The 72,089-nt window shown below is 37.7% G+C and overlaps 1 long non-coding RNA gene across 2 annotated transcripts; it reads right to left on the minus strand.

Annotated features, from left to right (window-relative positions):
- Positions 1-14,416: 14,416 nt before the first annotated feature.
- Positions 14,417-55,094, minus strand: LOC309844070. 2 transcript variants are annotated; one of them, XR_014300482.1, is made up of 3 exons: positions 55,018-55,094; positions 53,856-54,037; positions 14,417-14,822 (listed from the first exon to the last, which is right to left on the minus strand). It is a non-coding gene; the product is annotated as an uncharacterized lncRNA (long non-coding RNA). The 2 variants fall into 2 exon arrangements; XR_014300483.1 differs by having other exon boundaries at positions 54,895-55,048.
- Between the last annotated feature and the right edge of the window lie 16,995 nt (positions 55,095-72,089).

The following is a 72,089-nucleotide window of genomic DNA, read 5'->3' on the forward strand; positions in this document are numbered from 1 at the left end:
TTTTTAATATATATTTTATTTTATCTATTGACAGAGAGAGAGATCACAAGTAGGCAGAGAGGCAGGCAGAGAGAGAGGGGTGAAGCAGGCTCCACCCCGCTGAGCAGAGAGCCCAATTCGGTGCTTGATCCCAGGACCCTGAGATCATGACCTAAGCCAAAGGCAGGGGCTTAACCCATTGAGCCACCCAGGCGCCCCGTACTTCAATTCTTTAAACAAACAAATAATCTTTTAACAAGGAGAAAACTTGGGCTTAAGTTGTTAGATAATAATTATTATGAACATTTATTAAATGCTTATTATATGTCAGACAATGTTCTAAAAGTGTTAGTAGGTCTGTTAACTTGCTCCAGCCTCAGACAATGCTGAGAAAGGTACTTTGTGAGAAAGTACTACAGTCCACATTCTACAGATGAGCCCAATGGGGCCAGGAGAACTTTAATGACATGCTAGGAAATGTCAGACAGGGATTGAACACTAGGCTGACAAGCTCTAGAAACCACGACTCTGCCCCAAATAATGCATCTATTTAGAGTCTTTGAACATTTTTTTCATTCCAGAGTCTATTTTCTTAGTTATACTGTTTCAGTCCTCTTTCCAATTACCTTGCAAAAGGTTATTAAGCCTTAGCTGGAACCCCTGTTATTGCTGGGGAGACTGGCTGCTTCTGAAGAAAGTTCATTCTATTTTTGGACAGCTCTGTTGTTAAAAAAATTCTTCCTTACATTGAGCTAAAATCTACCTCCCCGTTACCTGTGCGAAGACAGTGGGTTGGTAGAAAATGTCATTAGCTATGAGGCTAGACAGGAAGGTAAAGGCCAGAGCATGAAGGGCTTTGAAGGCCACACTGGCTTCTAATGCTGATGTGAACACTGAGCCCCTGGTAAATGCCCAGCCGTTAAGATGTAGCTCTCCACCTGCCCCGGAAATGACAGGTTTACCAACTTCAGAAGAGGAATTTACACGGATCTATTCTGCATTTGACATTGTTGGTTTCTACTCATCATTCCACTATAAAGATATTTTTGTCTCCTGATTCTGAATGTTTCATGTGTTAGCTACCTCTTCCAGCTTTCTACATTCATCAGTATTTTTATTCAAGCTATTGATAAGCTCCCAAGGAAGATTGTGTCCTGCATGTTGCCTAAAAATTAGAATTGAAATTGTTGGTCACCATCAAGCTACAGCATCTTTGTGTCATAAGAGGACATTGGCCATCCTCTTCCCTTTTTCTCACCCTGTACGATCCTGGGTGCTTCAGCAGCCAAAGGACCATTAAGGACAAAATTAAACATCATGAAATTTTGATGGAGGATGTTTAATGCTACTACACAGGAAATAAAAGGGTATTTACGTGCCTGTTTAATAGAGAATCAATATTAAGCTATGATATAATTGGGAAGTTCCTCTTTGCATATCAAAAAAAAATGTTCATTTAAAACCCTGGGGCATCTGGGTGGCTGAGTTCAATAAGCATCTGCCTTTGACTCAGGTTATGATCTCAGGGTTCTGGGATAGAGCCCCGAGTTGGGCTCCCTGCTTAAGTGGGAACTCTACTTCTCCCTCTCTGACTCTTTCTCTGTCTCTCTTTTTTTCCTGTCCCTGCAGATGTTCTTTCTCTCTCAAATAAATAAATAAAATCTTAAAAAAAAAAAAGAAAGAAAAATAAGCTTACCCACTGCCATAGCTTTATTTTTTATTTATTTATTTTTAATATTTTATTTATTTATTTGACAGAGAGAATGAGCACAGGCAGATAGAGTGGCAGGAAGAAGCAGAGGGAGAAGCAGTCTCCCTGCTGAGCAAGGAGCCCAATGTGGGACTCCATCCCAAGAGTCTGGGATCATGACCTGAGCCAAAGGCAGCTGCTTAACCAACTGAGCCACCCAGGCGTCCCTGCCATAGCTTTATGAACAACATGGAGTCAACTGGGTGGAACAGAGAACAAATACCTGAGGTCCATACAGTACAAGGATATCGATCCAAGAAAGCAGAAACAAGGGCCATTCATTCCTTCCATCAAATAACCCACAGCAAGCCAGTGGGCTTTTTGCAGACATCTGGTAAAGACTTTGTTACTTAAAATCTTTTAGTGGTTGTAGTTATAGAAGGAAAAACAAAACAAACAAACAAAAAACAAAAAACCCTCTGCAATTACAACAAAGATTGTGATATAAAGAAGCAATCATCCCAGCCTTTGAGAAGGACCCAGAGAGAGGCAGCCCACCAAGGAAATTAACGAATTCTGCCAGCAGAAAGAAACTCCGAGCTAAACCCAAACAAAAGCTATTCCCACAGCAGTCCCAGCTGACCTAGGATTCACCAGATAACTAGCAGAGACAGAATGAAATTTAAGAGTGTGTCATTTATAACTCTTCCTTTTATATATGCAATTTATTCTCAAGTCACTTTTCTATACACTATATATAGTTTTCATTTCAAAGCAGCTCATCTGTTTCCTCATAAAGTAACCAATTATTAAAAATTAATAACAACAGGTCCCTGTATAATGTCAGAGAGGTACCTGGTCCGAGCTAACCTGAACTAAAACTCCCATTTAAGATTTACGTTTATGACTCTGAGGCTTTGTGTGAGCAGACCAGATGAACAATGTTGTCTCAGGCGGCTTATTTTCATCATACATAGGTGAATGGCTAAGCAGGAGTGAGTTTTAGAAAACGGGGTTTGTCTCACCTCCTGAAACAACTGACTCCCGGAGCGATGTGCCCACTACAGTGCGGTAGCCCGTGTGAGTCTCTTCCTACCAAGCCCCAGTGACACCATGAGAGGACTTGTCCACAGTAATAACAAGGAGATCACAATTTATATGGCACGCTCTATGGGCCCTCACTGAAAGCAGTGACTTTAATTCACTCCTTTCTCAGTTCTTATAGTAACTCTTCGGTGTAGGTTTAATGAACCCAATTTTATATTTGAAGAACCAGCAGTTCAAAGAATTTAAGTGTCTTTTTCAAAAGTGAAATGACTGAAATATGATGGAGCCTGTATCTCCTTTTTACCATGTAGTCATGTGCACACTTGGTGCGATTTTTAGATTTTACTACCAATGCCTTTCCAAATATTTTTTTTTCCCCCTCTCTTGGCACTTCCAGCACTGTGATTCCATTTTTACTCCCTGCCTTTTATGGACTGCTGTTGGCTCACTACTCCACCTTCACAGAGCGTTTTTAGAGAATTGCCTATCTCAGAAGGAGGGCCACCCTTAGCTTCTGGGAAAGGTATGAATATAGGCCCACATTCTGTGCGTCTAAATATTTACAGAACAAGCAACACACTGTTTAATAAAATATGTTCCATACTTGACAAACATACCTTTATAAAGACCAAGAAAACTATATTTCAGTTTAGAATTATCAAGTTCCTAAGGAGACAGGTCCTGGGCCCCAGGAAACTTGTTTCTACTTCTGGTTCCATTGTATACTGAGAAACCTCCTCAGGTTTACCACCCTGGGCCTAGGAGTGTGCATGCTGGTGGCGTGATCCATCCTAGGGAAGGTTGACATAGAGATGCAAGCTGTGGGAACCTTAAAAATGAGGGTCCTTTGAGCAAAGGATTCAGGGATTCTGGTACTGCACCATGGTCTGGGAAGGGAAGGTGCTAGTTCTAAGGCCATGTTCCACTGGCCTCATGGAGCCTTATCTTATGGCAAGGGGTATACCGAAATTAGTATGGAGAGGAAATTAGTATGGAGAGGAAATTAGTATGGAAAGGAATCTTCTTAGATGGCAATACTGCTTGAGAGTTCTCCAAATCTTGGCTTCTCTAATTGAGAACCCTTGACAAAATGAATCCCTGGGCCAAGTTGCCAGAGAAGTTGCTTTGCAAGTCAAGCTGGTCTTTTAGGGCCAATTCCCTTTACCTTTTTAGAATCACTCCCTTCCAAATACCTAGTGCTTTTCTGCAGGTCCAAGCCATCCATTCACTGAGTACATAATGTGAAAAAAGCATTCTCCAAAATATGTTACCTTTCCTAAGGGACCTTATGTATTTTATTTTAAAAGAGGCTGCAATTTAAACCAAAGAAATAAATTTCCTAATGATGGAATTTCTAGCAACCGCAGAAATATATCTGGGGACAGGGATTTTCTTGATATAAATCTGTATTCGTTTCCTAGGGTTGCCGTAACAAATAACCACAAACTTGGTGGCTTACAACAACAGAAATTTATTTTCTCACAGTGTGGACACCAGAAGTCTGAAATCAAGGTGTCAGCAGAGACAGGCTCCCTCTGAGGTCTCCAGGGAAGGAGACCAGCCCCTGGTGGCTACAGGGGTTCCGCCCCTTCTGTGGGGCTGCCTCTCGCCCATCTGCCCAAATCTCCCAGGGTCTTCTCTCTGCCTCAACCTCCCTCGGCCTTTTTAAAGATGTTTCTCATGGGATTTAGGGTCTATCTAGATAGTCCAGGACGATCCATCTCAGGATCCATAACTTAATTACATCTGCAAAGACCCTGTCTCTAAACTGGGTCACATTCACAGGCTCCTGGAGACTTGTCTTTTGGGAATCACCATTCCACTCACGACACTGTTTGGGCAGCATTCTTGGGCACCCACAGACTGAAGGACAATCTGCTGCAGAGAAGGGAGGCAGGGGATGTTAGCCCAGCACTGCACACCTCAGGGAAAGTTGACAAGCCTCCTCACAGGAGATAAACTTCGTTATTGACAGAGCCATGAGGCAGACAGCAACTGCATTTGAGAGCACCGCTTTTTAGGAAAATCTTCGTCAGACGAAAGCACAGTAAAGAATAAATGATCTCTCCTTGCCTTTCAAGACTCTTCATTTCATCCCAACCATCACTAGAGACTGTAGGAGCTTAAGGTACATTCTATGTATTTATTTTTCTCCTTAGGCAAGGAAGATAAAAGGACTGTTGGTAACTGCCTGCCTATCATGTCCTAAGATTTTTAACTATATTACTTCATTTTATCTTCCTAACAGCCCTCTAAGGAAGACAGTAATATTCACACCCATTACACAAATGTGAAAACCGAGGCCCTGAGACATTAAGTAACCGACCAGGATCCTATAGCTAGGAATCAGAGGCGCTGAGGGCCACGCCCTTTCCACGCCCTTTCTAGGACCTCACTGCGGTAGGAACCGTCTAGATCAGCCCCACCCCTCTAAACTGATTGTTAATCTTCAGAAAGAGCGAAAAGCTTTACTAGCAGCTAGAGAAGCCCGAGGCTAAGGAATCAGCTGTTCTTTTTGCTTACACTATACTGCCATCTAGTGGTAAAATAATTAATGGCAGAAGATACCATTTCCCGCATCTTAATTTTTGGGTATTTGTACTTAAAATTTGCTTTAGGGTATTAAGGAGGGCACTTGTTGTGATGAACATTGGGTGGTATATGTAAGGGATGAATCACTAAATTCTACACCTGAAACCAATTTTACTATACATGTTAACTAGAATTTAAATAAAAAACTGAAATAAAAATAATAAATATTTTATTTGTTAAATTGAAACCCTATCCAAATCAACATCAAATTCCTGCCCCTGCATCCATATACACATGTACACGCCTTCTGTCCCCCTGTCTCACATATTTATATGTTGTGTAATAGGGAAGTGAAACTACTAGATGCATCTTCCACACTTGGATCATGACCGCAAATATGCAATAGTTAAAATCACGAGCAAAGACGTGCATTCTCCAGACTCCCCACTAATGAAATGGTGACCCTTTGGCACTGACTAATTTGACTAAAATTTTAGCAAGGAATTCAGGCAGAAATGACTAATCAAATTATCTTTAACCATTTTTCATAACTAAAAACACAATTTTTTCCACCAGAAATAGCTTCTATACTGAGCCCACGGCAGAGCTGACTATAGTACTGGTGGTGCCCAGGGAGGTGATCATTGGATAAGACCATGATGCAGGTAACACAATGATGAATACCTCCGTGTAAGTGTGAAAAAAAGAAGGTGCAGCTCCAATCGCCCGCCCCATTATTAAATATACATTCTAAGGTATCTAAAACACTTATTAGGGGGTACCTGGATAGCTCAGTCAGTTAAGTGTCCAAGTTTTGATTTTGACTCAGGTCATGATCTCAGGATTGTGAGATTGGGCCCCATGTCCGACTCCATGCTGGACTTGGAGCCTGCTTAAGATTCTCTCTCTCCCTCTGCCCCTTCCTGGTCTCTCTCTTAAATAAATAAATAAATACTTATTATTATTAGTCTCTTAATCTTGCTGTCACAAATTACCACAAACTTAGTGGCTTAAAACAACATAAGTATTATCTCATAGTTCCAGAGGTCAGAAATCTCAAATGGGTCTCATGGTCTAAAATCAAGGTGTCAGCAAGTCTGCATTCCTTCTGGAAGCTCCAGGAGACTATAAGCCTCTTCCAGCTTCTAGAGACTGCCTTAAAGTCAGCAGCATTCGTCCCAGGGCTACTCACAATGCCCTCTCTCTGATCTTTCTCCTTTGTTTCCCTTTTCTGCTCTACAGGACCCTGTGGACCCACCACAATAATCCAGGGTAATAACCAATATCCCTGTTTTAAGAACAAATGATTAACAACCTCAATTACATCTGCTACCTTTAATGTAATACAGTCTCATGTTCCAGGAATTAAGGTTCAGGCATCTCTGGGGATGGGGAAGGCATTTTGTGCCCTTTCTCCTCCCACACCCTCCCTACTTCACAAACTGCAAGGAGCCTTCTAAGTATGCAGGAGGACACACCTACCCTGAAATTCTACCTGCACTTTTGGCCTGCCACAATTCATAAGTAGGTAAGAGCATAGATTCAGATAGACTTAAGGTTAAATCCTAGATTCCTCTCCTGATGTGAAAACTTGCGAATGTTACTTAGTGTTTCTATGCTCAGTTTCTTCATCCCTTAAGTGGGCATAATATCCGCCTCCTAGTATCACTGTAAGGCTTAAATATGTCTCCAAAAAGCACTTAGCAGAGCATGTGGTATACATGAGCATCTCAGATAGTCTGAAGGAACAACTTCTGAGAATGAGGCTTTTCCAACCAATCTTCAAAGGGAGATTCACTAACCACCTAACTAAGCACTGCACTGGGTGTTTGGGGGATAGGGAAAGGGAAATGCCTATCTTCACCCAGTTAACGATGAGCAGTACGGTGGAATCAGAGATCAAGACATGTCGTCTCATGAGATTCTTCTAAGGCCAGTAAATGAAGGCTTCCGTTGTACCTTCTGTACTACACAGACTATGTACAGGGATAGACTCTGCCCAGTCGGATACGTTCAGGTGAGGAGCATCAGAAGAGAACATGGAAGAGGAAGACCATGTTTCCTGCATTCTTTCCTGTCCTTTTCTGTCTAGAACACGTATACCAATGCCAATACTTCAGGGACTTGATATATTGCATGAGTATACACAGAAAGATGGTCATTCCTTTTTTAAAAAAGATGTATTTATTAATTTGAGAGAGAGCATGGGCACACAAGTGGGGGGAGGGGCAGAGGGAAAGAGAGAGAGAATCCTGAGGGACTCCATGCTGAGCATGCAGCCAGGTGCAGGGTTTGATCTCACGACCCTGAGATCATGACCCGAGCCGAAACCAGGAGTCAGACACTTAACTGAGCCACTCAGGTGCCCTGAAAGATGGTCATTTTGCCTAGTGTCCTAAAGTTAAGGGCAGCAAAGTCCTGTGTGTGTGTGTGTGTGTGTGTGTGTGTGTGTATTGCTATCATACACACACATATGCCATCAAGTTATACTGAAATCTATTTTTACCCTAATAAGAAGTAAATTTGGAACAATGAAACTAAACTGTTTTTAAAATCTTCTTATTTGGGTGCCTGGGTGGCTCAGTGGGTTAAGCCGCTGCCTTTGGCTCAGGTCATGATCTCAGGGTCCTGGGATCGAGTCCCGCATCGGACTCTCTGCTCAGCAGGGAGCCTGCTTCTCTCTCTCTCTCTGCCTGCCTCTCTGCCTACTTGTGATAAATAAAATCTTCAAAAAAAAATTGTTAACTGAGATTTCAATATCGAGGATAAAAAAAAATCTTCTTATTTATCTTTAAATAATTTTAAATTTATTTTTAAGTGGAAGTTCTGAAATAATAAATGAAAAGTTTCCTTGAGGGGCATCTAAGTGGCTCAGTGGGTAAAGCCTCTGACTTTGGCTTGGGTCATGATCTCAGGGTCCTGTGACCGAGCCCCATATGGGGCTCTCTGCTCAGCAGGGAGCCTGCTTCCCCCTCTCTCTGCCTGCCTCTCTGCCGACTTGTGATCTCTGTCTGTCAAATAAATAAATAAAATCTTAAAAAAGAAAAAAAGAAAAAGTTCCTTGGTTATAAGCCACCCATATACAATGTACTTAAGATGTAAAAAAAGTCATGATTTTAGATGGACTAAATCTTTGTCTCTTTTAATCTTGTTTTAATAATAAATTTACTTAGGAACACGTTCATTGGAGAAAGCAATTCCTACAACTATAGTAAATATTTCTGAATTTGTAGTATCTAATACATTTTACCATTTTATTTTTGGATTTTACATAACTCTTTAACTATCATGCATGAATTCCTTGACAATAGGAAATATGGGGTAAAAAGCTATTTGCACATTAAAAATACAGAAAGGATGCCAAAACTCTAAGTTTTACTTTTACCTCTGATTCCCCCAACAGGATTAGAAAACATTCCCTCCAGGCCTATTAGACCTTCTTGAACAAACGGGAAAGATTAAGCCCTGAAGGGTCCTTCCTGGGTTTGCCATTCTCACTTAGGTGGCCGCATTGAGCAGGTCACTGGATTTTGGGTGTGGTTACAGTTTGCCCCCAGAGGCTTCTCTGTAAACCTCTTGAGCTGGAGGTCTACGTTGTGACTAGGAAACCTAGAACCTGCAAACATTATTGCACCTCATGTTTGCACAAGTTTAAAATTCATTATACCCCCAGGACTTCAGCATGCAGACTTTAAAGGCGGTGTGGCAAACCCAACCTCCACCCTGAGTTTACCCAGCTGAGGTTGAGTCTGAGCTTGTGGGGAGGCGGTCGCAGCTTGGGTAACAAGGCTATGGCAGACTGTACTATGGAAAGAACATTCTGTGGTACTCCTGTGTGTGTGTAAGTACCTCCCTCAGAGACAGTCACGGAGCTCTGTATTTGACAAGTCTTCGACCCTCGGCTCCATGTAAATGCCAAGGCAAGCACATTAATTCATTGTGACAAGATTGTCAGCTCAGTCCAGTTGGTGGGAGCTAAGGCCACATCCCAGCAGAGCTGGGAGTTAGTGAGCCCTGCCAGAGGCATGCAGAGGAGATTCACCCCAGAATCCATCATATTTTGTTCCTCTCTGCCTCACTGGGAAATTCTGAAAACTGAAGTTACATACAGTTTACATTTTAGAGAGAAACAGCTAGCTCAATTAAACTTAGGTTGGACTGGTTGGTAATATTTCTTTAGTACCTAATAAATGGCAAGCACTCTACTAAGATATATATATATATATATATATATATATATTACTTATTAATTGCACTGTAAAGTGGATAGAATTAATCCTTGATGAATCTGAGGCCTACAGAACTCAAACTTCCCAGGTTCCCACAGAGTAAAAATGAGTGTTGACATTCCCCTTGCATATGAAACCCCTCTTGTTTTCCCTTAGTTATGAAGGAACACAGCAGACAAATATACATAAACAAGAAAATTTTTAAAAAAGTAAATCCTAAACATATTTGACTGTTCTAATTTTTCTGCAGCCCATCAGTCTCCTCAGACACAATTTTCCGTTTGGTCTTCCATCTCCTACCCTCCCTGTGCGTTGTAGGAAATGATTCTGAGAGAGGCCTCATTTGGAGTATTAATAGGACGGATTTCTATCAGGAGCACTCAAAATGTGTTAGGAACTATCATTTTCCCTTTGTTTTGGATGAGATCATCCAGGTGATAACAAGCTTATCAAATAAAATAAGAAAAGAGATGAGGAAATGGGCGCAATAAGTGTTAAAAGTAACCAGTGGGAGGAAGTGGCAGTCAGTGGAATATATTATGCCACCCATAAGATTGAGGAAGACGACTGTGTAATAACTCCTATTACATGTCATATATTAGTTATGACAAAATTTCTTAGTTTCCTCTACCAACAACTTGGATGAAAATTTCATTTCTATTTTGTGATTTTCTTTTAAAATTCCTACAACCAATAGAAAGGGATCAATGACTCCTTTGTCAAGCTTCTGTGAATGAGTCTAGTAAGTCAAAAGGATTGTTTCGAAGGAGACTCTATGTTTTTCCACTCATTGGCGTGGATTAAAGGTGAAACTCAATTGTCTCATTATGATGCACTTCTCTCTCTTATAATGAGAACGTGATGATGAGGGGAGATGCATTAGCACATGACAAGGACCAGAATGTATCATAAAATATTAGCTAATGCTTTCCTTCTGGTAAAAATGTTGGGAACGGTTTCTCATTTATTTACGAAATAGGCTACCTTAGTTTCAAGGCCTTATGACTCAGGGTCTATAATTTACATAGAACCAGTTCAAAGCTAAGGTGTTTACTGCTGCTAACGCCATTAATTTTTTTGGATGATTAAAAACAAGAGCTAAGGATTAGCAGTAATTAAATGTCTCTTAGAAAAGGTCAGTGGTACAAGGAAATGGTTAATTACACTGAAAGAACAAGAAGAAAGTTGAAGAGAATGTATTTTTTCAACTACAAATCTGACTAAAAGCCATCCAAGCTGGGAGATTTACTAATTCATAGCAATCAAGTAGTTAATTAGAAGTCTGTAATTATCTTTGCCACTTCATTAAGAACTCTGTACAGATTTCCCAGTATAATTTGTTGGAAACCCTACTTACCTTGGTTATTGGGATTTTATGAGGAAACTGCTTTCAATATATTAAAGGAGTGTCTCATTAAAACTTTGTTCAGCCATCCATGGAAACACAAGTTGATTCCTAAATGTCTAATAGTTCTGGGCTTACAGACGAAGTGTGACTTAAAGGACACGGGATAGCATAAGTAACTTTCTAGTTCCCAGTCACCAGAGTGGGTATTCCCCCCTGCACAGGTATGACCTTATGACTTACTTACACAAGTATTCATTCTTACTAGCTGTGGCACTGTTCTGATTGGCCAGTGTCCATGCTGTACTATTTTTTATACATTACAGACATCACTTGTTCTGCTAATGGGTGACTACCCTTAGGGAAATCTAGAACCACAGCAAGATAATGACACCAGGTCACCTATCTTGGCAGTAACATAAGAACGCAACCCAACTTCTATCTCCGACTATAACAGCCCAACCTATGAAGATAAGTCCCCTCAAAAAAAGGTCAAAAGACTAAAAGGTCTACTTTTTTGCAGTTTACTTGTCAGACTGGCCCTGTGACTATTATTTACATTGTCAGCAAGTTTTCTCGGAGTGTTTGCAAATGTAGAGGCTTCAAGGATGTTTGGGTGGCTCAGTTGGTTAAGGGACGGCCTTCAGCTCAGGTCAGGATCCTGGAGTCCCAGAATCAAGTCCTACCTTGGGCTCCAGCTCTGTGAGGACTCTGCTTCTCCCTCTGACCTCCCCTCTCATGCTCTCTCACTCTTTCTCAAATAAATAAAGAAAATCTTTAAAGAAAAATGTAGAGGCTACACTGCTATAAATAGATAAGCAGCAAAACAGGAATACCAACCTCATCAGGTGATTGGAGAGAATAAAGTAATGGATGTGTGTCACCTCTAACTCTAGCATAGAGTAAATGTTTTATAAATGGTGCAGAGCATGAGCAGAGGCATTTCTCTTTGTTCCTCAGACAGAATACAATCTAATTTTTAATAATATATATTTATTCACTAAAACAAATGATCTATGATTTCTTAAGGAACTCATTATACATTAAGGGTGTTCTGAAATTTTTGCAGTTATAAACACACTCTTGAATGAATATCTGAATGCATAACACTGTTTCTGCCTTGTGGGCTATTCTTCATTCTAGATTTTGCCAACTGGATTGGCTGCATCACTGGGGTGAACTTTTTATAACACCTTATCACAAAAAGTTGCCCTCTCCTTATTTACCCTCCACTTATTGATAATGTCGAACTACACCTGTACCTGACTTTAAGTTTAGAGATTTGTCATATTTGTAAAAGAGATTAACAAGGGTTTTTTTTTTTTTTTTTTTTTTTGACAGACAGAGATCACAAGTAGGCAGAGAGGCAGGCAGAGAGAGAGGAGGAAGCAGGCTCCCCGCCGAGCAGAGAGCCCGATGCGGGGCTCGAACCCAGGACCCTGGGTGACCTGAGCCGAAAGCAGAGGCTTTAACCCACTGAGCCACCCAGCCCCCCCTCTTTTTTTTTTTGGTGGAACTGGCTCGCCTGAGGTCCCATGGCCAGTGGGCAGAGGAGAGGACCGGAAGCCAGGTGGGAGCTGAATTGGCCGTTAGGGTCATCTCTTTCAGTGTCCTCAGCCTTGACCCAGTGTTGGAGGAATCACCTGGAAGCTCCTGAAAGCTACTCAGGGCTGCGTTCTGCTGAGATGCATTCTATCCAAACACTGAGGGAAAAAGGCATCCCCGGGGGGGATTGCCATGCAGCAGGGAGGGAGAACCCCAGGCAAGGAGAAGGTGAGGATGGGGGAGATGCTCCCTGCAAGAGATCCATGGCCACAAGTGGGCGTCACAAGGCCCATACAAGAGTACTGCATACGCATGTCATAAATGTGGGAAAAAATGATGCAGAAACTAAACACCATAGAATTCCAGACTTCAGGTAGGAATTGAAACCAGAATTGAGAATTCAAGGAATAATTTATATCATTTCATCAGAAAAAAAGACAAGGGCAGGAATACACACTAGTATACTTGCAGACAATAAGCAGATAAATTTTGCCAGAATGAACGGTTCCTTCATATGCAGAAATAACAGGGCATCAATGGAGAATGAAAAGTAGGTACAGACAGATAGGAAAGTACCTTCAGTATCAACTAAGACAACTTGGCTTTATTTTCCAGGTGATTGGATAATAATGAAAAATCAAGATTTCTGAGTATGAGACTGACATGCAAAAAGGCATTATGAAAATCTGATTTTTAGTTTATAAGTGGAATGTGGATTTTAAGTGGTTAAAAATGCTGGAAGCCCTTGATTTGTCATTAATAATTTAAAAGTGATTTGCTATGCAAAAGAGAAATATTTGAAAGGAATAACTGTAGTTCTTATTTTATGTATTAAGAATATTGGATTAAATATAATATTTTAAAAATTGACATGGAAAATAAACAAATACCCATATATAACATTTTTAGTACGTACTGTGTATCAGGTGCTGGGTGAAGTGCTTTACATTTTTTATGTCATTTAACCTCCCCCCAAAACCTTTATGGTAGAAATTATGGTTATCTCAACTTTATAGAAGAGGAAATAGCAGTTTAGAAAGGACAAGTACCTTATTTCATACAGTTAATAAGTGACACAGCCAGGATTTAAACCTGGTTCTCCTGGCTCTAGAGTATATACATTATCTTCCTTCAAGTCTAGACTCATTCTTGACAAATATGATTTATTGATTAAAAGAACCAAGGCAAAGGTTGGTTCCAGGGGAAATGGAAATGAGAAACAGCTATAAGATAAATTACTAAACTGAGTTCCAGAAGAGAGAAGATGTCAGAACAACTTCAGGTGTTTGACTATGGGATCCAAGGAGAGCAGTAGGACCACTAACAGAAATCGTAAAATTGAGAGAACACACTAGGTCTCAGTAATTAAGTGAGTTTTTCCTTAAAAAGAAATAAAACAGTATGGGTTTATTTTAGTGCAAAGTTCAAGATTTAGGATTACATCCCTTGAGCCCAGCAATTCCCAAAATAATGTAACTAGATGTTAAATAAGGTGTCGCCAGATGGTGGCTTGACCATATTTTCCCTTCTTCCTAAGATAAGAACACACAGCAATAACTAAACATACCATTTGGTGAAGTAGCTCAACTACTGTGGGCATTGGTGCTCTGGCTCAAAGTCCAACTTCAATCATTTAAAATTTCCCCTACCAATGAAATAGTTCATCTACTTTTCCCTTAGGTATTCCTGCCAATTAACAACCCCCATTAATGTAAGCCAAAACCCGCAACAGCTCTTCAACTGCCTTGTACTTAAAAATGTGAACAGAAAACCTAGAATCCATAGTCATGCAAGAAGAGTTGACAAAATGCTACAAAAGCAAAAGTAAACAAAAAATGAAGGTAGGTTGAAAGGGCAGACAGGTGGCTAAAGAAAATAGTTCCTTCAAAGAATAGGATGTAAAATAAAAATTTTTAAAAAATTAATGCTTTTGCTGTCCTCAGAGAGCCCAGAAGATACTGAATTTATGAAACCAGCATTATAGACCTTACAAGTCATCACTTCTAATGTCTTTTGTTGATAGTGTTTATTAAAAAGAGAACTATTTCAGATTGTTGAATCACTGTCTTGCACACCTAAAACTAGCACTCTGTGTTAATTATACTGGAGTTACAATTTTAAAAAAGAAATTAAAAATATCTGGATGAAGGATGGTGGCCTGAGGACTTTTGATATGAAAATTACAATCTTAATTGTCAGAATTTTTTAGAAAATATTACTGAACAACTGTAACTGTGACCCAGTGGAGGACATAGTTTTGATTTAAAGCATTTCTCTTTATCACAAATTACATCCCTAGGAGTGTTCACAGCCCTTCAAATAAGGCTGTAATTACAGGAATCTCAGTGCCACCAACCGCTTGCGAAGCCCTGGAATGTGTTCTATGATCCTAGTAGGTCCCTTGTAGAGGCTCCACATCTGACAGAATGAAGAACAGCAGTTGTTCCCAGGCAATCTGTAAAGGTACAATAAGGTATAAATAATATTCTCACAAAGGACACACAGTTCACTGACAGTCACTCGTTTTGGACAATTAATCTAGAAAGTGAATTTCCTCTCCATCTCCAAGTCTTTGTAGCAGTGGTATAAAAATCTAGATATGGCATTTGGAGATGAGGATTCAGATTACAGCTGCTTACCCTAAACAAGTCAATCACGACTCAATATGTAGTTTCTACCTCAAACATAAACACAACAATATCTGTGGCATAACTTATTAAAAAATAAAATAAAGATTTAAAATCACCATTTATCATGGTGTTTAGCATATAGAAACACTATTATATTGAAGGAATTTTTTTAGATAGGTATAAACTAAAATTTCTACATAAAAATCAAAGGTCATTATATATCAATTTATTATCATGAAAAGCTTGCCCATCATGTGTATAGAGTATTGTGTCCAATACCAAACAGACCAAGCTTTATTGGAAAATCTTTGTGTAACCCAAACCATCTCTTTTCTATAAGAAAGTAGATATTGATTTTGAGCAGACAACTCCCAAACAAGTAAAAACAAATACACAACAAAAAACATACAGTTCTCACAAGAGAAAGTGAGATTTTCATAATACGAACCCAAATTTTATCCCTAAGTTTACCATATTTGGACAATAATTATTTTATTTTCTCAAGTGCAAAATAAAGACATTAAAAATGATTTCAAAGATCTATAAATCTTTGGAATTCAAACTCTAAACATGTCTAATAGTCATTCAACCTGTACCGTCATCTAAATTGCATTGGTTCAAATCAAAGACTATATTCTTTCCAGTTTTTTTTTTATGATTCCTATGAATATTTTTGTAATAGCAAATCTACATTTTCAACACAATTATAATCTCTTGATTAATTATACAGACAAAATACTGATGATCTTTATAAAATTTTACCTACTTTATAGACTCAGTGATGGCATAGCAAATGTACTAACACAATTAGAAACAAATTTATTTTTTTATTTATTGAATATTCTTGATACTATTGAATATTGATAATATTGAATATTGAGTAATTTATTTATTGAATATTCTTGGTAAAGTTTCTCAAGATGTTAAACATGGTTACCACATGACCCAGCAAGTCTACTATATACTCAAGAAAAGTATAATCATATGTCTACTCAAAAACTCGTACATTATGGTCATAGTGGTATTTATAATAGTTGAAAAGTAGAAATGACACAAATTCCCACCAACTGATGAATAAATAAATACAAGGTATATTCATACAGTGGAATGTTATTTGGCAATAAAAAGTGATACAGTACAGACACATGCTACAACAGGATGAACCTTGGAAACGTTTTGATGTTGATAATAAGTTTATGATTTCATTGAAGTGAAATTTCCAGAATAAGCAAATATACACAGACAGAAAGTAGATTAATGATTGTCTAGGGCCAAGGAGGAATGGGGAGTGACTACTACTAGGCATGACAATTTGACAATATCTATCAAAAATTTTAAAGAACATATTTTCTTGACTCAACCATCTCCTTTCAGAGATCTATCCCAAAGTAAGAGTATAATTAAACATATATGAGGAAGTTATTATTGCATTATTTGCTACAGTGAGAAAATAGATTAATTCTGTGGAATATTATGCAGCACTTACAAATTATAATAATATGTAAGACTTGGAAAGTGACCCAAGGCATCTATAGTTGACCAGACAAACAGATGATTTGAGATAGAGATATTCCTTTTATATGATAATACGTATATGATATAGAGCAATATACATACAGAGACATGCCTTTAGGTAACATACAAATATAAGACATTTTTGTAACATATGTGACACATAACTATACATACAATATGATTCTATTAATGTTAAAAACAAAAATTAGATCGATAATCTGAAAGGAAGCTTAGCTGATTGTCAAAGAGGTTATTTCTGGGGACCGAAGCAAGACTGGGAAGTAACAAAGAGGGCTTTTTTACATTTTACTCTGTATACTTTACATTATTTGAAATAATATTTTCGTATTATTATGGAGCAGTCATATATTCATTTATTACTTATGTCATTAAAAAGGACTAATGTTTTTAAATAACCATAGGAAAAATCCTTTGCCTATGGAAAAGCATTTTTTTATAAAGCAAATAAATTACCCCAACATGCTAAAAACATCCAAGCAAGCAGGTAAACCTCCTGGTTTCACTCAGTGGACATCAGGTTCCAGGAGGTGTAGAGAGTTAAAGGGTGGGGGAACTAGACTGAAGAAGAGGATTAGCAAGACTAAGGTCAGCCCAGTTGTTAGAGAAACATCAGGATCAAGTGTACTAAGAAGGGAATAGATTAGTTGAATCCCATTTTTTTTTAATTTTTTATTTTTTTAAATTGAAAGAGAGCATGAGCAGGGAAGAGGAGAGGGAGAGAGAGAGACTATTAAGCAGGCTCTATACCCTTTGAAGAGCCCAATGTGGGGCTTAAACTCACACCCCTGAGATCATGACCTGAGTGGAAATCAAGAGTCAGATACTTAACTTACTGAGCCACCCAGAAGCCCCCGCTGAATCCTATTTTCATGATTTGATTTTTTTTTTTTTTAATTCTTGCTCATGGCTTTTTAAAAAATTTAATTTGTGTGTGTGTGTGTTCCAAGATTCATTGTTTATGCATCACACCCAGTGCTCCATGCAATAGGTGACCTCCATAATACCCACCACCAGGCTCACCCAACCTCCCAGCCCCTCACCCCTCCAAAACCCTCGGTTTGTTTCTCAGAGTCCACAGTCTCTCATGGTTTGTTTCCCCCTCCTATTTCCTCCAACTCACTTAGACTTGCCAGTTAGAAAAGTGTAACTTATTCTCATCCTTGCCACTTTCATTTGAAAACTTTTGTAGGACACAGAGCATGACAGACGATTATATGAGTCATGGTCCTGGGCAAGAAGCAAATGGTACTGTGAGCAGGATCACTAACTGAAAGAATTTAATGAAGGGACGATTTGGAAAGCTAGAGGCTGAGTTAAGGGAAATGAAAAGGTGAATGAAGCGAAAGAATACAAGAGTATAAAGCCATTACCCCCTCAGGGCCTGAAGGGAGGGGAGAACCAGTAGCCAAAACCTGTAAGGGCTAACGCTAGAAAGAGCAACCACCTGACAGGAGCTGCTGCAGATGAAGACACACAGACACTGCCCAACTGCAATAGTCAGCCTGAGGATTATGGAACGTTTTCTCCTCCTGCTCTCTGACCTTTGGCCCATGATCTCTTTTGACCATAACCCTTTGGCCAATGCTCTCTTTTGACCCTATACAAAGGGCAGGTGATACAGGAACAGAGCAACCAATGCTAGTGCCTCCTTGAAATATAAGGTATTTGTGCTTTTGAAAGGAACTCTATTTAAGACATCACTGTTCTTCTGGTTATGCCTTACTTCACCATTGTCATGTAAATATCACAGGAAACAATATGCAAAGTGAAGTACACTTAACTATTCAACCGTACTGGAAATGTATTTATAAGATTCAAGCAAAGGCTCTGCAACAACTAGAATTCACATGTCTATTCCAGAGAGTATAATTAGAAACCATAAAGTGATTCTCCCATCTTTGTCATAAGGCTGAAACAATTTTCAGCTGTCCCATTATTCCCTGTGATAAAGAAGATAATATGTAAGCCATAGTTATACTTCGCAAGGTTTTTTTGTTTGTTGTTGTTGTTATTTTTTGGCAGAAAGAATTTACTAGATTTGAAATTCAAATAATGTCTGTATGATAAGCCAAGAGCCACTCTTCAGGAATCCTACATTTCAGTCAGGAGCATACTAAGTGAATGTCATTTCTTTTGGATTTGAGTAAATGAAATTTTGAAAAGTAATTCATTCCATTGATTAATCCCCAAACCACCCTTTCTATTATAAACCCCCAAATCCTTCTGTATGACTTTAAACAGGTTAAAAATTAATATTGAATAACTGAGATTCAGAAAGTCTTCTCTCAACTCGAGTTTCCTTTGCAAATAATAAGTAACTGCTTCAAGGAGAAGAAATCGCAGCTTCAGATGTGCAACAATGTGAGCATGTCTGTGGTGTCTGAAGAATGGCCAAAGGCCAGAGTCAACTACCGTAGAGGGAGGAAGGGGAAAATAGAGAATAGCACATGTGATAAACAAATCATGTAGTCTTGTTAGCCAAAGCAACAACTTTGGTTTTTATTCTGGGTGGAAAGAGCAGATGCTTTAAATGCTCTTGCCCCTTTCTGCCTGTTTTAACTATAACTTCTGGCATGTGTCATGAGAAGAGTGGACCCCAGAGAGTTGCTGCTCCTTCAACATGGGTCCCAGAGCTGTCCTACGCATTGTTATAATTTCTTGCAATGGTAAATCTTGAGTATTTCGGGGTTGATTTGTTGTTGCAGCCTAAACACTAGACTAGGAGCTTCATGTGTGCATATTATGTCTGTTTTGGGATCAACAACTGTCTACACACTGCTGGATGGTTCCTATCAAAAACAGGTGCTCAGGGGCGCCTGGGTGGCTCAGTGGGTTAGGCCTCGGCCTTCAGCTCAGCTCGTGATCCCAGGGTCCTGGGATTGAGGCCCCCTATTGGGCGCTCTGCTTGGTGGGAAGCCTACTTCTCCCTCTTCCACACCCGCTGCTTGTGTTCCCTCTCTTGCTGTGTCTGTCTCTGTCAAATAAATAAATAAAATCTTAAAAAAAAATAGGTGCTCAGAAAATCAGGGTGGTGTGCATAAAAATCTAGCTCTGGAGATTCTAGAATTGTAAAAGTGCTTGAGCCAGACCTTAAGTTTTTGAGCCAGAATAGAATCTCTGTGTGTTTAACTCAAGTACTTGTATTAAATATTACTATCAATATTAGAGAAGAAATATATGTTCTTCATTTTTTAAAAAATGCATTAACACACAGGATATGAAATAATTCTCCTGAATTAATCTTCCCATTTGTTACTGGTTTGTGTGTATACTCTATATTTTTATTATTATACATGTGTGTCTATATACATGCATATATCTATATGAATATATTTACACACACATATATATTTACATAAATGACATTATGCCCATATGTATTGATTTGCAACTTATTTTATCACATAAATTGAAAACATGTTTTTGTTGGTCTTCTTATCCTTTCTTAAAGCTGCATAGTATTTCTTGATATATTTATACCATTATGTTCTTAACCAATCTATTGATATTTACTTTTTAGTTTCTAAACATTTTCTTACAAATATGCAAATAAACACCTACATATATACATGTCACACAAATTTGTAGAAATAGAAATGCTGGGCTCCAGACATGCATAATGTATATGTTGATAGTGACAGATTGCTCTCCAAAAGGTTGTTACAACTTTCCATATATATTTTTAAAAATCTTCATAGGTGATAATAATGCAGTCTTTTGGTTAAAACCACTGAATTAAATAGAAAAAGAGAGAGGGAGCTCGGAGTTAGAAAACCAATCTAATCATGTCATGGCTAACCAGGGAAAAAGAAAATACCACCTTGGTCAGTCATCATTAGTTTTCCCGGAAATAGATTTCAGTTTAGTAAATTTTCTCCTTGTAATTTTTTGTACATCTGAATAATTTTTACCCTTAAATATTAACAGTAACAAATGAAGGTATTCTTACTGGATTCCTTCAATTCTTCTTAGCTTTTGAAAGAGCACCTAAATACAATTATTTTTATATCCAAATAGATTTTAAATCTTTGCCTTTCAGTTAAAAAAAAAAAAATCTTTGCCTTTCATTCATATTATATGCCTCAAAGTTTCAGGTTACTATCTTCTTTCAAAAAAACATTTAAAATTAGTAACACAAGTCCAGGTAATGACAAAAGGAAATGAGCTGATCACTTTTGTTAGAAGTACAAACCTGCAAAGAAAATGACAAGATGTTTTCATTGATGACATTTTATATTTGTTAAATCTGGAATATTCGATTTTTGTTGAAAGGACAGTACATTGAATTAAATCTCGCCATCTAAATACCATGATAACCTTGGAGTAATAATTAAATCTGCATTAGCCAATATTTCTAGATGTGAACATCTTATAAAATGGTATTGAGGGATAGACTGAGAAGGGTCAAAAACATGATAAATTATTCAAAAACACGATAAATTATTCAACTAGGCAGGCTGAATATGGGAAATTAAATGACAACTTGATTATCAAAAAATCATTATAAAGTGAACATTTCCCCCAGACTAGCATGGCTTACTTTTCCTTCTCTTTTTATTTACTCTGACAAGCTGCAATGTGCTGTTTAATACAACTTAATGGACTACATGAAATCAGATCAAAGAGCTTATCAACAATTCTACTGACTCTATCTCAAGTTTTATCAAGTCATAATAACATGTTCCAGTCTTGTTAAATATCTATTTAACAACTTTTAAAAATTCTGAAAACACTGGAAAATTTAAAAAATAAGGCTCTATATATTTTCTTATTACTATTATTAATATTCTATTAAGTCATTAATTTAATCACAAATTCAGAATTTAATTAACATAAAAAACTAAAATAACTATATTAATTTAGAAACTCCTCATGAAGAAGGATTTTGAAAAGATGATGGCCCCCTAATTTCAATATGTGTAAATATATATAATATGTGTAAACACATATTATTAAAAATCTCATACAGACTAACTATGAAAAGAAAATATCCCAGACTGAACACTCACAGAGAGGTAAAAGTCAGAAAATACCAGAACTTCCAGTTATATCCTAGTGGGCAAATAAATAAGCCAGACCATTAGAGTTAGATATGGAATCCTTGCATTTGTGGCAAGTCAGGTGTGGACAGCACAGAAGACAGGAAATGCATGAGATTCTCATAGGAGAACATAGATGACACTAATTATGGTTGACTCTCATAAGAAAGCCAGTGAGTGGATAAATATGACAAATAGATCTGAAATCTGGCATATCAGAGCACTCTCTACCAGAAAGTGAAAAGAAAAGAAAAAAGGAGTGGAATTTGTGAAGGACCAGAGAAGACAAACCAGGGGAGGTTTTTTCTGTTTTGTTTTGTTTTGTTTTTTAATTAAATGATGAAAGGAAGCTAGGAAGCAGTTCAGGAGAGGGTCCTGAAGTATGACTATTTTGAACAAGGAAAAGAAGTATAAATGCTTTCAATTATAAACTTGAAAACTCATAGCCAGCAGATATGTGAAATAAAGTCCGACTCTAAAAGAGTCATAGATAAATGAACAAGCTCATCCCAGAAGAAAAGGAAAAGTTACAAGATGATCAAGGGAAAATAGGTACAACTAAAAATTCAATTGGAGTATAAATAATGGAAATAAGAGCAAAAGAAGTGAAGCCAAAACACATAAAAAAATTAGAAAAGTCCAATGAAAGTGGTAGAGTGGCAAAAGAGTTTTAACATATATATAAAATTGGAATTTATGAAAAAGAAAAAATAGAAACAGAACCAATATTTAAATCTGTAATTCAAGAAAAGTTTCCTGAAAAAAAATCTTGAATTATTAACTCCTAGATATTTCTTAATTCAATTATTAGACTTTAAAATGAATAAATACTCTGAACTTCAAGTTAAAAAAAAATCACATCACTTAAAAATAGAAGAAAATTAGTTGAAATTAGACTCCAACGAAAATATGGAAAGTAATACAAAAGAGAAATATTTTCAAGAAACTCAATAAAAATTACCTAATTATTTTATATTCAACTCAGTTTTCTTTACAATATCAGGCTATGGAAATAAAAAGAACAGTTATAAACCCTTAGGAATCTATGAATATTTTTTCAGACATTTAATTTGCAGAAGTTAACCGCAGATAACTAGTAGATAACTTTTTCCCTCTAAGAGATGATTAAGGAAAGTGGCAAAGTCGTTGGTGGAAAGAACTATAAATTTAATTTTAGATCTAAGACTCAAAGGTGGGTAATCATGAAAGAATAACATGGAAATGCAGTGTGCTCAGACATAAACATGTAAATTTAAAATATGGAAAAAGAAAAATAAGAGAGGAGTAAAATAAAGTAAAATAAAGTCATTGGGATATATATCATGTATATATATTTCAAACCTTATAGAAAAATGACCTCAGAATCATTCAGACCTGCATGTGAAAGCTTAAATTCTAAGAGGAAAACTATATATAAATTTTCATGGCTTTGTATTAGGGAATGGCTTCTCAGATATAACACTAAAATCTGAAGTAATAAAAGAATTGATAAAATATATTCATCAAAATTAAAACCTTTTAGGAATAGTGAAAAGACTTGTGGAATCACTATGTCCTACACCTGAAATTAATATAACATTATGTGTCATATATATATATATATATATATATATATATATATATATATATACACACATATACATATACACATATATATTATTCAATAAACAAAAAACGTTTTAGGGGTTTCAGTTCAACATGATGATGTTGGAAGATCCTGAACTCACCTTCTCCTATGGACACAATGAGTCTACTGCTACATACGGAATAATTTCCTCTCTAAAAAATGTGAAGTCTGGCTGAGTGATGACTACACATCAAGAAAATGAGTAGAAAACAACACTGAAGTGGGTAGGAGAGGCTGAGACACAATCCTGTCATAAACCACATCCCAGAAGCAGGGATGCACACCTGGGAGGGGACTTAAAACCTGGATCTGCTCCCTGAGGAGTAAAGCATTTGAACCCTACATCAGGCACCCCAACTTTTAAGACATGCACCTGAGAGATGAGTGCAACCTTCCCCCAAAAATCTAACTTTAGAAACATATGGGGCTCATGCCCCTAGACCCACAAGACTCATGATCTGAGAAATGGCTCTTAAAGGGCTCATGTGCCTAGATTCCAGCTCAGAGGCAGTTGATCATGCTCAGACTTGAAGTGAAGGAATTTCCACTGCTTATATTAAAGTGTTTCCCTGAGGATAAGTGTACATTTAACACACACATCTAGAAGACTGCTGGAGCATACTCTGGGACAGAGACTGGCAGGTACCATCTTTGCATTCTCCCTTTACTGTGTTCTAGCACACCAGTGTTGTCCAGAAGGGAGCCCTGCTTTTTGTAGCTGCTGCAGAGGAGATACCTGTTGATTGCCTGGCTCTGGAGGCCAGGGAAGCTTATGTTCCTGGTCCCATGGGGCAGGACTAGTGTCACCCAAATAGGAGCTCATATCCCTGTCTAGCAATCCTGATTTTTATGACTGCTCTCTGGGAACACCTCCAAATCTGGATCTGGCGGCAAGTGGGGCTTTTGCTTATGGGTCCTATAGAACCATAAACAATGGAGAAAGAGTCCTAAAACAACCACCCCCAGGGTTCACCAAGAGGCAGCAGACACAGGAAGTCTTTCTGTGAAGGAAACCTATTAGGTAATTATCATGGTTGTGGCTTAAGGGGCAGTCTTCTTATTAAAAACATACTTAGGGGTGACTATAATCCTTTCCAGAGACCTCAGAGGATAAGTGTTATTTTCTTGCTCACCCTGTTGCTTGCTGTAGAGAACCATGTTTTCTAGAAGGGAGCTTTACACACATCTGGTACCCTAATTTTTGCAACTGCTACCCACAGGATGGCCCCTTATCACCTGTAGCAAGCAGGGCTTACATACCTGGGTCCCACAGCACTGTGGAAATCAGAGAGATGGTTCTTGGAAGTCTATCATCCTAGGGTACTGCACATAGCTGTGTGAGGCACCCCTCTGCCTAGTTTTTCTTGAAAGAGGACTCTTTTTTTATCCTAGAGCTTCAGTCTAAGGAGTAAGCTTCAGTCTTGTCAAACACTTAGGGTTTCTACTGACTAGTATTAAGGAACATAGGCTGTGGGCATCATGCTGGTGCTCTCCCTATTCCTTACTCCAGATCAATGGTATGTCCAAGAAAAGAACTTCCATACTTCTCTGTAGCCCTGACTTTTGTAACTGCTTCCCAGGGGAATATCTCAGAGTTCCTGGGTCTCGTGGCCAACACAGGTTATCCCTGTGGTTCCACAGGACTGTATATATCTGAATACTTTTAAAGGCTGATTTCAGAGGGTCTGATTTCCAGACAACCTGAATTTAGGTTCTGAGATCTTCTTTAGGTCACTGACAGGACTTGGCACATCCTCAAATACTGGGAGCTACTGAAAATGTAATAGGCTGCTTAGAAAAGCACAAAAGTTTGAAAGACAACCAAGAACTGAGAAGGGTTAAATAACAAGACTCATCTCCTACATGAAGCTACTCATTCAGGACCAGGAGAGGTGGCTGTTTCATCTACTGTATAGATACCAACACAGAGTCAAGAAAAAAACCCAAAAAACAAAAAACAAATATGTTCCAAATCAAAGGACAGGGTAAAACTCTAGAAAACAATAACAACAACTAAACAACAACAACACAACAAAACCCTCAAAAAACCCTTGATGAAATGGAGATAATTAATTTACCTGATAAAGAGTTCAAAGATGCTTACCAAATTAGAGAGAAAAATGGATGACCTCAGAGAGAAATGCAACAAAAAGTTGGAAAATATAAGAAAGTACCAATAGAAGTCACATAGCTGGGGAGGAGTCAAGATGGCAGAGAAGTAGCAGGCTGAGACTACATCAGGTAGCAGGAGATTAACTAGATAGCTTATCTAAACATTGCAAACACCTACAAATCCAATGGGAGATTGAAGAGAAGAAGAACAGCAATTCTAGAAACAGAAAATTAGCCTCTTTCTGAAAGGTAGGACTGGTGGAGAAGTGAATCCAAAGCAACAGGAAGATAGACTGTGGGGGGAGGGGCCAACTCCCAGCAAGCAGAGGAGCAATGGAGCACTAAATCAGGATTTTTAAAAGTCTATTCTGCTGAGGGACATCGCTCCAGAGGCTAAACCGGGGTGAAGCCAACACGGGGGCAGCGTGGCCCCAGGTCCCACAGGGTCACAGAAGGATCAGGGGTGTCTGAGTGTCACAGAGCTTTCAGGTACTAGAATGGGGAAGCCAGCTACAGAAAGCCAAGGAGTGAGGTCTCAGCTTGGGGTTACCTTGAACCAGTCTCAGGCTGGGTGAGCTCGGAGCGCAGCCAGAGGCCAGGGAGATGGGAGTGATTGGGCACTATTCTCTGAGGGTGCACTGAGGAGTGGGGCTCTGAGTTCTCGGCTCCTCTGGGCCGGAGACTGGGAGGCTGCCATTTTCATTCCCATCCTCCAGAACTCTACAGAAAGCATTCAGGGAACAAAAGTTCCTGAAAGCAAACCCAGGCGGATTATGCAGCCCAGCCCCTAGAAAGGGTGGTGCAATTCCACCTGGGGCAAAGACACTTGAGAATCACTACAACAGACCCTTCCCCCAGAAGATCAAAAAGAAATCCAGCCAGGACCAAGTTCACCTACCAAGGAGTGCAGGTTCAATACCAAGGATAGCAGTAGATTTCCTGAAATGGAAAAAGCAAAGCACGGAACTCATGGCTTTCTCCCCATGATTCTTTAGTTTTGCAGTTAATTTAATTTTGTTTTCAATTTTTTTTCTTCTGCTGCTAATTTTTTAAAACTTTTACCCTTTTCTTTTTTAACGTGTTTAAACTAGTTTATATATTTCTTTTTTATATTTTTTCTTTATTTGTTTTCTTTTTTATAATTGTTTATTTTTTTTTCTGAACCTCTCTTTATTCCCTTTCTCCCCCCCCCCCCACGATTTGGGGTCTCTTCTGATTTGGTTAAAGTGTATTTTCCTGGGGTCTTTGCCACCCTTTCAGTGCTTTACTTGCTCCTTCATATACTCTTATCTGGACAAAATGACAAGGCAAAACAATTAACCACAAAAAAAAACAAAACCAAACCAAAAAAAAAAAAAACAAAAAACAAGAGGCAGTACCGAAAGCTAGGGACCTAATCAATACAGACATTGGTAATATGTCAGATCTAGAGTTCAGAATAACGATTCTCAAGGTTCTAGCCAGGCTTGAAAAAGGCATGGAAGATATTAGAGAAACCCTCTTGGGAGATATAAAAGCCCTTTCTGGAGAAAGAACTAAAATCTAACCAAGTTGAAATAAAAAAAGCTATTAATGAGGTCCAATAAAAAATGGAACCTCTCACTGCTAGGATAAATGAGGCAGAAGAAAGAATTAGTGATATATAAGACCTAATGACAGAGAATAAAGAAGCTGAGCAAAAGAGGGACAAACAGCTACTGGACCACGAGGGGAGAATTTGAGAGATAAGTGACACCATAAGATGAAACAACATTAGAATAATTGGGATTCCAGAAGAAGAAGAAAGAGAGAGGGGAGCAGAAGGTATATTGGAGAGAATTATTGGACGGAATTTCCCTAATATGGCAAAGGGAACAAACATCAAGATCCAGGAGGTGCAGAGAACCCCTCTCAAAATCAACAAGAATAGGTCCACACCCATCACCTAATAGTAAAATTTACAGGTCTTAGTGACAAAGAGAAAATCCGGAAAGCAGCCCGGGAAAAGAAGTCTGTAACATACAATGGTAAAAATATTAGATTGGCAGCAGACTTATCCACAGAGACCTGGCAGGCCAGAAAGCCCTGCCAGGGTATATTCAGAGCACTAAATGAGAAAAACATGCAGCAAGAATACTATATCCAGCTAAGCTATCATTGAAAATAGAAGGAGAGATTAAAAGCTTCCAGGACAAACAAAAACTAAAAGAATTTGTAAACACCAAACTAGATCTACAGGAAATATTGAAAGAGGTCCTCTAAGCAAAGAGAGAGTCGAAAAGTAGTAGACCAGAAAAGAACAGAGACAATATACAGTAACATTCACCTTACAGGCAATACAATGGCATTAAATTCATATCTCTCAATAGTTACCCTGAATGTAAATGGGCTAAAGTGTCCCAATCAAAAGACACAGGGTATCAGAATTTATTTAAAAAAATCAATATGCTGTCTATAACTCATTTTAGACCCAAAGTCACCTCCAGATTTAAAGTGACGGGGTGGAAAGCAATTTATCATGCTAATGGACATCAAAAGAAAGCTGGGGTGGCAATCAGATCAATTAGATTTTAAGCCAAAGACTATAATAAGAGATGAGGAAGGACACTATATCATACTCAAAGGATCTTTCCAACAAGAAGATCTAACATTTTTAAATATGTATGCCCCTAATATGGGAGCAGCCAACTGTATAAACCAATTAATAACAAAATCAAAGAAACACATTGACAATAATACAATAATCGTAGGTGACTTAAACACTCCCTTCACTGAAATGGATAGATCATCCAAGAAAAAGATCAACAAGGAAATAAAGGCCTTAAATGACACACTGAACCAGATGGATATCACCCATATATTCAGAACATTCCATCCCAAAGCAACAGAATACACATTCTCCTCTAGTGCACATGGGACATTCTCCAAAATAGATCAAATCTTGGGTCCTAAATCAGGTCTCAACTAGTATCAAAACATTGGGATCATTCCCTGCATATTTTCAGACCACAATGCTCTGAAGCTAGAACTCAATCACAAGAGGAAATTTGGAAAGAACCCAAATACATGGAGACTAAACAGCATCCTTCTAAAGAATGAATGGGTCAACCAGGAAATTAAAGAAGAATTGAAAAAGTTTATAGAAGCAAATGATAATGAAAACAAAACAGTTCAAAATCTGTAGGAAACAGCAAAGGCAGTCCTCAGAGGAAAATATATAGCGGTACAAGCCTTTCTCAAGAAACAAGAAAGGTCTCAAGTACATAACCTAACCTTACACCTAAAGGAGCTGGTGAAAGAACAGGAAAGAAACCTTAAACCCAGCAGGAGAAGAGAAATCATAAAGATCAGAGCAGAAATCAATGAAATAGAAACCAAAAAAAAAAAAAAATAGAACAAATCAATGAAACTAGGAGCTGGTTCTTTGAAAGAATTAATAAGATTGATAAACCCCTGGCCAGACTTATCAAAAAGAAAAGAGAAAGGACCCAAATAAATAAAATCGTGAATGAAAGAGGAGAGATCACAACTAACACCAAAGAAATACAGACAATTATAAGAACATACTATGAACAACTTTACGCCAACAAATTTGACAATCTGGAAGAAATGGATGCATTCCTAGAGACATATAAACTACCACAACTGAACCAGGAAGAAATAGAAAACCTGAACAGACCCATAACCAGTAAGGAGATTGAAACAGTCATCAAAAATCTCCAAACAAACAAAAGCCCCAGGGCTAGATGGCTCCCCGGGGGAATTCTACCAAACATTTAAAGAAGAACTAATTCCTATTCCCCTGAAACTGTTCCAAAAAATAGAAATGGAAGGAAAACTTCCAAACTCATTTTATGAGGCCAGCATCCCCATAATCCCAAAACCAGACAAGGATCCCATCAAAAAAGAGAACTACAGACCAATATCCTTGATGAACACAGATGGGAAAATTCTCACCAAAATACTAGCCAATAGGATCCAACAGTACATTAAAAGGATTATTCAACATGACCAAATGGGATTTATTCCAGGGTTGTAAGGTTGGTTCAACATCCACAAATCAATCAATGTGATACAACACATCAATAAAAGAACAAACAAGAACCATATGATACTCTCAATAGATGCTGAAAAAGCATTTGACAAAGTACAGCATCCCTTCCTGATCAAAACTCTTCAAAGTGTAGGGATAGAGGGCACATACCTCAATATCATCAAAGCCATCTATGAAAAACCCACCACAAATATCATTCTCAATGGAGAAAAACTGAAAGCTTTTCTGCTAAGGTCAGGAACATGGCAAGGATGTTCCTTATCACCCTGCTATTCAACATAGTACTAGAAGTCCTAGCCTCAGCAATCAGACAACAAAAGGAAATTAAAGGCATCCAAATCAGCAAAGAAGAAGTCAAACTATCACTCTTCGCAGATGAGTGGAAAACCCAAAAGACTCCACTCCAAAACTGTTAGAACTTGTACAGGAATTCAGTAAAGTGTCAGGATATAAAATCAATGCACAGAAATAAGTTGCATTTCTCTACAACAACAACAAGATAGAAGAAAAAGAAATTAAGGAGTCAATCCCATTTACAATTGCACCCAAAACTATAAGATACCTAGGAATAAACCTAACCAAAGAGGCTAAAAATCTATACTCAGAAAACTATAAAGTACTCATGAAAAAAATTGAGGAAGACACAAAGAAACGGAATAATGTTCGATGCTCCTGGATTGGAAGAACAAATATTGTGAAAATATCTATGCTATCTAAATCAATCTACATATTTAGTGCAATCCCTATCAAAACACCATCCATTTTTTCAAAGAAATAGAACAAATAATCCTAAAATTTATATGGAACCAGAAAAGACCTCAAATAGCCAAAGGAATACTGAAAAAGAAAGCCAAAGTTGGTGGCATCACAATTCCGGACTTCAAGCTCTATTACAAAGCTGTCATTTTCAAGACAGTATGGTACTGGTGCAAAAACAGACACATAGATCAATGGAACAGAATAGAGAGCCCAGAAATAGGCCCTCAACTCTATGGTCAACTAATCTTTGACAAAGCAGGAAAGAATGTCCAATGGAAAAAAAGACAGAAATGATGTTGGGAAAATTGGACAGCCAAATGCAGAAAAATTAAATTGGACCATTTTCTTACACCACACATGAAAATAGACTCAAAATGGATGAAGGACCTCAATGTGAGAAAGGAATCCATCAAAATTTTTGAAGAGAACACAGGCAGCAACCTCTTCAACCTTGACCACAACTACATCTTCCTAGGAACATTACCAAAGGCAAGGGAAGCAAGGGCAAAAATGAACTTTTGGGATTTCATCAAGATCAAATGCTTTTGCACAGCAAAGGAAACAGTGAACAAAACCAAAAGATAACTGACAGAATGGGAGAAGATATTTGCAAACAGCATATCAGATAAAGGGCTAGTGTCCATAATCTATAAAGTATTTAGCAAGCTCAACAGCCAAAGAACAAATAATCCAATCAAGAAACGGGCAGAAGACATGAACAGACATTTCTGCAAGGAAGACATCCAGATGGCCAACAGACACATGAAAAAGTGCTCCACATCACTCGGCATCAGGGAAATACAAATCAAAACCACAATGAGATATCACCTCACACTAGTCAGAAAGGCTAAAATTAACAAGTCAGGAAATGACAGATGCTGGTGAGGATGTGGAGAAAGGGGAACCCTCCTACACTGTTGGTGGGAATGCAAGCTGGTGCAACCACTCTGAAAAACAGCATGGAGGTTGCTCAAAATGTTGAAAATAGAACATTTGACCCTATGACCCAGCAATTGCACTACTGGGTATTTACCCTAAAGATACAAACATAGTAATCCGAAGGGGCACGTGCACCCGAATGTTTATAGTAGCAATGTCTTCAATAGCCAAACTATGGAAAGAACCTAGATGTTCATCAACATATGAATGGATCAAGAAGATGTGGTATATATACAAAATGGAATACTATGCAGCCATCAATGAAATGAAATCTTGCCATTTGTGACGACATGGTTAGAAGTAGAGGGTATCATGCTTAGTGAAATAAGTCAATCAGAGAAAGCAACTATCATATGATCTCCCTGATATGAGGAAGTGGAGATGCAACATGGGGGGTTAAGGGGGTTGGAGAAGAATAAATGAAACAAGATAGGATTGGGAGGGAGACAAACCATAAGTGACTCTTAATTTCAGAAAACAAATTGAGGGATGCTTGGGGGAGGGGGGTTGGGGGGGTTATGGACATTGGGGAGGGTATGTGCTATGGTGAGTCCTGTGAAGTGTGTAAACCTGGTGATTCACAGACCTGTACCCCTGGGGATAAAAATACATTATATGCAGAAGCTTTTGATTTTGATGAAGTCCCAAAAGTTCATTTTCACTTTTGTTTCCTTTGCCTTTGGAGACATATCTTGAAAGAAGTTGTTGTGGCTGATATCGAAGAGATTACTGCCTACGTTCTCCTTTAGGATTCTGATGGATTCCTGTCTCACATTGAGATCTTTTATCCATTTTGAATTTATCTTTGTGTACGGTATACGAGAATGGTCGAGTTTCATTCTTCTACATATAGTGCCCAGTTTTCCCAGCACCATTTATTGAAGAGACTGTCCTTTTTCCACTGCATATTTTTTCCTGTTTTGTGGAAGATTATTTGACCATAGAGTTGAGGGTCCATATCTGGGCTCTCTACTCTGTTCCACTGGTCTATGTGTCTGTTTTTATGCCAGTACCATGCTGTCTTGGTGATCACAGCTTTGTAGTAAAGCTTGAAATCAGGTAATGTGATGCCCCCCATTTTATTTTTGTTTTTCAACATTTCCTTAGCTATTCGGGGTCTCTTCTGATACATCTGTACCCCAATGTTTATAGCAGCAATGGCTACGGTCGCCAATCTGTGGAAAGAACCAAGATGCCCTTCAACAGACGAATGCATAAAGAAGATGTGGTCAATATATACTATGGAGTATTATGCCTCCATCAGAAAGGATGAATACCCAACTTTTGTAGCAACATGGATGGGACTGGAAGAGATTATGCTGAGTAAAATAAGTCAAGCAGAGAGAGTCAATTATCATATGGTTTCACTTATTTGTGGAGCATAACAAATAGCATGGAGGACATGGGGAGTTAGGAGAAGAAAGTTAGGGGAATTTGGAAGGCGAGGTGAACCATGAGAGACTATGGACTCTGAAAAACAATCTGAGGGTTTTGAAGGGGCGGGGGGTGGGAGGTCGGGGTACAAGGTGGTGGGTATTATAGAGGGCATGGATTGAATGGAGGACTGGGTGTGGTGCAAAAATAATGAATACTGTTATGCTGAAAATAGAAAATAAATTTAAAAAATGATTTAAAAAATACATTATATGTTTATAAAAATAATAAATAAATAAATAAATAAATAAATAAAATAAGAAAAGATTTTGATTATTAAAAAAAGAAGTCACATAGCTGAAGAATACATAAAATAACTAAGAAATTCACTAGAGAGGTTCAACAGCAGACTAGAAAAAGCAGAAGAAAGAATCAGTCAACTTAAAGAGAAATCAGTGAAACACACCAGAGTAAGAAAACAAACAAACAAACAAAAAGCCCAAACACACACACACACACACACACACACACACACACACACACAAACCCAAAACAACAACACACCCCCCCAAAAAAACCACAAAAAAACAATGAAGAAAAGTGAAGATAGCATAAGGGACAGCATCAAACTGTTTAGCATTTATATTATAAGGCTCCAGAAGGAAAAGAGAGAGGAAGGGACAGAAATATTATTTGAAAGAAATAAGGGCTCTAAACTTCCCTAACCTGGAGAAGAAAACACATCCAGTTCTAGGAAGTGTGTAGAGTTCCAAATAAGATGAACTCAAAGAGATCCCATCAAGGTATATCATAAGTAAAATATCAAAAGTTAAAGACAAGGAGAAAATTTTAAAGGAACAAGAGAACAACAGTTTGTCATGTACAGGGGAATTCCATAAGACTACAAGCAGATTTTTCAGCAGAAACTTTGCAAGCCAGAAGCAGTGGCATGATATATTTAAACTTCTGAATGAAAAACAAACTTTCAACCAAGAGTACTTTACCTGACAAACATCATTCAGACTAAAGGAAATACAAGGAGTTTTCTACACAACCAAAATCTAAAGAGGAAAGGGGGGTGGAAGGGGGTTGGGAGAGCCCGGTGGTGGGTATTAAGGAGGGCATGTATTGCATGGAGCACTGGGTGTAGGGCATTAAACAATGAATTTTGAATCACTGAAAAAAAATTAAATTAAATAAAAAAAAATAAAATAAGGGAGTTCATCACTACTAAACCAGCTTTAGGAGACATGTTAAAGAGACTTCTCTAAGCTGAAAAGAAAAAGGGCCCTAATTAGTAACAAGAATACATAGAAAAGAATATTATTGGAATGGTAAACATACAGTAAAGATAAGTTAATCACTTATAAAGCCAATATAAAAGTTAAAAGTAGTAAAAATATGACTACAATAATTATAGAAAACACATGATTAAAATATAACAAAAGTGACATACAACATCAAAAATATAAAATTGAGGAGGAAAGAATAAAAATGTTCAGCTTTAGACTGGGGTATAAATCGTAAGCTCTTATCAACTTAAAAGAGACTGTTATAGATATAAGTTGTTATAAGTAAGCCTTATTGTACCCACAAACCAAAAACTATGGTAAATATACAAAAGGTATTGAAAAAGAATTATAAGAATATTATTAAAGAAAGTCATCAAGCAACAAAGAAAAAGAAAAGAAAAAGAAAGGAACAGAAAAAAACTATAAAAACAGCCAAAAACTATAAACAAAATGATAATAAGCACATATTTACCCATAATTACTTTCATCGTGAATGGACTGAATTCTCTAATTAAAACACATACAGTGGCTAAATGGATAAAAAGAGGAGATCCATAAATAAATTGCCTACAAGAGAGTTACTTCAGATGATAAGACACATACAGAATGAAAGTGAAGTGATGCATACTACATAATGATAAAGGGATAAATTCAGCAAGAGGATTTAACAACTATAATATCTATTCACTCAGTAATGGATTAACTAAATAAATAAAGCAAATATTAATAGATATAAAAGAGAAATTGACAGTATTACAGTAATTCTAGGGGAATTTAACATCTCTTTTACATCAGTAGGTAGATCATTCAGATCAAAAATCATTAAGGAAGAATCAGCCTTAAATGACACATTATGCCACATGAATTTAATAGATATTTGCAGAACATTCTATCCAAAAACAGCAAAATACACTTCTTTTCAGGTGCATATGGAACATTCTTCAGGGTACATCACATGTTAGGCCACAAAACAAATCTTAATAAATTTAAGAAGACTGGGGCACCTGGGTGGCTCAGTGGGTTAAAGCCTCTGCCTTCAGCTCAGGTCATGATCTCAGGGTCCTGGGATTGAGCCCCACATTGGGCTCTCTGCTCAGTGGCGAGCCTGCTTCCCCCCCTCTCTCTGCCTACCTCTCTGCCTACTTATGATCTCTCTCTCTGTCAAATAAACAAATAAATGAAATCTTAAAAAATTAAAAAAAATAAATTTAAGAAGACTGAAATCATAGCAAGTATCTTTTCCAATCACAACAGCATGAAACTAGAGATCATCATAAGAAAATAACCTGGAAAAACATAAACACATAGAACCTAAATAATAAGCTACTAAATAACCAAGGAGTCAACAAAGAAATCAAAGAGGAAATAAAAAATACCTGGAGACAAATGAAAATGAAAACAAAAATCTTTGGGACACACCAAAAGCAGTTTTAAAAGGGAAGTTTATAGCAATTCAGACCTCCCTCAAGAAACGAGAAAAATCTCAATCTAAACTGACAAAAAAATGGATCTAGAAAAAGTAGAGCAAACAAGCTCAAAGTTAATAGAAGGGTAATAATAAAGATCAGAGTAGAAATAAATGAAATAGGGACCAAAAACCTCGATTAGATCAATGAAACCAATAGCTCATTCTTTGAAAAGATGAATAAAATTGATGAACCTTTAGCCAGACTCATCAAGAAAAAAAAAGAGAAGGAAAAAAATAAACAAAAGAAGAGATGGAAAGGAGGGAATTTATAACCAACAATACAATCTTCCAACACTGAATCATGAAGAAATAGAGAATTTGAACAGACCAATTACCAACAATAAACTAAATCACAATAAAAAAACACCCAAAACATTTGGTTCAGGACCAGATGGTTTCACAGGTGGATACTATCAAACATTTAAAGAAAATTTAATATGTATTCTTCTCAAAATATTCCAAAAAGTAGAAGTGGAAGGAATGTTTCCAAATTTATTCTATGAGGACAGCAACACCTTGATATCCAAACAAGACACAATAAGAAAAGAAAATTAATCAGGAATGGATGCTGGATTTTGTCAAATGCTTTTTGCATCAATTGAGAGGACCATGTGGTTCTTCTCTCTCCTCTTATTAATTTGTTCTATCACATTGATTGATTTGAGAATGTTGAACCATCCTCATAGCCCAGGAATGAATCCCACCTGGTGATGGTGGATAATCTTTTTAATGTGCTGTTGGATCCTGTATGCTAGGATCTTGTTGAGAATCTTAGCATCCATATTCATCAGTGATATTGGTCTGAAATTCTCCTTTTTGGTGGGGTCTTTGACTGGTTTGGGGATCAGGGTAATGCTGGCTTCATAGAAAGAGTCTGGAAGCTTTCCTTCTGCTTCAATTTTTTGAAACAGCTTCAGGAGAATAGGTATTTTTTCTTTGAAAGTTTGGTAGAATTCCCCAGGGAATCCGTTGGGTCCTGGGCTCTTGTTTTTTGGGAGGTTTTTGATCACTGCTTCAATCTTGTTATTAGATATTGGTCTATTCAGGTTGTCAACTTCTTCCTGGTTCAATTTTGGGGGTTTATAGTTTTCCAGGATTGCATCCATTTCATCTAGGTTGCTTAGCATATTGGCATATAACTGTTGATAATAACTTCTGATGATTGTTTCCACTTCCCTGGTGTTAGTTGTGATCTCTCCCTTTTCATTCATAATTTTATGAATTTGGGCTTTCTCTCTTTTATTTTGGATTAGTGTGGCCAATGGTTTATCGATCTTATTGATTCTTTCAAAAAACCAGTGTTTAGTTTTGTTGATATGTTCTACTGTATCTCTGGTTTTTACCTCATTGATCTCAGCTCTAATCTTGATGATTTCCCTTCTTATGTGTGGAGTTGGTTTGATTTTTTGTTGATTCTCCAGTTCTTTAAGGTGTAGAGAGATGGATAAAAGACGTCAACGTGAGACAGGAATCCATCAGAATCCTAGAGGAGAATATAGGCAGTAACCTCTTTGGTATCAGCCACAGCAACTTCTTTCAAGACATGTCTCCAAAGGCAAAGGAAACAAAAGCAAAAATGAACTTTTGGTACTTCATCAAAATCAAAAGCTTCTGCACAGCAAAGGAAACAGTCAACAAAACAAAGAGGTAACCCACGGAATGGGAGAAGATATTTGCAAATGACAGTACAGACAAAAGGTTGGTATCCAGGATCTATAAAGAACTTCTCAAACTCAACACACAGAAAACAGATAATCATATTAAAAAAATGGGCAGAAGATATGAACAGACACTTCTCCAATGAAGACATACAAATGGCTATCAGACACATGAAAAAATGTTTATCATCACTAGCCATCAGGGAGATTCAAATTAAAACCATATTGAGATATCACCTTATACCAGTTAGAATGTCCAAAATTAGCAAGACAGGAAACAACATGTGTTGGAGGGGATTTGGAGAAAGGGTAACCCTCTTACACTATTGGTGGGAATGCAAGTTGGTGCAGCCTCTTTGGAGAACAGTGTGGAGATTCCTCAAGAAATTAAAAATAGAGCTTCCCTATGACCCTGCAATTGCACTACTGGGTATTTACCCCAAAGATACAGATGTAGTGAAAAGAAGGGCCATCTGTACCCAAATGTTTATAATAGCAATGGCCACGGTCGCCAAACTGTGGAAAGAACCAAGATGCCCTTCAACGGACGAATGGATAAGGAAGATGTGGTCCATATACATTATGGAGTATTATGCCTCCATCAGAAAGGACGAATACCCAACTTTTGTAGCAACATGGATGGGACTGGAAGATATTATGCTGAGTGAAATAAGTCAAGCAGAGAGAGTCAATTGTCATGTAGTTTCACTTATTTGTGGAGCATAACAAATAGCATGTAGGACAAGGGGAGATGGAGAGAAGGGAGTTGAGGGAAATTGGAAGGAGAGGTGAACCATGAGAGACCATGGACTCTGAAAAACAATCTGAGGGTTTTGAAGGGGTGGGGGGGTGGGAGGTTGGGGGAACCAGGTGGTGGGTATTGGAGAGGACACAGATTGCATAGAGCACTGGATGTGGTGCAAAAAAATGAATACTGTTACACTGAAAATAAATTAAAAAAATAGAAAAAAAGAAAAAAAATTACAGAACAGTTTACCTGATAAACATAGATGCAAAAATTCTCAACAAAATATTAGCAAACCAAATCCAACAAAACAATGAAAGGATCATTCAACATGATCAAGTGAGATTTATTTCAGAAATGCAAGGATGGTTCAACATCTGCAAATTAATCAATGTGATATGCCATATTAACAAAATAAAGGAGAAAAAATAGTATGATCATCTCAATAGGTGTAGAAAGGCATTCAACAAAACAACATCCATTCTTTTTTTTTTTTTAAGGAACTTTATTTTATTTTATTTTTTAAAAGATTTTATGTATTTGACAGAGATCACAAGTAGGCAGAGAGAGAAGAGGAAGCAGGCTCCCCACTGAGCAGAGAGCTCGATGTAGGGCTTGATTCCAGGACCCTGAGATCAAGACCTGAGCTGAAGGTAGAGGCTTTAACCCACTGAGCCACCCAGGGGCCCCAACGACATCCATTCTTGATAAAACCTTTCAACAAATTGCATTCAGAAGGTAAATACCTCAACCTGATATAGGCCATATGTGACAAATCTGTAGCTAACATACTCAATCGTGAACAGCTGAAGCCTTTTCCTCTAAGAAGAAACTTTTTGTGCTTCAAAGGTCACTACCAGGGGACACCATGATAGACTTCAAAATGAAGGTGGTAACAAGAGACAAAGAAGAACATTACATAATGATAAAGGGTTAAATTCAATAAGAAGACATAACAGTTGCTATTCACCCAGCAAAGGATCACGTGAATATATAAAGATAAAATTGTAAAAATTGGATTATAAGAAAAATTAGAGAATTAATTCAGGAAATCTGGTATTTGATGAATAGAACTTCCAGAAAGAAAATCAGAGAAAACAGATGAAAGAATAATACCAAAATGTCCCTGAGAGATCTGAATCTTGATTGAAATGGCCAGGGGCTATCCACAAAAATGTGTGAAAAAGGGACACCTGGATGGCTCAGTTAGTCAAGCATCTGCCTTTGGCTCAGGTCATGATCCCAGAGTCCCACATCGGGCTCTTGCTTAGTGGGGACCTTGCTTCTCTCTACCTGCCACACCTCCTGGTTGTGCTCCCCCTTTTTCTGACAAATAAATAAATAAATAAATAAAATCTTTAAGGAAAAGGAAAAGGCACTATCAGGAAAGTGAAAAGACAACCCATCAATGAAACAACATATTTTAAAATCATATATCTGGTAAGTCTTTCATCAGAATACATAAACATCTATAAGTCAAAAATAAAGAGATATATAACTCAATTTTTAAAAGACTAAAGAATTTGAATAAATATTTCATCAGATAAGAGATATGAATGACCAGTAATCATATATAAATACGTAGCTCATTATTATAGAGACATAAAACTACAGTGAGATACTAATTCACACTAAGTTAACTAAAACCAAAAAGACATACAACAACAACTGTTGAAAAGTATGTGGAAAATTTGGGACATTTATTCATTGTTCATGGTTTAGGCACTTGGGAAAAGCTTGTCAGTTCATTAAATGGTTAAACAGAGTTGCTGTTCCAGTCAGCATCTCCATTACTAGATATATACCTGAGGGTAATGAATACATGTTTACATACAAACTCACTTATACATAAATGTTCACAGCAGCATTATTCATAACAGCCAAAAAGTAGAAAAAACTAATGTCTATGAACTGATAAAATAATTAAGAAAATACAAAGTATCCAGACAATGCAATATTATTTGACAATAAAAATGCATGAATCATTGGTCCCTGCTATAAAATAGCTGAACCTTGAAAACATTATGTCAGATAAAAGCTAGTCACAAAGCACCACATATTATATGACCCCTTTTTCTGAAAATCCCAGAATAAGCAAATCTATAGAGACAAAAGGCATATTAGTAGTTGTTTAAGATTGTTTGAGGGTGACTGGGAGATTGTAGAGTTATGGTTAAGGGGAGTAGAGCTTCTTTTTGGAACAATTGAAATGTTCTAGAATTGATTTTGGTGATTATAGTCAACTGTGTATATTTGCTAAGAGCCATTGAATTTTACACTTTAAATTTGTGAACTGTCTGGTATGTAAATTGTATCTCTATAAAGCTTCCTCAAAGGGGGGTTAGGAGGGAAAGGAAGTAATGATATATGTTGCAATGTGGATGAACCTTGAAGACATTCTGCTAAATTAAACAAGCCAGACATAAAATGCTATATATTCTGTAATTCAATTCATATGACATGTCCAAAACAGGCCAATCAGTAGTGACAGGAAGTACATTGGTACTTGCCAGGGACTTCTGCTGAAGGGAGGAATAGAGAGTGGCTGCTGTTAGGTACAGGGTTTGCTTTGGTGTTAGTGAAAATATTCTGGTATTCCATAGTGATGTTAGCTGCACGATCTTGTACATACACTAAAAATTATTGAATTGTACATTTTTTGGAAGAGAAACTTATCAATTAAAATAAACAAATTATCAATGTACAATGTATACTGCTCAAGTAAACTGTAAGCTTAATTATCTGACCATGTTGACCTTCAGTCTCCTGAAGATATTTAAGGTTGTTTTTAAACCAATTAAATGATGCTTTCTAACAAAAAATCTCATTAAACTCTATGGTAAATGGGTAATGATTAATATTTATGGATTAAAAAACATTCTTAATAAACATGTGGTAGGATTTGCACACCCCCCCAACCCACACTATAATGTTTTTGTAAAGAATATATTAGCTCCAAATTTTAATACAGAACCAACCTGGTTGTATGAATGCATATTTATTGCCTCTGACCACATCTCATCAAGCAGTTAGCAACTTTGTTAATAGTAATTCTGGGGAGGGTGGCTCAACCCATTAAGCAACTGTCCTTGGCTCAGGTCGTGATCTCAGGGTTCTGGGATAATTTCATGTGTCAGGTTCCCTGGTTGGTGGAATTCTGCTTCTCCCTCTCCTCCTCACGCTCTCTCTCACTATTTCTGTCTCTCTTTCTCAAATAAATAAGTAAAATCTTTAAAAAAAAGGATAATTTTGTACATGTAAGAATTATCAATTGTCTTGTGTTTTTTGGATGATAAACCTGATTACAATTACATATTATGGTTGTATTCATTTTAACGGCTATCTATGAAAGCACAGATTGTGTTGACATGACCCAGAGCTGTCTGACATACAATCTCCCCAAGAAGAGTTAGCTTAATATAGTCAAATACTCCACATTTTATTCTAATTGTAAGTTCATAAAAGTAATTTGATTGATTTTTAAACATTTTCAACCATTTCTTTTGACAGAACAGACAAGGCACATTGTCAAGCAGACTCAAAGACAGACAGGAAGTATGATTTAAGTGGCCTATGGAAGTGTTTGGGATTTTTATGCATTCACTGCTGAAGTAACATGAGTTGAAACTATAAGTCAAATACCTGTTTAAGATTATTGGCCAAAATCCTGAGAAGATGAACAGAGACCCCTACCCCCATTGAGCTTCTACTTCAGATACAATAGAGAGGTGAAAATATAAATAAAACCAATAAATAAAAAACATAATATATTCAAGGTGGGAAATTACATAGAAAGAATAAGTGGAGTACGGTAAGTAGAACAGAGTATTCAAATATTCAATCTGATATTCAAGTATATCAGATTGCAGTATTAAATAGTAATCAGAGTAGACCTTATTAAAAAATGGAAGGTGAACAATATATTGAAAGTGCTGGGGAAAGAACAATCCTGGAAGCGTTACCAACAGGGGTAAGGTTTTTAAGATGAAGTGATATGTGGGAGCTGGTTTGTAATTGTTCATAAATCCAATTGTTAAATTATTCAGACTTTTGTGAGTTGGTTCTTAAACATGATAATTATTAAACATTAAATTAGATAAACATGTGAAATATATTAAAAACTCATTCCTTAAGTATTTTAGTACATTTTACCATTATTGATGCTATTGAGGTTATTTATATGTATTATTTCTGTATTTTGAATACTATCTAATGATGTAATTCCCAACTTTGTGTTAAAAAATGTCACAATGATAGTTTAAAACCTCCAATGGCAGGAGCATATATACCTCAGAAACTGGCAAAAACTATGAATCAGGGATTGATTTTTTTGTTTTCTTGCTGTCTACACTTATGAAAGAGATGAAGAGGGGATGCTAGTAATGCATTTTGAACTTAAAATTGTGTCTTATCTTATTTTTTCAAGATTTTAGTCAAGTGTATATAGAGAGAGTAATCCTTGTTTTGGGGTTGATTTTCCCAGGAAGTTGCAGTGGTTTCCTCTTCTTCTGTATCTGTGACTTTCAGTTTCCTCTCATATGCCACAAAAGCAAAACTAAACAAAACAAAAACAAAACAAAACAAAACAAAACAAAACGACTAGAAAGGCTTTATGTGTATAAAATGCAGCCTTCCCTTTTAAGGTAGGAGGATGGGAATCTGCCAACCTGTGTGTCATGCCCATACCAGAAAGAGAAGAGCACCAAAACCAGTCCCAATTACCATGAATTCCCAAACAGGTAATTTTATTTTTCCAGGAAAAAGCCCTACAGATTTTTCTTGGGAGTAGTCTCTACCTTATAAATATATGGGAGGGGAATACGAAGAAAAAACTGGGATGTTTACCCCACAGATACTTTGAATTAATTTCCTGCTTTGCCCTCCCTTTCTCATGGATCTCTAAGATGCTACCTGCAAACCAAGTATCTCTGACATTTACTGTCAGATTTGCTTTTTCTTTCACTACATCTTGTTCCTGGTTCCTGCTTATTCTCTTTTCCTATTAGTCATTGCTACACTATCCATTTCCCAGAATTTACTGAAACTATATGGTCACCAATGATTCTCTTTCTTTTACTCTCACTGTTAGGACTTAGCCTTTTAAACCTTTATCTATAATCATTTTAATGGGTAATTAGGAGAGAGAAGTGACAGATGGATAGGATTAGTCTATTATCCTTAATCCATATTTTTCCTCTATTAGACACTAATTCTAAAAAAAGCCATGAATGTGTATCAATATTTACCTATTACTAGCTGTAGTACTTTATGTGATAGGGTAAGTAAGCCACATATATAATTATTTTGTAAATGGGCTTAGACCATAAAATGTCACACTAAAAAAAAAAAATCAACATGGTCAGATAATTAATTATCTGTCCATTATAACATGCAGCAGAGTCCCTGCCTTTTAGCTGAGTTCAACAACAAGTCTGAGAATTTGAAATAGGAGACGTGTATAAGCCTCATATCTTCAGCGTCCTCCCAGCTCCATTTTAAATAACTCTGTCAGTAATGCTTACTCCATTTTACTCCCCCCATTATCAGTTGTCAGTCTATACATTTATGGCCACCTCAGAGCAAGAAAAGTATGAAAGGTCTGTCAGAGTCATCTGACAATATGATTTCACTATGTGATAACAGTTGTTGCTAATGAGACCGATGTGCAATAGAAAATTCAAGAACCTGGGGATGGAGAGAAAAGTCTTTCTACGAAAAACATTATTGGGCACCTGGGTGCCTCAGTGGTTGGGTGGCTGCCTTCGGCTGGGGTCATAATCCCAGGGTCCTGAGAACCAGGCCAACATTGGGCTCCCTGCTCAGTGGGAAGTCTGCTTCTCCCTCCCCTGCTCCTCCCTGCTTTTGTTCCCTCTCTCTGTGTGTCTCTCTCTGTCAAATAAATAAATAAAAATCTTTTTAAAAATTATTAAAACTTAAAAGATATTAAAAAAAAAAACCCTGAACTCACAGATAACAGAGAATGAACTGGTAGTTATCAGAGGTGGGGTGTTGAGAGGTAGGCAAAATGGGAAATGTTCTATAACTCAGCCTTTTATACAGGTAATGAGATATATTTTTAATAAGTTCACTATACAAAATATTGAATATACTATACTTAGACTGCTAAATACTTACATGAAAATAAACATGTTTAACAAATTATATATAATATTTATAAGAACTCTAGTGAAACTGAAACCGTGATATTAAAGGCCATTCCATTTCTAGTAAGATAACAATCAGAGCAAGTAGGCTAAAGCTTGTGACTTAGTGACTTTGTGTAACTCTGGAAGCGTTAGCCCTGGTCTTTACCTTCTTTGACATCTAGGTTTTATTGTATATAGCTTAGAGTAAATGAGTTGTTTCCTGAAAGTAAAGTTGATATGCAAATTATAAGAAGTTCTTTGCTTCTCTCTGTATAATTATTCAATGGTAAGATCTAATGCATATGTCAATATATTCCAAATATACATGATTAATTAAGTTTTTCTGTTTTGATATTTCTATTTCCTTTGCTAATGGATTTATGCAAATCAATGCATTACAGAAGTACATATTTTCTTTTTCTTTTTTTCATAAACATACATTCTCCTTTATGCTGTGATATGCATTTGACTGTGTAGCCCTGTGTGACAACTATTAGAAGGGCTTATCATCCAGGTTGAGCTTCTACCTCTTCTTAGGTAGCCTATCTACAAAGGGATCTCGTCTTTGGGGCTGGGATTAATCTACCTGGATGAACTAGAACTTCACTATAAAGACATTTCATTCCCTTTGTATGTCAATTACAGTAGTCCTGAGTAAAGCAACTTTGAAAACAGGCCAGTTATAAGTACAAAGCTGTGAAATATCTGGCAATTTATGTCAGGTTGGACACTGGCTGGTCTGACTACCCAACACTCTGTTTTAGGATCCTTTAATATACTAAACAGAACACATACTGGCTCACAATGAAAACTTTTACAATTTTTTAAGCATCATTCATTGCTGCATGTCACCAAACAGCCAAGTCAAATGTCTTCACTGAGAGAATTCAATACTCTTTGTACAGCTAGAACAAAGAGACGATGTTGGTGAAAGCTTGTGGAGATGAGCATCTGGTTACCAACCTGAAAACAAGGACTCAAAGACAGGACCATCTCTTTTAAAAACTTCCAGTATGTGTTTAAGAGGGTGTTGGCGGCAGCCTGCCAGGTACATAAGTCAGAGTGGGAAAAAAACTCTAGTCACTCATCTGACCTAGTGACCAGTCTGTGCTCAGTGAAATAAATTTTGAAAATAAGGAACAGGTTGCCCTTGTAGGTCCCCATTTGGACCTATCTTCAATGTCTTTTCAATGACATTCCTCAGAAAAAAAAAAAATCAGCAATGACCCATTGGATTTCTTCCTAAGAAGCTAACAGCAATAAGCAGTTAGTATTTAAGATGACTGGTAAGCTCTTAAAGACACTTCATGGAATTTTAATGATAAAATCTGGGTTGGAGGAATGCATGTTAAAGTACTTGCATTTTTTTCCTCAATCTGACTTATTTCACGTAGAATTCCACATAATTTAACTCATATGTGGAATTTAAAAAAAAATGAGTAAACACACAAACAAAAAGCAAAATCAGACTTATAAACACAGTGAACAAAGTGATAATTCCCAGAGGGGAAGAAATGGAGAAATGGGTAAAGTGGGTGAAGGGGAATGGGAGATACAGGCTTCTAGTTACAGAAGGAATTAATCACAGGAATGAAAGGCACAGTATAGGGAATACAGTCAATAAAATTGCAATAGTGTTATATAGTAGATATAGCACTATTGTGTTATACTATATATTATATGATAGATATAATATAGTAGATAGGTGGTAGATACACTTATGGTGAATATACCATAACAAATCGAGAAGATGAATTGCTATGTTGTATCCCTGAATTAATTCAATATTGTGTGTCAACTATACTCATATTAGAATTAAAAAAAATAAAGTACTTGCATTTCTTTCTTTATGGCAAAAATTTAAATTATAATTTTTGTAAAATCTATAAGGCAAAAGAGTTAACACTAGGCATATTAGCAGAATGAATTGAATTTTAGTACAATGAAGCAATTTTAACTCCCAAAATGGAAGCATTTCTACACATTAAAGATAAATTTCTGTTTTGGTAGATAGGCCTCTGACTTTTAGGGGGTAGTTCATTGGTCAAGGTAAAAGTGGTCACTAAGGCATATATATATTTCTTGAAGGCATGTAAAATTCGTAGTAGCAAAAAAGCATTCCAGTTATCTAATATTGTACTAAGACTTTTTAGATTTTCAGTAAGACCTTGTGATTGACAAACGAGAATAAGTCATAACTTTCATAACCTTTATCAATAATTTTTAGTTGAATAGATTTGTTTGGTTGTCAATATTAAATTTATACATAACAGAATGAAATAAAAAAGTACATCTCTTTGTGTCTCCGGAAGTATACAGAAAGAACTGATTTACCAATTCCTAGTCTAAGAAACAATAAATCAACAATTACCACTGAAATAGTTTATATATATGTACATATATGTGTATATATATGTATACTTATATATATTTCATATGAAATAAATTACACATAAAAATGCTACATAATGTATTACATAAAACTAATATTACTTAGCCATCAAAAAGAATGAAATCTTGCCATTTGCCATGACATGGATGGAACCAGAAGGTATTATGCTATAAATAAATAATATATTTATATATCCAATAAATATTATGCTGAAATAAATCAGTCAGAAGACAAATATCATATGATTTCACTCATATGTGGAATTTTAAGAAATAAAAACAGATGAATATAGGGAAAAGGAAGGAAAGATAAAAATCAGATGAAAAATAAGAGGGAGCCAAACTAAAAGAAACATGGGACTCTAGGAAACAAACTGAGGGTTATTGGAGGGGAGGTGTTGGGGAAGGGGTAATTGGGAGATGGACATTAAGGAAGACACTAGATGTAATGAACACTGGGTGTTATACACAACTGATGAATCACTAAATTTTACCCTGGTAACTAATAATACAGTGTATGTTAACTAAATTGAATTTAAATAAAGAATTTTAAAGTATATTATAATTAAGTGGCACATAAATGAAGACATAATCCCTACCTTCAATGCATTAGAGACTATAAGGAAGTCAGGTCCAGAGTTAGTGGTATGACAGAAGAAAACTTGTAAGAACTTAGTTATATAAGTTACACAAATAAGATGTGGTAACAGTTTGCAAGGGCTTTGAAAATTTTAATGCATGCATATTAAATCTATGGTAAGTACTAGGATGAACTGCTTTAAAATGAAGCTACATCATGAAGGAGAATGTTAGATTTTTCTTTACACTATATCCCACATTTCTGATGAGTTGTGCATTATTCATCTTTCTCAGCATATCTGGTCTATACATCTTTATTCAAATTATCTTTCTCCCGTCCAGACTAGCCTCAGTGAGCAGAAAAGAACTTGTCATTTTGTAACTATGAAGCATCCAACAGAAACTTTCAGTACCCTCAATAGGAAAAGCAAATCTACCTGCATTCAAGATTGTCATCAGTCAATAGCAGCTTATAATCAAGGAGAGATGAAATGATGAGTTTAGTCTGCTCATTGTTATGCTAAATGACAATAAACAAAGAACTCCATTTAATCTTCAACAATCTAAGTAGAATCAAAGTCCTTGCTTACATAAATCTTGTTAATGAGGAAGTTTTCTGAACTCAGTGGTGACATTACTGGTTTCTATAGCTTGCATTTATGAGTACTCACCATGCAACAGGTACTGTATCAGGAGTACAGGAGATAGACATGGAGTAGATAGAAGGTCTGCTTTGTCAAACTTATTTTCTATTATTAGAGACAAATACTAAATAGGGTAAATATATAAAAAACATAGTGATAAGTATTATGGGGAAAATTATAGCAATAGAGAGAAACGATTATAGTTTTTCATAGAAGGGTATTATCCTTTTACACAGAAGGCCATAGAAGAAGGCCACTCACCGAGAAGATGACATTTGGTTAACAATCTGAAGGGGAAAAATTAAATGTACATGTATATAACTTAAAATAATATTATATATTAATATATAAAATGAAGTATCTACATGACATAAATTCAGTCAGTACAGTTAAAAATATAACCAATTAATTTATTCTCCTGTTCAGTATTGTTAATTCAAGCATTACTTCTCTGAATTGCAGTTAATATGAAAAATAGATAAAGAACTCCTATAACCCAACACCAAATAAAACCAAATAATCCAGTTAAAAATAGGCAGGGAACCTGAATAGACTTTTTTAAATGAATATATACAACTGTCTAACAGAAACAGGTGTTCTGTTATGAAAAGGTGTTCTATATCACTAATAATCAGACAAGTACAAATCAAAACCACAATGAGATACCACCCCATACCAGTCAGAATGATAGTTTCAAAAAGACAAATGTCTTGGCAAAGATGTAGAGCAAAGGAAATCTTCATGCTCTGTTGGTGAGCATGTAAATTGGTACAACCACCATAGAAAGAAGTATGGAGATTTTTGAAAAAGTTAAAAACAGAAATACCATACAATCTAGTAGTTCCACTACTTACCTAAAGAAAACAAAAACACAAATTTGAAAAAAATACATGTATATCTATGTTCATTGTGGCATTATTTATAATAGTCAAGATATGGAAGCAACCCAACTGTCCATCAATTGATAAATGAGTAAAGAAAAAGTTGTAATAAAAAATATTCCCAACAAACAAAAGGCCAGATGGTTTCATAGATGAACTCTACCAAATGTTTAAATAATCAAACTATTCCAAAAAATAGAAAGGAAAGAAAAGTTCCAAGTTCATTCTATGAGGCATTATCCTAATAAAACAAAATACTAGCAAACTGAATCCAACAAAACAGTAAAAAAAAAAAAAAAAAAAAAAAAAAAAAGTCATTCACCATGATCAAGTGAGATATTTAGACCTGGGGTGCAAGTATGACTTAATAGTCACAAATCAATCATCACAATGCATCACATCAATAAGAGAAAGGATAAAAACCATATGAAAATTTCAATAGATGCAGAATGAGTATTTGACAAATTACAACATCCATTTGTGATAAAAACATTCAACAAAATAGGTTTAGAGGGAACATAGCTCAACACAATAAAGGCTGTATATGAAAAGCCCACAACAAACATCCTACTTAATGGGGAAAAAGTGAGAGCTTTTCTCTAAGGTCAAGAACAAGAAAATGATACCCACTCTTACCACTTTTATTCAACATTGCTACAGGAATCAGACAATAAAAAGAAATAAAAGACTTACAAATTGGCAAAGAGGAAGTAAAGCTTTCACTATTTGCAGAGGACATGATACTATATATACAGAAATCTCTAAAGACTCCACCAAAAAACTACTAGAACTCATAAATGAGTTCAGTAAAGTCACAGGATATAAATCAATGTACAGAAATCCATTACATTTCTATACACTAATAATGAAGTAGCAGAAAGAGAAATTAAGAAATCAATCCCATTTACAATAGTACTAAAAATAACAATACTTAGGAATAAAGCACCAAAGAGGTGAAAGACCTATACTCTGAAAACTATAAAATATTAATTAAAGAAATTAAAGATGACATAAAATAAATAGACATTTCATGCTCATGGATTGGAAAACAAGTATTACTAAAATGTCTATACTACCCAAAACAATCTTCAGATTTAATGCAATCCCTATCAAAATGCCACCAGCATTTTTCACAGAACTAGAACAAACAGTCCAAAATGTGTATGGAACTGCAAAAGTCTCCAAATAGTCAAAGCAATCCTGAAAAAGAAAAAAACAAAAAACAACAAACAACTGGAGGTATCACAATTCTAGACCTCAAGTTATATTACAAAGCTATGGTAATCAAAGCAGTATGGTACTGGCACAAAAATAGCACATAGATCAACGAAACAGAATAGAAAACCTAGAAATGAACCCACAATTATATGGTCAATAAATATTTAACAAAGTAGAAAAGAATATCCAATAGGAAAAAGACATTCGACAAATGATGTTGGAAACAAAACTGGACAGCAACATGAAAAAGAATGAAACTATACCATATTCTTACATCATGCATAAAAATAAATTCAAAATGGATTAAGGACCTAATTGTGAGACCTGAAACCACAAAAATTCTAGAAGAGAGCCTAGGCAGTAATTTCTGTGACATTGGCTACTGCAACCTTTTTCTAGATATGTCTCCTGAGGCAAGGAAATAAAAGCGAAAAGAAACCATTGGGACTATATCAAAGTAAAATCTTCTGCACAGTGAATGAAACAATGAACAAAACCAAAAATCAGCTTATGGAATGGGAAAAGATATTTCCAAATGACATATCCAATAAAGGGTCCCCCTATGTTTATTGCAACATTATTTATAATAACCGAATTATGGAAATAGCTTGTGTCCATTGGTAGTTGAACAGATAAAGAAGCTATGATGCACACACACATACACACACCACACACACAGACTGGAATATTATTCAGCCATTAAAAAAGAATGTAATTTTTCCATTTTCAACAACATGGATGGATTTAGAGGGTATAATGCTAAGTAAAATAACTCAGAGAAACACAAATACCATAAGACTTCACTCCTAATTGGAAGTTAAGAAACAAAACAAGCAAAGGAAAGAAGACAAAAGAGAAACCAAGAAAGAGACTCTTCACTATACAGAACACACTGATGGTTAACCAGAGGGGAGATGAGTAGGGGGATGGGTAAAATAGGTGATGGAGATTAAACATCACATCACATTATCATCACATTCCCTGAGTAATATATAGAATTGTTGAATTGACATATTATATACCTGAAACTAATATAATGCTGAGTGTTAACAATAACTGGAATTAAAATTAAAAACTTAAAAAAGAGGTGGTATGTGTATATATATAATACATACCACTATATATATATATATATGTATGTATATAGTACACACATATATACATATATATGTATATATACACATATACATATATACATATATGTACAGACACACACACACACACACAATGTGATATTACTGAACCATAAAAAAGAATGAGATCTCGGGGTGCCTGGGTGGCTCAGTGTGTTGGGCCGCTGCCTTCGGCTCAGGTCATGATCTCGGGGTCCTGGGATCGAGTCCCGCATCGGGCTCTCTGCTCAGCAGGGAGCCTGCTTCCTCCTCTCTCTCTGCCTGCCTCTCTGCCTACTTGTGATCTCTCTGTGTCAAATAAATAAAATCTTTAAAAAAAAAAAAGAATGAGATCTTGCCATTTGTAACATCATCAATGTACCTAGTGGGTATTATTCTAAGTGAATAGCCTAATATTCCAAGTGAATAGTCTATTATTCTAAGTGAATAGAGAAAGATACCATATGATTTAACTTTTATGCAGAATTTTGAAAAATAAAACAAATGAACAAACTAAAAACAGAAATATACTCATAACAAACAAGAACAAACTGGTGATTGCCAGAAGGGAGCAGGGTTGGGGAATGGGAAAAGGCATTTACAATATGCAAGGGAGTGTAACATGTCTATGCACTATTTGAAGTGAGGAAGTTATACCACAGATTGCCACAAACCTTATTACATACTTATTTATGAAAATTCAGAAAACCTTCCTTCTTCAACCTTAACTCTCTCCATCTTCCTCCTACCCTCAGTTTTAGAGTCAGAATTATGTAAAGGGTGAGTAAAGGAAATCAGATGCATTTGCCTGACTGACAAGGAAAGAAGTTGGATTTTAAATATTCTTTGTTGAATTATACAAAGTGAATGAATTATGTATCTAACTATTGTTTTCTATAACTTCCAATTATTTGTTTTATCCAATAAGTGATATTGGTTCTCTCAAGGTTTCTAAAATTGCCTTGCCTTAAGTGTCATACTATTATCTATTGTGGAAAATATTTGAAATAAGGCTCTGAGGGTAAATAGTGTACTTGTTTTTTTATGACTATTTCACAGTCACTTGTAAATTGAAATGCACTTGCAAACATGAACTTTAAAGAATCAATGGATCCATGAAAATGTTAAGGGAATTCTGGACTTTCTCACTTTTGGAATTAGAAATTCATTTAAAGTATTTGTGTGTGTGTGTGTGTGTGTGTGTGTGTGTGTGTTACATATTGTGTAACTTTGATGTTAACTAGAAACGGAGATGATTAAGCCTTCTCAATTAAATATAAATTCTCTCTGTTATTTTTCAGCCTAAGAAAGAGAAACTTAAAAGCCTTTATTTCTAAAGTTCTAAGCAAGTTTTCATGGCAGGAGAAGAGTCTATATAGTTATATAGTTGTGTGTGTGTGTGTGTGTGTGTGTGTGTGTGTGTGTTTAATTTTCTTGGTCACTTGCATTCATTAACAGCAAAAATTCAGACTGCCGGAGTGGCTCAGTTGGTTGAGCACTGGACTCTTGGTTTCAGCTCAGGTCATTATCTGAGGATCCTGGGATCCAACCCCGCAGGGAATGACTCCTGCTCATCAGGTTGTCTACTTAGAAATTCTCTCCCCCTGCCCTCTCGTGTCTCTCTCTCTCTCAAATCAATCTTTAACAGCAAAAATTGAATGAAAGAAGTCTGTACAGAATAACCTAGGACTCACTGACTTAACCCCTGCCTCTTCTGTCATTGATTGACATTTCAGGACAATCTATAGGTACCAGATACCACTCACTCTCAAAATGAGTCAAGATAACTTCCTGAGAGTTATGAAGTCCAAATGTTATGTGATTTTGGGGGTATGTACTTCATGGCTATCTTTGCAATTTATTTGCAGTAGGCTTATCTGACTGGCTGAACCCTGGAGTCCACTGGAATAGTAAGTGTAGATATCCTCAATACTTATTTCCAGAGCTATCTAATGAAATGTCTTTGTTTCTTTAAACATATTTCAAATTATTCACATCTAAAATTGTGATACATGTTTCTAATAACCATATCACTATTATTTGAGCATGAATTAAAATCATTTTTGTTATAAGGATTCCTATTTTTAAATATGAATCTATAAGAAGTCCTTTTTAAATGCCCATTTTGCTGTTGGAGCTGCTTGCCTTTTGTGCTACTTAGTGTCACTGGATAGGATTGATTCCAAAAAAGAGGGCACCTCTTCCCCATGCAAATGCAAAGATTCTTTTCCAATGGCTAATATTCAGCAAAGGTCTGAGTTAGAGAGCTGAGTATTGGATCTAGTTATTTCACTCATCAATTCTATGACTCTGAATGAGTCACTTGGATGAATCAGTTTCCTTTCCTTAAAAATGAAACCAAGGTAACAATCACATTAAAGTACTATTGAAGTTGTACTTTCAATTATGATGAACAGGGTTTGTCATTGTTATTCCTTTAAGTACTATATAGATACAATGCAATATTATATTTAAAGGATTTTTAAAATGCAATATAACATCAAAATTTTTAATTTGTGGGGTGGGAGGATTGAACACATATAAAGTTATTCTATGCAAAGGTATATCCCAAAATTTATATTCAAAGATTGGAAACACTGATCATATATTAAAATGAACAGTTCATTTAGTCCACATTACTCCTAGCCAGGAAATTCTCTGGTGCTACAATTTTTACCATAATCACTATTTTACTCTAGTATCTGGTATTACACCTAATATATAGTAGGTATTAAATATATACACAAACATTATGTATCCAATAATTGACTTGTCAGATAACTACACATGTGAATGAAAGAGGAAAAGCTTTCCTTTCTCAATGAGATACAGAGGAGGAAGATAAGCTTGAGGATGAGGGTGTAGGTGAAAAATTAGGACCAACTGGTAAAAACAAGAGGAAATTAGTAAACTTAACTTTTTAAAAACATGTTTTAAAAAAGAAATATTTATATTGGTAATAGAGATTTCTTTATAATGAGACATGCTTAACAAATGCTGATGGACACCTGCAATGGCTATATTAGAAGAACTCATTGAGCTGGTTGGGATGGAGTACAAGGTAACACCTATGATCCTTTCTAAGAGCCAAATGTATTTCAAACCACAATTTAAAAAAAAGTCCTCTTTGGATATAAGATAATTAATATATTTGAAAAATTAGCTGGTCAATTTCATTAATATAATTGATTTTGTCATATATACACCAATCCCCCCAAAATTTTCTATATCTGACAATTTTGTATGACTTATCATGGCATGAAGCAATGAAATTAACTAGACTTCTAGGAAAGCACAAGTATTACCTCATTTTTATAAGCAGCAGTCTCGTTTGCTTTTTCCTTAGTGAACTGGAGCTTCCAGGTAGGAAAACTCTCACATGACTAAATATTATGTTGAAGAATTGACAGGGAACAGGCACTTCATGAACATGACCTCTCCTGACTTTAAAATCTTTCAAAAGATGCCTTTTGCCATCATAAGTGTTCTGGAGATAAAAGAGGAAGCTGGTTGACAAAAAGCTGAAAGGAGCAGTCATTAGATCTAAATGCTGAGTAATGGAGCATAATATTTTTCATCAATAACAACCAGGAGAAATGGCCCTTAAAGTGTCTACAGTACCAAGTAACATAAATGAATGATTATCAAGTGATAGATACATAAAGTGGGTGCACAGAGGTCGTTTGTTATGACTACTGTCTGCTCAAAATTCAGAGGCAATGACATTCATTCTTATTTAGGATCAGACTTTTACATCCATGTCAGGGTTAACTCATAATAGTCAAACTGCAATAAAATGTAGTCCTAGTGAAATGCTGTAGTTAAATGCAGTATTAAAAACTAGTGTCACTAAAAAAACACACAGTCATTAATTAAGATAAGTGAAAGGAACTTTAGAGATCAAAACCCTTTTTATCTTATATTTCATGTAATGATCCTGAAGCTCTGGTCAATTGTAAGTTCATGTAGTAGGTTTTCAACAGGTCTATTTATCCTTAGTCTCAGGCCAATACACTTTAACTATTACATAGCAATTCATTAAAAGGTTAATATGGTTAATTAATTAAACAGTCTGACTTAACTAAATGACCTATTTCAATATAACAGGGCAAACTGGCCTTGCTCATTAGACTACTTTCCCTACCACCTCTCCCATTTTCTCCATCCATAGGGAAATATTTATACCACATTGGAAATAGAGGACAAGTACCAGCCACATATCAGAAATTTTGTAGAATCTTCGCAAGATACAGTATAGGTGAGAGAGAATGAGGGAGGGCTAAGCAAAGTTAAAACATCATGGGTAAGTTCAAAGTCCCATAGATAACCAGCAGAATCTCACACCTCTGAGTTTAGAAGCTGGGTGCTGGGGCAAGGGCAGTAGATGAGCAGCAAGAATTAAGCTCTCCAGTTCTTCTGAGAGGAGTATTCCAGTGCTGTACACAGAATGACAGAAAATATACTCACTCCCAGCTTGCCCTCATTGTAATGCAGGACTCTGTGTGTAGGGGGTTGTGTATATGTGATTGGAGTGGAGGGTCAGCCACTGTAATCCTTGGTCTTATAGAAGAAAAGTGGTATTCCAGGTAATTCGGTTTGTAACAATCAACGTGATAGGACAACTTTAGCACAGTGTCACAATGCTTCCTCCAAACTAATCACACACAAGCAAAAATGGGTATCTTATCTGGCATCATTATACTATAATCTAAATGTGTTTTCACTCCTTTTTTTTTGAGACCCAACTGTCTGAATAGAATAATCAGAATAATCTGATAGAAACTGTGTCATAACCATATACCTGATGATATTGTGTCAAAGTAAGAAACTTATGTTCTATATAGTTGCAAACTGTTTTAGAACAATTAAAAATAATAATAATTATTAAATTATTTGTCTATATTAAAAAAGATTATGATTACAAAATAAATCTATATTTAAAAAGATTATAATTACAAAATAATTATTATTAAATTATTAGTCTGTATTAAAAAAGAAGAATGTGAGTGGCCGCCATTAGAGGGCATTGAGGTCTGCCATATTTTATGGCCAGTGAAAGCTAGAACCCAGCCTTCTATTTGGAGAGGTGAGTCCTCAGACACAGGCAACCAGTGTCTGCAGCCCACTCCATAAGAATTTATTTCATATCGAGTCAGAAACTTATAGTATATTACTTATAAGACTCAAACTTTTAACATGTAAAAAGAGAAAATTAAACAGAGTGATTAAAAAAAGAAATAAAGACTATAAGGGCCTACTTAATCAGAGGGAGCCATTTTGTTGTTTATGCAGTAAACTTAGATTGACCCTATGCAGTAAACTTAGATTGACCCTGTCCCTCCCAGAGGAACTTACTTGCAAAGCTCAGATACAAGGATGGGTCAGGCCAGGTAGAGATAGCGAATCAATGAGGCATGCTTATATCTACTAGGGTGAATTGTAATTCAATTGGCTGCCCGTGTGTGACCTAACATGACTGTGCAGTGTTCTCTGTGTATTGTAATCTCATTGGCCACTTGTGTGTGGCCAGGCTCAACCACATGGCCTTTACTCTGTAAAAGTTAGTCTGTGAGGCTGGGAGAGGTCACCTCTTTGCAAGAGACAGCCCTGACTGGTCAGTTTGATTCTCGATGCTTGGCGAGAAATAAAGCTTTGCTTGACCTTCACATTGTATCAGTCTCGCTCCTTTGATTACCAACCCTAACAAGACAATCATAACCTGTAAACTATAAAGATTCTCCCTTTCTGAGTCATTCAGTACAAAGGCTAATGCATTGCCTTCCTTAACAGAATATCATTAAGTACTGGGTCATTTTAGTTAACTCCCTTTGCTTGATTCCTTACTTACAATCAAACTTCTCATCATAACAGTGTAGCTTTCCTTGTAGTGGAAAAAAAGTAGCTATCACATCTATACAAGTGTTTAATTTGACATTTCATCATAAAGCAATAATTTAGTCCTGTGATTTTATGGGCTGGTGTGGAAGAGGAAGAATAGACACATATGTACATCAGTAATGAATGAATAAGCATCAATATTAATGCCTGATGAAGAAGACTTAAAGCCAAAATAATGGAATTGGATAAAAAGTTTTCTAATGGATAAATGTATTGTTTATGATGTACAGCAAAAACAGGTTCTTAGTAATTGATTTTAACACACATCTTTCAGTCATTTGCAAACAATTTAAACAAAAGGATAATATAGATATGTGAATGACATAATAAATAATGTAGATTTTATATGAAGCCTTATAAAAATGTACAAATATTATTTTTAATACTCATAGAACTTTGATACAAATAAAATAGTAAGCTATAGAGAAAAAGCTACATCACAAAATTTTTGTGCCAATGTTCTCTGGCCAAATTTTACTAAGCTGAGCAATAGTAACAAATGAACAACAAATTCCCCAAGATATCTTATTGGATTTTTTATAGAAATCTCAAGTAATTCACATCAATAAGAAATATAATCTGGATTGGTAGAGAACTTTGAAAGTGAAAATAGGAACACAATTATTCTTATAAAAACTTATGAATAGCCAAATTAAACTCAGAATAATATTTTATAACTTTAAATGTCTCTATTATTTGAACAAAAACTTTAAACTTATTTCCCTGAGTCACATAACACCCAGAATGCCTTACCAATAGGGGATTTAAACATTAAAGGACAAATCCTAGGCTATTGAAACTCTTCCAGGTTATATAGAATTTTTTTTAAAGCTTAAAAACTCTTCTTGAGAAACTCTTAGTAACAAAATAAGATTAAAAATAAAACAAAATCAGTATCACTTAAAAGCATAAAAAAATTGTACGTAACAAATTAAATCAAATATGATGCCAAAAAGAATATAAAAAAGGATCAAGAAATTCAGTCTAGAAGTTCAAGTATAATTCTGTATTATGTCATCATATTTTTCATCATATCAGTATCTCAAATAAAGAAAATGATTATATGGATTGAGGCCAAAGAAAAGTGAGCTGATTAAATTTAAATCCATTCTACATGGAAAAAAAATAAACCCTTTAATAAACATTATTTCCTAAAATAATAAAGAATTTATAACTCAATCTAGTCAATATTGTGCATATTGGGAATAAAAAGATTTCATCCACCAGCTCTTATTTCTCTGAGAAGAGAAATTATAAGAAGAAAGAGTGGTATCTTTGATGGTGTCTTGGATTTTATATTTATAACTAGGTAAAATCTTGTTCATAACTAAAATCCTTTTCTCAATTAATCACTTGAAATAGAAGTTTATGATCATTTACAAAAGAAGTGTCTCTAATCAGGCTGTATGTATACCTCATGGTGGGAGCTGAGATTTCAGTTCCAAATGAAAATCAGCCTCTTGCACACAGCACAGAAAAGTGGAGGATTTCTCAGGGGTGTGGCTCTGGAAGAAGAGCTTCTGCTGGCTGAATTCACAGACACCAGGCAGAGGACCCCTGCAGTGCCTCGTCGGAGGAAGCAAGAGGCATACTGGGCAAGAATCCATAATGCTGTCTGTGGGTTACTTCCCACCAAGTCCCCTGCTGAGATGAGGGCTGGAGAACACAACAGGAGGCAAATTTCCTATCACATCTGCAGTAGGAAGCCTGGTCAGGGAGCAGAGCCCTGTCCTTGGAACCAGCTGGCCTGTGCATCAACAGCAAAGGCCCACCACTATGGCCTCACAGTCTCCCAGCTCTCTGATCTGACTGCCCTGCCAGGCTCACACCTGCTGACATGGTGACTCCTAAGACCCAGAGACTCAGCGCAATGCTACTCACAGAGAAGCAAACTTCAGTCTCAGAAACATGTTCATTGTTTCTGGAATTCCCTGGGTTTGTCTACACTGGCCCACCCAGGTGTTCCTTCCAGATCATTCCTCCAGTGCCCTAGGGTTTTGAGCCACCTTCAAGCTGCCCTTCAAAAGGCAGAAACAGGTCTATTTAGGCAGACAAGCTGAGCGACTCTGTGTGGAGGAAATTCAGACCATATCTTTCCTGAACACCAATGCTTCCAATTCCAAGCTTCAAACCCCCACTCACTGGGCACAGAGCACCATGTCAGCATGAACACTGCTCTTTCAAATCTCATCTCCCATTCCTTCAAATCAGAAACCAAGCTCCAGCCACCACTCCATTTACTTCAGAAAAGTAAGGAAAAGAATAGAATAAAACACTACATGTGAAGGGAGGAGCAAGATGGTGGAGGTGTAGGATATCTAAGCATCATCCTGTCCCAGGAGTTTTTCTAGTGATCAAACCATTCTGAAAATCTATAAAGTCAATAGGAGGTAGAAGAGAAGAAGAGCAGCAATTCTATGAACAGAAAATCTACCACTTTCTGGAAGGTAGGATGTGCAGAGAAGTGGATCCAAGGCAACCTACAGGAAGATAGACCATGGAGGGAGGGGCTGGCTCCTGGCAAGTGATAGAGCAGCAGAACACAAAATCAGAATTTTTAGAAGTCTGCTCCACTAAGGGACGTCGCTCCAGAGGCTCAGTGGGGGATAGAACCCTCACAAGGACAGTGTGGTCTCAGGACCTGCAGGGTCAAAAAGTCCAGGGGCATTTGAGGGTGGCAGAGCTCCCAGGTACTGGAGCAGGGAAGCTGGCTCCGGAAACAGAGCCAAGGAGTCAGTTCTCAGTTTGGACTTACCTTAAACTGTGATCTGAGGCACAGTCAGACCACTGCTTTTCAAGCAGAGTCCCCACAAGTGGCAGATCTATGGAGACCCCTGCCTTCCTGGTGCAGGAGCAAATGGCAGAAATCTGCTGGGTTTGGAAACTCCAAATGGGGCCATATTCCTGTGATAGAAACACTCAGTCACATGTTGGGTAAGCATGGAGTGCAGCTGGAGGAAAAGAAGGGAGAAATTCACAGCTTTTCTCTGAGGGTGCACTGAGGAGTGGGGCCCTGAGCTCTTGGCACATACAGGGCCACAGATTGGGAGGCTGCCATTTTCATTCCCAACCTCCAGAGCTCTACATAAAGCGTTCAGGAAACAAAAGCTCCTGAGACTGAAACCGCACAGATTACTTAGCCTGGATCCTGGCAAAGGCAATTCCACCTTGGGCAAAGACATTTGAGAATCATGGCAACAGGCCCCTCCCCCAGGAGATCAGCAAGACCATCCAGCCAAGACTAAGTTAACTGATCAATGAGAACTGCAAAACTTCAGAAATTTCTGAATTCAGATATTTCTGGAGATTTCTTTTGGCTGCTTTCAGAGGAGGAGACTTTTCCCACCTTCATCTCTGTCCCAAGGATAGAGAACAAAGGCAACACAGAAATACACTTTGAAATATCAAGAGAAATCTGCAAACCCAAGTTTTCCCAGGAGCTAAAGGTTCAGCACCAGGGTGACAGAAAGGAGAGGCTGGCAGCAAGGAACCAAGGGAACACATCATGTGCATGTGAGCCGGTCCACTTCTCTACCTATCAGAAGCAAGCCATGCCTGACAGGAGGGAGTCCCACCTGCACCTGGTCCACTGTTTGCTGTCCTTGAGCAGAGCAGAGGATGGGTTGAGCTGGGTGTGGCTGTTGGGGGCGGGGGGATGGCCAGCTGGCCGCAAAGGCTATCTGCCAAGTACCTATAGGACCAGCTCCTCGTCCTCAGCTAAGATGAAACTCTCATTATGTATAGTGACCTATTTCTGGGGACAGGTCATGTGCTCAGTGCTTTGATGACTATATCCTCTCCCACTGTATTTCTTTTTTTTTTTTTTTAAACTCCTTAGGCAGGTAATACTGACATACACAAAGCTGTCCATAGTTAAGGTATGTGACTTGACTTTGACCCTAACCCTAATATCTAGTTAAGATATACTCGATTTACAGGGCACCTGGTGGCTCAGTGGGTTAAAGCCTCTGCCTTTGGCTCAGGTCATGGATCCCAAGGTCCTGGGATCAAGCCCCACATCAGGCTCTCTGCTCAGTGGGGAGCCTGCTTCCCCCTCTCTCTCTGCCTGCCTCTCTTCCTACTTGTGACCTCTCTCTCTCTGTCAAATAAATTAAAAAAATCTTAAAAAAAATATATACTCAATTTAGAATATTGCTCATAAAATAGAGGATGGTTTTTAGGAGCTAAGTACTTCAGGGACCAACCTTCTTTGGCTTTATTCTCTCTTGAATCCAGTAAATGGGAACACATTCGGCCACGTGCTATCTGGAGAGTGGCCGTACAGGGGCAACAGTGAGTAACTAGTGCCCCAAACAGTGCCCCACTGCAAAACCCATTCTTCCTTCATCCTGTCAAGACTTGTTCATTCTATGTTTACAGGTCATTATTGTATAAATGCTGAAACGGGTGACTTTGTCGAGTTTTTTCAAAACCACATGAATTCTTTCAACCTGTTAAGAATAGAAAATGTTCTCTAAAATCTTGGACTTGGAGAGCACATGAAGGCCTGGGAAAGGGCTATGACTATGGAATCTATTCAGGTCTACTTAAGAAACAAAGATGACTTCTATTCCACTTCTTTTCAGGAAGAATTTGTGTCAACTAACAGCCCTGAATCCACACTAATAAAAGAGTGCAAAATAATACATCTTGGAGGAAAACAAAGGAGAATCAATAGCCTCCAGAAGCAGAGAAAGAGCAACACTTGGGAACAAAGACGACGTACCACAAAGGCTCTGCTCAGGCCAATTGACATTTCTGTAGATCCTCTGGAGCTAGAATGCCCTCAGGGCCCCTGGGGGTCGTGGGTCAGGCAGAGTGCACACCCTGATGCTGCCCTGTTGGAATGCATGATGAGCCTCTTGGTCCCTTCCTCCATGAGACACCCCCTACACCGTGATGACTCCAGCCTCCTTCTTGGAACACCCATTCCCTGTCCTGAGCCCATTGTTCACTTTTCCCATCACTGCTGTCATATAGAGTATGTTGAACTACTTACTATTCTGTCCTTTACATGTTTTTGGTCATGTTTGCTGTGAAATGGTACCTTGCATCACCTACCCTTATGTAGAATCCCTTGTTGCATTGCCTGACTTCGCTGTGCCCTCACAGTGACATGTGATAGTGTCATGGGCAAGGTCCTCACTAAGCTGGCTCAGCAATTGCAGTGAAGGCCTGAGTCAGGCACTGCTATTTGTGAGCAAGTAAGGCAGCACAGTCAAAACCTTGGTTTGGGTTCAGGATTGTTCATAGCCCCTCAGCTACATCAAATGGCCTGGGGGCACACCCTAAAGACACTTGCTAGGCCAGTGTTTCCCTGGGGAATCTCCATGAAACAGCCATTGTGTCCAATAGGGGAACTCCATAGAAGCAGGGATGATGGGAGTCAGACCTTCTGAGATAGAATCCATCTTGAAGACAATCCAGAACTTAAAAACATTTAAAAATAGAGCTACCCTATGACCCAGCAATTGCACTACTTGTTATATACCCCAAAGATTTAGATTGAGTGAAAAGTAGTGACACCTGCCCCCCAATGTTCATTGCAGCATTTTCCAGTCTAGCCAAACTATGGAAAGAGCCCAGATATTCATGGACAGATGAATGGATAAAGAAGATGTGGCTCATATCTACAATGGAATATTATCCAGCCATCAGAGAGGTTGAAGACTTACCATCACATCCACCTGCATGGAACTGGAGGGTATTATGTTGAGCAAAATAAGTCTATCAGAGAAAGACAATTGGCACATGGGTTCACTCATATGTGAAATAGGAGAAGGACCACAGAGAATCAGAGGGTAAAGGAGGGCAAATTGAATGGGAAGTCATCAGAGAGGGAGAACTATGAGAGACTCTTCATTACAGAAACAAACTGAGGATTGCTGGAGAGGAGTTGGATGGGGGATGGGAAAACTGGGTGATAGGCATTAAGGAGGACACATGATGCAATGAGCACTGGAGGTTATACACAGCTGATCTACTATTGAACACTGCATCTGAAAATAATGATATACTGTAGGTTGGCTTATTGACATTCAGTTTAACAAAAAGAATTCAAGCAAACACTCCTAAAAATCTGTATCAAACCACCAAAGATAGTGAACAGCCAATGCAACATTGAGAAAGAAAAACAAAGCTGGAGGAGTCACAATTCCAGATTTCAAGTTATACTACAAAGCTGTAGTCATCCTAACAGTATGGCACTGGCACAAAAATACATGCAGTGACCTAGGGAGCAGGAGAGAAGCTCAGATATAAACCCGCAATTGTGTGGCCAATTAGTGTACCCCAAAGCAGACAAGAATATCGAAGAAGGAAATGACAGTCTCTACAACAAACGGTGTTGGGAAAACTGGGCAGCTACACACAGAAGAATGCAATTACTCCACTTTCTTACATCATATGAACACATAAACTCAAAACAGATTCAAGACCTCAATGGAAGAGCTAAAACCATAAAAAATCCTACAAGATGGCACTTTCTGACATGGACAAAAGCAACATTTTTCTAGACTGTCTCCTGAGGCGAAGGAAATAAAAGCAAAAATAAACAACTGGGACTATATCAAAATAAAAAGTTTCCACACAGCAGAAGAACTAGGAAGAAGTAATAATAATAAGACAACCTACTAAAAAGGAGAAGATATTTTCAAATATCCTACACAGTAAAGGGATAGTGCCCAAAATATGTGGAGTGGATACAGCTCAACATCAAAAATCAAACAATCCAGCTAAAAAATTGTCCAAAGACATGAACAGACATCTCTCCAAAGAAGAAATACAGATGGCCAATGGTCCCATGAAAAGATGTTCACCATCATCCAGGCTCTGGAAAATGCAAATCAGAAGTAAAATAAGATATTAGCACATACTGTCAGAATGGCTCCCGTCAACAGCACAAGAACAGAAGGTGCTGGGAAGATGTGGAAGAAGGGGACCCTTGTGCATGGTTGGTGCAAAAGCAACCTGCTGCAGCCACTGGACAACAGTATGGAGGGTCTTCAAGACATTACAAATAGAGCTACCCTAGGATCCAGCAACCACACTACTGGCTATTTACCTAAAGCATACAAAAATAATAACTCAAAAGGATACATGCACCCCTATGTTTCTTGCAGCATTATTTACAAGATCACAACATGGAAACAACCCAAGTGTCCATTAATAAAGTGCTAAATGAGATGAGAATTATGTACACACACACACACACACGCACACACATACACAGGAATATTACTCAGCCATAAAAAGAATGAAATCTTGTCATTTGCCGCCACATGGATGCATCTAGAGAGGATTATCCTAAGTGAAATCAGTCAGTCGGAGAAAGACAATACCACATGATGTCACTCGTGTAGAATTGAAGAAACAAACATACATGAATAAAGGAGAAAAAAGAGACAAAACAATATACAGATTCTCTTTTTTTTAAGATTTTATTTATTTATTTGACAGACAGAGAGTGAGAGAGATCACAAGTAGGCAGAGAGGCAGGCAGAGAGAAAGTTGCGGGGGAAACAGGCTCCTCGCTGAGCAGAGAGCCTGTTGCGGGCCTCGATCCCAAGACCCTAAGATTATGACCTGAGGTGAAGGCAGAGGCTTAACCCACTGAGCCACCCTGGTGCCCCCCAAATACAGATTCTTAACAACAAAGAAAAAACTGATGGTTACCAAAGGGGAGGTGAATGGAGGGATGAGTGAAATAGATGAAGGGACTAAGAGTATAATTTTCTTGATGAGAAGTGAATAATATACAGAATTACTGACTCACACTATTGTACACCTGAAACTAATGTAACAGTGTATGCTAACAATTAAAAAAAAAAAAGAAAAAAGAAGAAGACTTTTCTTTCAATAATCTATTTGAAAAAGCTTTGATACACAATGTTCATATGCCTTACTTGGGAGTATTTTCTCATCAATATTTATTCATTTTATACCTCGAATTCAAATCTCATTAAATTCTTATATTTTACCTGTTAATCGTGGCCCATGGGAGCCATAGTCCCTTTTCATCCAGGATCAGCACCTATGCATTCAAGAGAGTGTAAGTAGAGAAAGATGCCATGTCATAATCCAGAAAGCTATTAGTGTTTCTGTTTTAGTATGAGATGCTCACAGAGTGTGGGACAGGTTTCAGAGCTGACTTGTTCTCTATCCTGGATCACTAAGTCATTACTTGGATCCATTTGGTTACTAGATTTCCTGTGAACGAGCTTGCTTCAAACACATCCATGGAAGACACAAAGGTGGGTGGGTTCAGTGCGGGCTAGGAAGAGGGTCAAGTACAGACAAGGGTACAATTCCTCCCCTGATCCAGGGCTGTGGGTATGGGAGACAGAACAACGGGAAGCCACCAAGCTCCCCAGCTGAATGCTGGAGGCACAAGTAAAGGGATCTTGTAATGTGGGGTGTGGAGACTGCTTTGAGCTTCCTCTGGAAGGGAGAGGGCAGAAGGAATAAGAAAGAGAAACTGCCTGCCCCTGGCCCATGCCACCTGCCCACTGCTCCTGACACACATCAGTCTACACTGCTGACACAGCCTGGGCTTAGGATGAGCTGGCTCAGGTCCCTCAGCACTTAGTGGGGCAGCTGGTTCCAGGACTCAGGGAGTCGGTGGCAGGGAAGGCTGGCCCTCTGAGGTCATCCCATCTTTGAGCAGGCAGCCTTACAGGACTGCTGAAAACCCACTGAGAGGTTTGAAAGACATGGCATGGATGAACACAGGATGAACCAACTAACAGAAAACAATATTGGTTTTTAAGGTCAGAGCTGTCACCTGAGGAAGTACGACAGCTTCCCTGAGGGGGACTGAAGGGAGGGCAGGCCAGGCCAAAAAAGAAGATGGGGCTATCCTGATTGGGGACCTGCAGGATATTTCTAAGGTAGCTCATTGTCCTCACTTCACAGGGAATCCATGGAAGTGTTCCATCAGGGGACTGACAGAGCTACCTCTTGAGAAGGCTACCCTGGCATCGGCGTGCACAAGGCAGAGGATGAGGGCCAGATGGAGGGAGGGAAATACCCCAGGGGGCCATGGGGCAAGAGCAGAGCCTCATGACCATGAAGATGATGAAAAATAGGAGGCAGCAGCATGGGAGCCCTGGCATGAAAGTGTCACGGGCACAGTGTTCACAGCTACAGTGACTGGGCGCCTTCTGTGCCAGGCATGGTTCACTTCAGTGGACTCCAGTTTAGTGCTGACCACAACCCTAGAAAGTATGCACCACCACTGCCCTCCTCTCCCCATGCTGCTGCTAAGAATCACAGTCTCCAGATCCTGATTGGTTTTCATGGAAACCGAGCACTGGCTCCCTCTAGTGGTAGTCTAGTGTGACCCCCTGTGCCTGGCCAGAGACTGCTGTTTACCTGTCTTCACACAACTTCAACTGTCTTCACACAACAACAGACAGGAGGGTGTCCCTGAATTCCATAGGTTCTGGTGAGACAGATCCACAGGCCCCACTACACCACCCACAATCAACATGCAGTGGCTCACTCAGGACATTCGCTATTGTCATGAAACTCACCATGCCCTGTTCCTGTCATTTCCAACAGACAGTCAGATTCTGATGCCCCAATTCACTGTACATCCTAGTTTATGACTTGGGGCCATGCCATGAACCCACATGGCACCTTTCTGTTAGAGAAGACCACCCTGAACCTCCTGGAAAATGTTTGTAAGGAAGTACACATCCATCAGGGCTACAGTGTGAATAGTGGTACACAGCCTTCATGGTAGTAATCAATAATTCTAACAAGCGTTGACCACCTCCCCCACCCCAGTCTCACCAAACCTTCCTCTGTCCCTATGGAAGTCATGGTCTGCCCTCAGAAAATACCCCAAGAAATTAACCTTTAAACTGAATGTTCCTTTCATGCTCTGGTTCAAATCTTGTCCAACCACAACAGTATGAAAGTAGAAATCAGTCACAAGAAGAAAATGGGACAGTCACAAATATATGGAAATTCAATATCATGCTAGTAAACAACCAACAGTCAAGTAAGAAATCAAAAGAAAATTTAAAAGTATCTTGAGACAAATGAAAAAGATAATCTATGAAAAGTTATGGGATGCAGTCAAAGTAACTCTAAGGGGAAAGTTCATAGAAATTCAGGTCCTCAGGGTGCCTGGGTGGCTCAGTGGGTTAAAGCCTCTGCCTTTGGCTCAGGTCATGATCCCAGGGACTGGGGATCAAGCCCTGCATTGGGCTCTCTGCTCAGCAGGGAGCCTGCTTCCTCTTCTCTCTTTGCCTGCCTCTCTGCCTACTTGTGATCTCTGTCTGTCAGATAAATAAATAAAATTTTAAAAAAGAAAGAAATTCAGATTCTCATCAATCCATCTGAAAGCTCTCCAATAACTAACCTAATATACATGGGATAGAATTAGAAAAAAAGAAAAAAGAAAAAAAAAGCCCCAAATCAGAAGACAGAAGGAAATAACAAAAAAGGAAGTGGAAATAAATCCAATACTAAAAAGGCTAAAGATCAGTGAAATTATGAGCTGCCATTTTTTGAAAGATAAACCATACTGACAAACTTTTAGTTAGACTCACCAAGAAAGAGAGAGGGCTCAAATACCAGAATGAAAGAAAGATAATTGATTCCTGTCTCACATCAAATTACTAGAGAACACAGACAACAACCTCTTCAACCCTGGGCACTGCAACTTTTTGCAAGACATGTCTCTAAAGGCCAGGGAAACAAAAACAAAAATGAACTATTGGGAGTTCATCAAAGTAAAAAGCTTCTTCACAGCAAAAGAAACAAGTAACAAAACTAAAAGGCGTCCTACAGAATGGGAGAAGATATTTGCAAATGGCATGACAGATAAAGGTCTGGTATTCAAGATCTACAAATATTTGCTGAAAATCAACATCCAAGAAACAAAGAACCCACTCAAGAAATGGACAGAAGACAGGAAGAGACACTTCCCAAAGAAGACACACAAATGGCCAACAGTCCATGAAAAATGCTCCACATCAATTCTCATCAGGGAATTCAAAACTACAATGAGATCCCACCTTCCAGCAGTTAGGATGGCTAAAATTAATAGGACAGGAAACAACAACAGTTGGCGAGGATGTGGAGAAAGGGGAACCCTCTTACACTGTTGGTGGGAATGTAAGCTGGTGCAGTCACTCTGGAAAAAAGCATGGAGATTCCTCAAAAAGTTAAAAGTAGAGCTGCCCTAAGACCCAGCATTTGCACACCTAGTTATTTACCCCAAAGATACAGATGGAGTGAAATGAAGGGGCACATGTTCCCCAATGTTCATAGCAGCAATGTCCACAAGAGCCAAACTATGGAAGGAGCTGAGATGCCCTTCAACAGAGGAATGGATAAAGAAGATGTACATACATACCATAGAATTTTACTCAGTCATCAGAAGGGAAGAATGCCCACCATTTGCATCAACATGGATGGAACTGGGGGGGGTGGGGTATGCTAAGTGAAATCCATCAAGCAGAGAATGAAAATAATCATATGGTATCACTCATATGTGGAACAAAAGGAATAGTGTGGAGGACCACAGGGGAAGGGAGGGAAAACTGAATGGGAAGAAATCAGAGAGGGAGGCAAAACATGAGAGACTCTTAATCACAGGAAACAAACTAGAGGAGGGTAGGTGGGGGAGCAGGGTAGCTGGGTGATGGGTATTAAGAGGGGACATGTGGTGATGAGCCTTGGGTGTTATGTGGAACTAATGAATCATTGACCATTACATCAAATCTTATACCTTGGCTAACTGAATTTAAATTAAAAATATGAAAAAAAATAAAATAAATAAACTTGAGCTATTACAAAGATTATCATAAAAATACAAAGCTTCTTTAGAGAGTACTATGAGCAAGCAGAAGCCAACACCTTGGACAATCTAGAAGAAATGGATAAATTCCTAACAACAACCTAGAATGAACTGTGAAGAGAAAAAAATCTGAACAGACTGATCATTAGTGAAAAGTTGATTCGATTATCAAATCCTCCCAGGAAACACATGTCCAAGACCAGACAGTTTCACTGAGGAGTTGTAACCAGATGGTAGAAGAAAAATTAATAACAAATCCTTCCCAAAAGGATTTGGTTTTTTAAAGTTTTTTTAAAAAGGAGAGAAATGGGACACCTGTGTGCTTCAGTGGGTTAAGCCACTGCCTTTGGCTCAGGTCGTGATCCTAGGGTTCTGGGATTGAGTCTCGAGTTGATCAGTCTCCTTGCTCAATGGGGAGCCTACTTCTCTCTCTGCCTCTGTCTGCCACTCTGCCTGCTTGTGCACGCTCTCTCTCTCTCTCTCTGACAAATAAATAAATGAAATCTTTAAAAAACATAAAAATGAAAGGAGAAAGGCATACATCCAAGCTCATTTCATGAAGGCAGTAGTACCCTGCTACCGAAACAAGATTAGGATGCTACAAGAAAAGGAAAGGCCAATATCCCTCATGAACAGAGATGCAAAAAATCCTCAACAAATTATTCGCAACATCAATTCAACAATCCATCCAGAGGGTCACACAACATGATTCTGTGGGATTTATTCCAGGGATGCAAGGATGATTCCACATCTATATATTCACCAATAGCACACACCATCTTAACAAAATAAAAGATAAAAACCCTAGGATTGTTACAATAGATGCAGAAAGAACACTTGACAAGATTTGATATGCATTTATGATAAACCATCTGTGTACTGAGGGAACATACCTCAACCAAACAAAGGCCCTATATGAAAAGCCCACAGCTGACGCTATATTGAAGGGTGAAATGCTGAAAATTTTCCCACTACCAGCAAGAACAAGATAAAGATGCCACAATTGCCACTTTCATTAATCATCATATTGAAAGCCCTCACCAAACCATTTAGACAAAAACAAAACAAAACAAAACAAAAAAAAGATATGAAATCTAAATAGGAAAAGAAAATTGTCACTATTTGCAGATGACATGATACTATATGTAGAAATCCCTAAGGAGTCCACAAAAAACAAATTATTTTATTAACAAATAAACAAATTTGAATAAATTAGAATAAATAAATTCAGTAAAGCTGCAGGATACAAAGTCAATACATGGAGACATTTTACATTTATTTTTCTAAATGTGTCTATTTGACACACAGAGAGAAAGAGAGACAGAGAGAGCATAAGCAGGGGAGCAGCAGAGAGTCAGGGAAAAGCAGACTCCCTGCTAAGCAGAGAACCCAATGCCGGACTCAGTCCCAAAACCCCAGGATCATGACCTGACCTGTAGGCAGACACTTAACTGACTGAGCCACCCAAGTGCCCTGACTTGTATTTCTATATACTGATGACCAAATTTCACAAAAAGATTAATAAAGCAATGCCATTGACAATTGCATCAAGAAAAAAAAAATCCAAGAATAAAAGTAACCAAGAATGAGTAAGACCTGGTATACTGAACACATGGTGGAAAGGGAAAGAAAAATATGTGCATGTTGGTGGGTGAATGTATGGGCCAAATATTTAGAAGATGACACAAATAAATGGAAGCATACACCATGCTCATTAATTGGAAGAGTTAATAATCTTAACATGTCCACTATACCCAAAGCACTTTGTAGAAAGAAGAAGAGAGAGAGAGTCCAAGATGGCAGAGGAGTAGGACACCTTCATTTAATCTGGCACAAGGAGTTTAGCTAGAGAGCTATCAAACCATTCTGAACATCTACAAATTCAAGCATAGCTCCAAGAATAGCAGCAACACAACAAACAGAAAAGCGACCACTTTCCACAAGGTAGGAAGTAGAGAAAAGTCAGTCTAAGCTGACAGGTAGGAAGATAAAAACCCACCTTACAGGGAGCTTCTGTCAGGCAGAAACTGCCAAGTGCTAGGGGCAGCAGAGCACAAAATCAGAACTTTTAGAAGTCTGCTCTAGTGAGGGATGTCACTCTGATGGCTGGGTAGGGGGTGGAACCCTCGATGGGACAGGTGTAGTCTCAGGATCCTCAGGGTCCCAGGAAGACCAGGGGTGTTTGAGGGCAACAGAGCTCCCAGGTATTGGAGCAATTAAGCCAGCTGCAAAGAGTGAGCCCAGGAGTGGGCTTTAAGCTGGAGGTTTCCAGAAACTGTGATCCACAACACACTCTGGCCACTCCTCTTTGAGAAGGGGCCCAAGAAGCAGCACACCTGTACAGAGCCCCCTTTCCTCTCCCAGGAGGAATAGTGCCTGAGCATGCTGCAGGAGTCTGCTGGATTTGGGGACTCCAAACTGGGGTGTGTGCCAGAGATAGAAATGCTTGGTCACAGGACCAGTGAGCACAGAGTGCAGACAGAGACCAGGGAGACAAGAAGGATTGACTGCTTTTCTGTGAAGGTGCACTGAGGAACCAGATATAGGGAAGCTGCCATGTTCTTTCTCATCCCAAAAGATTGGGATCATTCCCTGCATATTTTCAGACCACAATGCTTTGAAAATGAAATTCAATCACAAGAGGAAAAGTGAAAAGAACTCAAATACATGGAGGCTAGAGAGCATCCTACTAAAGATTGAATGGGTCAACCAGTCAATTCAAGATGAATTTTAAATATTCATGGAAACACAACTGTTCAATATCTTTGGGAGGCAGCAAAGGCGGTCCTAGGAGGTAAGTATATAACACCACAAGCATTTCTCAAGAACCAAGAAAGTTCTCAAATACACAACCTAACCCTACACCTAAGGAAACTGGAGAAAGAGGAGCAGAGAAAGCTTAAACCCAGAAGGAGAAGAGAAATAATAAAGATTAAAGCAGAAATCAATGAAGTAGAAACCAAAAGAATAGTAGAACAAATCAACGAATCTAGGAGCTGGTTCTTTGAAAGAATTAATAAGGTTGATACACCCCTGGTCAGATTTTTCAAAAAGAACACAGAAAGGGCCCAAATAAATAAAATCATGAATCAAGAAGGAGAGATCACACCCAACACCAAATACAAACAAGTATAAGAACACAAGTGGCCAACTCTATGTCAACCAATCAGGCAGTCTTTAAAAATAGATGCATTCCCAGAAATATAGAAATGACCAAAACTGAACCAGGAAGAACAGGAAACCTGAAGAGACTCATAATCAGCAACAAGATTGAAGCAGTCATCAAAAATCCTCCAGGAAACAAGAGCCCAGCACCAGATGGCTTCCCAGGGGAATTTGACCAAACATTTAAAGATTTAATACCTCTTCTTCTGAAACGTTTCCAAAATATAGAACTGGAAGGATTACTTCCAAATCCTTTTGATAAGGACAGCATTACCTTGATCCCAAAACCAGACAAAGACCCCACCCAAAAGGAGAATTATTGACCACTATTCCTGATGAATATGGATGCAAATATTCTCACCAACATACTAGCCAGTAGGATCCAACAGCCCATTAAAAGGATGATTCACCACGACCAATTTGATTTTATTCCTGGGCTGCAAGGATGGTTCAACAACTGCAAATCAATCAATGGAATCCACTACCTTGATAGAAGAAAGAACAAGAACCATAGGATCCTCTCAATAGATGCATAAAAAGCATTCGACAAGTTAATGCACCCCTTTTTGATCAAAACTCTTCACCATGGAGGGATAGAGGGTACCTCCACATCATAAAGGCCATCTATGGGAAACCCACAGAGAATATCACTCCCAATGGGAAA

The sequence above is a fragment of the Mustela nivalis genome, assembly GCF_964662115.1.
Source record: "Mustela nivalis genome assembly, chromosome: 11".
NCBI lineage: Eukaryota > Metazoa > Chordata > Mammalia > Carnivora > Mustelidae > Mustela > Mustela nivalis.